The sequence below is a fragment of the Ambystoma mexicanum genome, chromosome 2q (assembly GCF_040938575.1).
Source record: "Ambystoma mexicanum isolate Mex_15411 chromosome 2q, UKY_AmexF1_1, whole genome shotgun sequence".
NCBI lineage: Eukaryota > Metazoa > Chordata > Amphibia > Caudata > Ambystomatidae > Ambystoma > Ambystoma mexicanum.
Genome location: NC_090924.1, coordinates 1,253,486,580 through 1,253,558,668, shown reverse-complemented (window position 1 = coordinate 1,253,558,668; position 72,089 = coordinate 1,253,486,580).

Sequence of the window (72,089 nt, the reverse complement as noted above, 5' to 3'; positions counted from 1 at the left end):
ATTCACTTTGCCTCTTCTCACTTATTTCTTATAGTGAACATGATTTCTTCATGTTCAATTACATGTTTCTCTTATTACTTCGGCTACATCTGTATTCTTTAAATATGCTCATATTGATTCAGTGTGTCTTTGGTCTTCTCTTCATGATGTCATTCTACTCTTGTCAGACTTTCCTTATAGCTTTTGGATTTCCAATGGTATATGCAGACATCCTTCCACCATGTCAGTGCGAGGGTACATTTGATATGGTTGTCTGAGTGCATAACATCTCTCATATCTTCACTGTGGTATTGGTATTATTCCTGGTGTCACACATAGTGCTCTCTTACTGCTGTTTCAGTATGACAGCATTGAGGAGTCGGGGACTAAATATGATCTATATAACTGCTCCTTTACAATGGCTAAATGTTTGTGCATGGGCATTCTTGACCCGACATGGTTTTCCTTTAGGCATTTCAACAACAGAGTACAATGCAATTAAGTCTGTCTTTTATGTTCATTGTTCCACATTTGCAGCCTAGGGTAGGAAATATATAATACAGGCCTACAATGGTGAGAATGTGAATGAAAATAAGAAAGAGAGAATATGGCCAACTGGATTTGTAGAGTTTGGAGAACCACAGGCTGCAGAAATAAATGTAGGCGTATGGGTCAAGAGAGGTGTAAGAGTGAGGATACAAACACTCATGTGAGAAAAGGAAGGCATGTGAAAGCCAAAGTGTCCAGCACCTTGTTGCAAGGTACTGCTGGAGATCCTTACATGTTGTTTATGATCATGTAGTGATGTTTCAAACTTTCTGTATCAATCGCACAATATTGCTGGTGGTGATCCAAGGAAGATGCTGTAAGGTCCATTTACTGAACACCTTCGTAAAGAAGCAAGAGAGAGCCCCCAGGTCTGACAAGATATTGGAAACTATTCTGATGCCATAGGAGCCTATGTGTCTTAGGACAGTGTGGAATCAAAGAAGGAATGCATGCCGCAGTAGACTACTGGAACAAGAGAAGTCGAGAAGGTAATCCGTGGGTGCCTAATTTTAGATACAAATGAAACAAGTTACCAAAGAATGAGAATGCTGCTTTTGGTTAATGGAAACCCAAAGTGTTGAGTGAATGAGAAAAAGATTGCAAGTACTAAAACAACACTGCATTCTTGTTCATTGTGAAGTGGTGTACTAAAGAGTTTTGTGAGTGAGAAAAAGATTGCAAACATGGGAACAATATTGCATTCTGCAAAGGGGACTCTGCAAAGTGTTCTGTCAGTGAGAAAGATTTCAAGTACAACTACAATGCTACATACTTAGGTGTAGAGTTCTAAAGAGTTATTGATGAGATGAAGTATACATAATAATAAGGATATTGCAAGTCACCAATGAGTTTTGTGACCTTAAAGAAGAATGAGGTCAGAGCCGGAGTTCCTTTATAGAGTCACAAGACCCTGAGTACTTTACAGATTAGAAGGCAGAGCAGGTCAATATTGGCCTTTTTCTACATTACTCTGCAAAGGGGGTAGACATATGGGCATCAAAGTCACATAATATATTTCACTCTCCTTGGGTGTCCTGCTGCAGGCTACTTTTTGTGAATAAATGCATTTGTGTAGTTGAAGGTACAGCGTTGAGTTGTTTCAATGCAGTATTGCACCACATAGCTGGAAAACACCAGGGTACGCTGTTTCACTAGGAGAACAGGGACAACAATCTATTCACACAAATGTTCCCCTGGACAAGACCAGTATATTGAATTACTCAAAGAAGCTTCTGCATACCTATTGCTGTATGTGTATCAGTACAATTTGATCTCTAGTACATGTGGCCAGAGCATAACCTAGGACTCTAACCAGCTAGATGAACCTGTGTCATAAGAAATTACAAAACAGTTTATTAAGAAGTACAAAACATAAAACCACCAAAACAGACATCAATGATTTTTTAAAATTGACCCGACACATGCATGGGTAAAAATCTCACAAAAATGTAAAGTGTGTTTTAAACAAACAACATTTTTTAAAGTGAAAGCATTTGTTTACAAAAAATGCATATTTATTACATACAATTCATACATTCGACAAAATGTATAATGATCATAAAAATCACCTGAGACCCATCATCCAAATCCCTAGTGTAGCAGACTAGAGACTCAAAATGAGATGTGCCTTTGGATATTAATTCAGTGGTGGCATCTAAGCACTAATAATGAGGCCAACTAGATGACTAACAAGTGAAACACTCTATATCTATGTTTACCAGGCGTATTGTAATAATAGATCCACCAGGCCACATTGGCCTACAATTATCATAGTTTCAGCTCTATAGAGCAGTCTTCCCCAGGGCCAAAGAACCAGGAAGCCGAAGTCTTCAATCTGCGACCAGGTTACCCTCCAACCTTGTATTCTACTCTTTGCAGGTATACAATCTGTAAAAAACAAACAAACACTAATCAGGCCACTGCCCCTTGAACCATCACAGCGGTGTGTATTGCACCACATAGTCAGGTGGTTTTTACTGCATGCAGTATTCACCAGGAATGAGATGAACACCTGAAACTCATAATTTATTGGATGGTAAAAATAGAAGGCATTTGATGTACCGTCTTCATTTATGTTTACTGTCATACTCAATATGGAGGACGGAAAGAAACAACAATGCAACAAACAGAACAACACAGCAGAACCTTAGGGAAAAGTACTTACAATATTTAAGTTTATTGTGAAAGTGCATTGAATTCATTATTGGCTGGTGTATGGAGAAACATCTAGGTAATTACAGAGGTCCATAGAAGGAGAGGTTTTTGAGATTGATCGCACATTGGAAGATGGACAAAACACAGTGCAAAATTTTGTTTCACACTTAGTCCTATTCTCTGTGTTAGCTTGTTCTAAGTGAGAGTTGGTTTCAGAGGGCTTCATTACTGGTTATAACAGTTGTTCTGCTTTTGTTCTTAAATTAGCAGAACATGTCCAATGGGGAGATAGTTCTACTGTATTCTGAGGAATAGAATGTTCCTCTTGGATTTCTTTGTGATTAATCTTAATTGGATCTTTTTCTGGGACAAAATGTCTTTGCAAGGTTGCAAGTTCACGGGTGCAATGTCAAAAACAGGAAGTCGCTATCCTATCTCTCTAATGCATTCTCAATCTGTGTTAACAATCTCAATTGTGTTCTTCTAGTTTGTGGCCACGCTTGGTGCAGTGCTTCTTGTAATTGTCAATGCTGTGTATGGCTACATTATTTCACAAACTCCTTTGTTTAGCTTCCACAAGAGAGTGAAACAAGACCATTGCCTCTACCAGCCTCTGACTAAAGAATCAATGCTCACTTGGCCACCCGAAGGAATACACTGTTGCCTTGCAAAATCATCCAAAAACCAATTGGTTCTAATTGGTAGCTCACTCTGTTTATATCTAAATGCGTTATGCTGCATGACATAGAGGGATTCTAAAAATGATCTACTGCTTGGCCAGTGTCAAATTGTGCACCCTCTATGTCAAAGAGACCAGGGTCTATATGGGAAAACAGAGCGTTCGTACTAGAGGCTGTGGACTATTGGGAACAGAATAGACCTAGGACTCAAAAGACATTGCAGCCTAATTGGGCTGACATGTTCCTGAGATTTTCTAAGTAATTTTAAGCATGCTTTGTCACTTTTGTTTCCAAAGATCCTATGCGGGTTCAATTCATGGTATCACAGCTGGCAGATCGAATGCACAGTTGTGAACTCTTGATTGGTGAAGACTCAGTGTCAAACATGCTTTTTTTTTCTTATATAAATCTAAAATAATTAATCCGAACATGCCTATTTAATCCAATGCCCCCATAGACTCCCTATAATAATTGTTGTTGCTCTTCCATAGATCTAGCAAAACGTGATCATCTTTGTTTAACTTCCTCTTCCAGTTGGAAACAAAAGAATATATCGTGTGTGCTATTGGTCAGATCGGCGACCTTGCATCCAACTACACACAACAGAGTTTTTACATCAACTTCCCAGAATATAATTCTATTAATCCTCCCCATGGGGGTAGGGAGGCGGGGCTCCAATGTCTCTGTTACATGGGAAAGGAAAACATCCGGCCCGCTACTATTTAAGTGGTAGAAGATGTTGCCCTCTCCTGTTTCCCATATGACCCAGAGAGTGAAATGTCTTATACCTGGAAACGATTCAAGTTCATAAACATATCAACTCGTGCTTTTAAATGTATCTTTGTGCAAACTAATACAATGCTTATATAAAACTCGGTTTAAGAAACCCCTACAGCTTCTCGGCTAGTATAGGGCAAAACAGCCTGCATGGCTCTTTAGTGGTGAAAAATATGTCACATGCCCCTCTCCCAAAATAAATTGTGCCAACGTGTATTAGAAATGCTCAGGTCAAAGATCCTTTTCAGCTGCAGCAAGTCCATTAGAGACAATTATTTGGAATGTAATCATCACACGAACATGTTTTTTTTTCTGCTAATAGTGTTTTAATCTGATTATCATGTTGCACACCACTCAGTGAGACCTTTGATGCTTGATTATTGATTTTGATTTTGCCAAAGCTCAGAACATAGAACACGCATACAATTATCACCCAACTGAAGTGACATTTACCGATCTCGGAAGGATGAAAGGTTGAGTTGGCTCTGCTGGGGTTGCAACGTGAGACCGCAGATTACACCCAGATTGCGGCAGCCACTGCACAGCCTGCTGAGATATTGTACCGGCGATTGCATTGCAATTTACTAAGAATACCATTGTGTGGAGAACATCTGATTATTTACATATTCCACATTAAGTAAGATACGTGAAAATCCCCTTTTCAAGGACCCAAAATGTGTTAATTCACAAATAATAGACATACACCTTCAGTAACCCGCTAGAAAACCAAAGCGGAAGGGCCACGCAAGTATAAGGATATACAGCACTTCCGCAAATACTGAAGAACGGAAACACTCAAACAACAAACAGTCATGTTAAGAAATCTTCTGCTTGGCCATGGCCACAGCACAACAAACAAAAACTGCTCTTGAATGCACCCACAGCTTCTGGAACCAGTGCAAAATGCTTACCATACTGTCCGGCTCTTGGCCTTTGCTAACTCAGCATGGCCCTCTATGAGCAGCTCGGGATTAGGGAGTATCAGGGTGTGCACACATAGTCAGGGTGCCAGAGAGAGAGGTGTGAGTCGTGTGTAACTAATGCACCCGTGTCTTTCATCTCCACCTTTAAATATGCACTGCTGGTCTGCACAGTGCCTTGCAGCCAACTGCCATGTGGCTAGCATGCATGGGGCTTGATTGCCTGGGCATATACAGTGATTATACAGTGCATGCGGATGAGCAACATGAGTCACTCATGGGCATGCACATTCATATTCATACGACAGGTTCACATATGTCTTCCAATTGCACCCCCAGGAACGAGGCGAGCATCTCTGTCCAGTGCACGTGAAAATTAAGTGATTCAGTGTCACTGGGGATCATCTCAAATTGCTCTTCCACACCTGTTCTGTATTCTGGAAAACTCATGTGTGCCACCTGGCACTATTTGAATAGTTATTGGGAGCTGCCCCCGATTTTACAACTACTTTCTGTACACCTGTGGGCTGGAAAACTGCATTGCGCAGTGCAAAGACACACACTCTGCGTTGTTCTGTCTCCCATCCTACTGTTTCTGCAAAAAACAATCACAGGAATATCTTGCTCTCTTTCAGAACAAAATATATTGTGACTCTATATATGAATAATGCAAAGAACAATCATTCAGTATGCAACACACCATCACTGTGTTTTTTCCTTACCGTCTAAAAACATTGACCACAAGATGGGAATTGCTCCTGTCTGTCGGTATTCATGTAGGGTAAGCCCAAAGACCAATCGATAAAAAATCACTCCACTAGAGTGAAATATAAGTGCACAGTTTGCAAGAAACAGAAAGTTTTATTACATGCAAATACGTCTGGGAGAGTCAGTCAGTCAGTCCCGTAGAACTGAAAACTGAAACCATGCTCAGCACGCCTATTATAATTTACATCTTTTATAGCGGAAAATGCAAATTAGCATAAGCAAAGCATGTCAGATATGACATAATCCCACGTTCCCCATTGGCTAACACCTATACAAAAATCTAAACATCCCCTATAGTTCATTACCCCATTGGTCAGGCATATCTAATTACAATCCCTAACGAAATGAACCTAATTGTGCAGTCAGCAGAAAACATTCTGACGTGATTGGTTCATTACACTCAGGTAAATTGTTGCAATAATGTATTCTTATTATTGGTCAAGACAACTTTGGACAACTCGTGATGTGCATACCCCAATAGGGGGTAGTGTGAATAATGAGGTCAAACCCGCCTGGCAATACAAAATATTCCTCACGAGACCAGACATTTTGGCACTCCCAAATGGCTTCTTTGACCAAGCAGCTGTCCTATTTTGGCATCTCCTCTTGTGACTCCCATCTGAGAACAGGTTGCACCCCTAGCAGGCTTCCTACTCTATCTCTCTTGTGAACCAGATGCTTTACAAAAAGCACAGTCGACGCACTGTTCTTGGGGATGAAGGTCTCATATTTATTGGCTCTATTTCTTCAAGCACCTGTTGTTCAAACAGACCAGCCACTTCTCAATGGGGGTAGTAGTACTCCAAAACCTAGCTTGACATCTTGGCAGTGCCTGACACCAGGCCCTGTTGTCAAAAGTTTCATCCTTCACAGCTGCAGCACTAACCTGAATGTTAAAAACCAATATTCCATACCCAGCTCCTGTGAGCTGCTCAACCTAACCCAATTAAATATAATCTGTGCGTCCTCCATCTTCCCTAAACTTGACTGTCTAATCATTTACTAGGAGAAAGATTCATGAGTTCTAATTAAATTGACTGAGCAAAAGCTCCAACAGGTGGCCTAATTATCTAACTACCAGAAGCTGAAACTTCTAACAAGGCCTAATTCAATATGGTGAAACTCTTGCTTACTGCGGCACACAGCCCTTCTGTTACTAAACCACCAACTCTACCCAATCGGGCTGCTGGACACTTCAACTACCTTTTTACCAGCTACCAAAAACTGCACTGAATATTAAATAAAACAGCATGTTTTTGATGCAACCGAAATACAACATAAGTCATTACTGCTAGTTACAAAACTATTAAACAATGTCCTTACTCTCACGTCTAAATTTAATAAGCAAAGTTACTACATTCGTGATCCTTCTTTCATTGTGTAAGGCTTTGTGATGCTCTTCTATATCGTGTCAAAGCATAAATACAAATAACACGTGTGCAGAGCTGCCAAACTGGACAACAAAATACTGACACTAAATGACCAGCTATCTTTGCTAATGCAATTCACGCAGTGTAATTTTTCATGGTTGGGGAATTGTGATTGCATCCCAAAACTTCCCCATCTTGCTTCCCTGTCTCTGTAGGAATAATCTTTGGGCACCCACACCTTACACACACAATGTAAGCTTTCTCTGCATTGGACATATTCTTCTGGGGTAGATCATAAAACAATATCCCCCATTCCCTGCAAGATCAACCCAGTTCTCTAACATAGTTTTCAGGGTCAGGTACGTTGTAAGAAAGAGTCCCAGTGGGACCAACTGGCTGTGAAACCCTTACCATCCTGTGCTCAATTTCGGCATTCAATTTTTCTGTCTGGGTGTGCACGTGTTTTAAGGGCAGAGTCATTTTACTTGTTGTGATGGTCAGGCACATCATCATAGCTCCTTTTGACCATGAGCGCCCAATCTTTTTGCCGACACCCCGTTCATGGTCGTGAGGAGGTCCAGGATGTACCGATTCTGCATGACATGAACCGTCTGGCCCACAACATCTATTTTATCGAGTTGAGGCCATACTACATTTCGTTCGCTATCACCCACCAAGTAATCTGCAGCCATTTTCAATTGGCTTCAGTTTGGATGCCTGGAATGAGTAGGGACTTATACAATGAATAGATGTTACTAAATAAATTAAACTGGACTGGTATGGCCTTAAGTTTCGCCGCAGAGTCATGAGAAAAGCAGTTTTAATGTTTATAGCGAGAGCAGCTTATTGATCGACGGGCACTCTGGTGGGGAGGGGGATCAGCTGTAACTGGGGAAGGTTGTGGCATATTTATGATGGTGAGTTGAGCATTGGGCACAATATGGACAGCAGAATGTAATATCGACAGGGAGCACACACCTTTCCAAAATGGTGGCAGGTGAAGATATGCTAAGCTCCTGCAGATCCAAAAGACATCCATGAGTGCCTCAGTACCACCAGTCAAGTCTGGTATGTACAATGTCCTATTGAAGCACTCATTGGTGCCGACAGGCACAGTGCCATTTCCTCTGAATCACAAGGAGAAATGTGTAAGTATCTGTACTTTAGAAGATCACTCATTCATCTGTACCTAAGTCAGCTTGATTCATATTTATTCCGTACATCATAACAACACTCATTTATGTGTGCCACTACTTCCTCTGAGAATCCCAGTAGTCCCACTGCACTGCAGCTCACCAGTCCTTCCTCCCATCGGTTGTTAGAGAACTGTTCCTTCTAATTTTAATTGTGGTCTGAGTTGACACTGCACTAGTGAACTCGGTGTCCTTGGAACATGTATTACACCCTACAGAGGGCTGGGTGCACTAAGCATTGTGCTATCAGAGGTGGAATTTCATTGAGAAGAAACAATCTGGTATTGCAAGTTGTGTCTGGGATCAAGGAACATACATAGCAGGAATCTTTTGACCTCGCTCTTCCCACCTCCTGCGTAAAATTGGACCAAAGGTTATCTGTTTTAGCGTGATGCCCATCTGCAACATTGTCCAAGAGAACGCCTCGATATTCAGTTTCTCTATGTTCAGTGTCCCTTTTGCTCTTGGGCATGAATACACATCTATTTGCTACCATGTGTACTATTTCAGTATCCTTATACCCCCAACCCACTTATTTGCCCCCTTCATATAACCCTTGCTAAAAGAAAGGAAAGAAGAAAAAATGAGGAAGCCACAACACACATCGTATCTTAATTCAAAGCCCTGCTCCTGGAGAAGAATCCATACATGTACGTTTAAAGGTACGCAGTCCTCACAGAAATGACAAAAATATGTGCCCAACACTCATCATTTAGGCCTGCCCCTCCTGTGTGTCATGGGGAAGAGGGCTAGCACTGGTGGGCTTTCTGATGGTTGGGAGATGAATCCAGTATTTCAGTCCTTCAACTTTCACTGCAGATGGTGTGCAGAAGACATCCTTGTAGGGTCCACGGAAGTACATGTTATTCCATTTCTTAATGTATGAGCAAGTAAACACAGAGTCTCCTGGGAAGATCTGAGGTTGCTGCAGAGATGCTGGGTTGATGGAATATGTTGCAGTCAGCTGTTGTGGAAGTGATGCAATCTGTTGAGGTACAATTCAAACACATTTGGTTAAGTCTCTAAGGTATCCCTGAAACTCATCCCCTAAAATATCAGCTGGACAGTGGGCATTGGAGGCGTGTCCTTTCCCTGGCTGATTCCTCAGGCTAAACAGAGCGAGGCCGAGGCAGTGGAGCCAGCTCTTACCCAAAAAGGGCACATCTTTTAAAAGCACTGCATCAAAAAGTCATTAAGGAGCTCCACAAATCTGTTGGATTACAGGTGGTAATCTGACCATAGTCTGTGGTTTATTCCCAGCAGGGAAGTTATTTCTGTGAACAGCTCATTAAAAACATGTGTCCCATTGTCTGCATTCAGGACATCACATATTCCCCAGTGAGGAAATACCTTGCGTACCAAGAATTTGCTGCCAATTTGGTATCAGGGTGGGCACATGGTTCTACTTCAAGCCAACAAGAGAATAGGCATACTACAACAAGTAACAAGTAACAATAGTTACTCCACCTCGTAACCATGTCGACATAATCGATGTGAAGCTCTTGAAAGGGCCCTGAGGGGCCCTTAGGGGCAGAGCAATGTTCCTTTTAACGTTCTAAGGAGGTGGCCTGTACAGTAAATGTGACAGGCAGTACAGTTAGCTACAAAGTGGTGCACATGCTCTTGAAGATTGGGGACAAACCAGTCCTCCTGATGAATGCTGTGATATATGGCTTAGACATATGTGTAGGATACAGTAATTGCTCAAAGGCAACTGTAAGCAGCTCTTGAGGCATTACTACTTTACCTGTAATATTGTGTCTCCTCTTTTGACCCACAACTCGTTCTGCTGAGGAGCTCATCCCTGCAGTTCAATGATTTGGGTTAAGGGGGATACAGTGTATGGTGCTGGCAGCTGTGCCTGCGGAAATGCTACCTCTGGGTATGTGTTGGTATCTGGTATTTGTCAGTTTTCCTGTGTTTAGAGTTTTTCTTGGGACATTTTGTACATGTGTACATCATATGTTGTTAGAGTAACAGTAGGTGTCACTATGTATTAGCTTTTCTGGTGTGTCTGATTATTCATTTTGTACTTAGGGATATATGTGGGTTACTACACTGAATGTTTCAAGCATAAATGTATATGCTTTGTGTCTTAACATTTGAAATAGAAAAAATAAGTATTCTTTTTTAATAATTCGTCTGAGTAATTGGCCAGGACGTCTCTATCTGACATAGATGCCTTGATAATTCTTTGGAGTATAGAACATTGTAACCCTGGGCAATCAAGGCTTTACCAAATATCGTTTTGACCTTTGCATGCTACACAATTGTGCACTTCCTCACCTTGTTGTCTGGGTTTTCCGATAAATGTTGCTGGGCTCACTGCATGATACTTGACAATGTGAATGGCCTCAGATACTCTCTGTGTGGTGAGGATTGATTTGGATCTCTCCAGCATAGCAAAAACGGTATGTTCCACATTATATGTCACTGGACATCCCATGGTACTTGTCAAACATGTTTCTACTGCAAATGCTGCTGCTGCTAGAGCTTGCTCACAAAGGAAATTACCCTGCATTACTGGATCTAAAAGTCCACTCTAGTAGGCTGGGGGCTTGTTGTGTGACGACAGTCGTCATCACTAGACCATTAGAATGTGAGAACAGTAAACAATTCTTTGTATTATCTGGTGTTGCTAATACTGGTGCATTGCTGATTGCATTTTTGATTTCCTGGAAGCAGACAATCATGTCCCCTGCCTGGTGATCATACCCTTAACCTTCTGTGCTTTTTTCTGCCTTGTAACAAAAGCTTGGTGTAACTGGAGTAATCAAAAATCCGTAATACATAGACCTAGAAACTGTTGCATTTGTATGACAGTGGTTGGCTGTGGTGTATTCTGCATTGCTGCTGCTCTCTCTGGTGTTTCTCTTTCTCCTGCTGAGGATATTATTTGCCCTTGTTAACTACTTCTTTCTGGAAATACTGCTATTTTTCTTGATCTACTTTGTATCCCTTATCTGAAAGTAATGTTGAAAGTGTCACTGAATATTTCATTCATTGTTCTTCTGTAGGGCTGAAGACCAAAAGGTCATCTGTACATTGAATTATTGTACTTGGTACATGTATATTACCTAAATATTTGTAGTACTCTGTTACAAATACTAGGGTACTCACAGTGCCCCTGAGGTAATCCTGTATGCTGGAATCTTAACCCGCAGTAAATAAATGCTGTGAGATATTGAGACTCTGGGTGCAATGCAATGGAGACGAATGTGTTCTTGAGGTCTATCACAGTAAAGTGTGTTGCCTTGGTGGGCATGTTGCAAAGAATCATAGCAGGATTGGGTAACACTGGGAATTCTGCCTCTACAATATTGTTCAACAGGTTGAAGTCCTGCACCATCATCCAGGTGGAACCCTTCACCTTTTTCCCAGGGTATATGTGTGTGTTGCAAGGGGAGTCTGATGGCTTTAGTATGCCCTGCTGCCACAATGCTACAAAGGTGTCATAGATCCCTTCATCTGCTTCCCTTGACATGGGGTATTGCCTTACTCTGGGTAACACTGTGCCTTGCTTAAGTTGGATGCAAACTGCCCCTATGCTCCTTAATTATCCTACATCATGTGGGTTGCTAGTCCAATGCCATGGTCATGTTTAATTTACTCAGGAGGTCCCTGTCAAACATATTTACTAGGGTGTGCTTGGAATACAATAAGGGAGCTGACACCTCCTGTGCACCTACACTGATGGGTAAATCTTCAGTGAATGATTTCGCCAGGGAATCCCTGTGTGTACATTATTTAACTGACAAGGGTCACTTTCCTTCCCTAACACAGGACTTTATAGCTCCTGTGTCAATCACAAATGTGAATGTTTTATTTCCTCCATCTTCACTCCTACCTGGGGTTCGTCTTCTGGGTCGGTAGTGACTGACAGAACTGGGCACGTCAGACTTCTCTGTGGGGTGTCCTATTGGGGATAGGTGTTTGTTCTAGGAAGTGCAAAAGTTTTGCCTACTAAAACACCTGCACCTGTATAATGCACAACTGTATCCCATGGCAGGGGATTTATATCCCATGGCTCTCTAAAGGTCTGTGTGGGCATTTGCGTGGGGGTCTGCATGGGGGTCTGCGGGGGTGGTGGTTGCACTTATGATTATGTGACATTTGGTGGTGGGCACTGAATTGGCTGCAAAGCCTTCACATACAGGTAATGCTGTGGTTGTAATGGGCCGGGTGCTTGCATGCTTGCATGGGACCTGGGGAATATGGGACAACTGTGGGATGCATCTTCGATGGTGGGTGATAAATGAGTGCAAATGCTTGTCTGCCAGAGTAGGCACAGGGATCATAAGAATTGGGTGGTCTGCTTCTGCATTCTCATGCAAAATGTCCCATCTTCCCACAGGACCAACACTGTCCTCCAAGTAGGCATCGTTCCTCGAAATCCACCCCCTGCCTACCCTGCCCTTCCCCTATGGAAACTTCCCATTTCTCTTCTGTCATCCATATAACGCTCGAACCATTCCTGCATCTGCCCCAGATTGTGCTGGCCTTCTGTGGGACCTGTAATCACAGCTCCTTCAACACTCAGTTTAGATAATTTCTTCTACACCAATTTGGCTTCTGCTTTGTGCCTAGTCCACAATATGCATTTCCTTCTCTTGTCTCCTTCTGTAATGATATACTATATGTGCCTGTATTTCCACCCATCCCTTTGCTTCGGTACCAACCACCTTATCCAAATCATGTTGCACTTCCTTCGACAGACCCTTACATAACATGGGATAAAAAATAGCTATATTCTTGTCCCACTCTTCCCCTGTCTCCACTCGCCACATCTCGGAAATCATATTAATATGCAGTGCGGGGTACTTATTTGCCTTAATGGTGCGGGTCTAATTGAGTTTATGTCAGGCATGCCTGGGTATGCTGCCATCAAAGCTTTCCGAACATGTGCTCGACAGTTGTTAAATGGTGCTCCATCATGATCGCCACTGTTCATCTGTACCCATTGATACCCTGCCTTCTTCCATATTTCATCCGCCTGTTCCCCAAACAGTGCAGTGAAAAACTCTTCATGTCCCCTACAGCTAACGTGATCCCTGAGGTATGCTGTTCAAGTGCATATATTCACTTGCTTACTCACGCTGTGAGTGAGGTAAATGTCTTCATTACGTTGTTCTGGTACATATGAGGCCAGGGCACATAGTGTGCTCTCTCTAGTCACTTGTGCAACAACAGAACTGTGCTCCCATCTTCTTAGACTGTAAAGCTCTTCCTCCCTTCTTCCCTTTTTCCATGGCCAATCAGCCCTGAAGCCTTCTAAGCTTTGGTCCCCATTGTGGTCCTGCCCTCTTACCCCACCATCTTATTCCTCTTCCTCATCCATCGCCCACCCATCTACTGCGACCTCCACTTCCCTGTCGGTGCCTACTGAGTCGTAATCTACATTACTGGTGCAGGCGATTACCTGCGCTGATCTCTCTGGGTCTACTTCTAAATTGGGGAGTTCCTCACCTGTCACCAACTGAATATCCTTGATGGTCCTGCTATCAAGTATAGAAGGAATTTCTCCCGCCTCCATTGGTCTGCACCTGTTGCCATGCTCTGCCCGCCCTTCATCCCTGCGTCGCTCATGCCAGCTCCTCCTCTGTTTTCTTCAGTGTGGTTTCTAATTCTCTCTGCCCAAATCTCAACTTCCATAATCAATGGGTCTTGTGTTGTATTGTTGCGCCCGGCTGGGGTACCCTGCCTGGGCTTGGTTGGGAATGCATACTAGGTGTTGCTATATCTTACAGCAGGCTGTAAAGTAAAGCACCCATAAGGAGGCGGGGCTGTATAGGAAAGCACACATAAAGAAGCAAGGCTGTGGAGGTGACGATGTGTATTTGTGCTGGATTTTTACTATCACTGCTGTCGTCAGGGGTATTCTCTGAATCCTCAAAAATCTTCCATAGCTTGACTATGTCCTGCCTACTTTTCTATTTGATTTTCTTTATATTTTGATGCCAAATAAGTGTACATTTATTCAAGAACTGCTTTGTCAGTCATGCCCTCCTCGGCCCAAGATTTAAGAAAAATTCCTCCAGTCCCCTGAACACACTCTTGATGATACTTCAAAATGTTCTCCTTATACCGTGACAGCTCTGCACACAAATGCTCCAAAAGAGTACTCCTTCTGAAGTCCAACCTTATTAAATGCCCTAAATATACCGAATACCGGTCCAGCAGCGTCTTGTTTCAAACCCCCAATGCCCTAGCAAAATCCTGTACCTCTCCCCACAACACAAAATCCAAACCCAGTCCCCATAAGAAAACAATTATATTCACACGCTCACCACCACCTCTATCAACACCACTAAATAACCATCATTTTCTATTTACACTTCTATATACATAACTATTAAACAAAATCATCAAATACAAACACAATTATTTACACAATGGCGCAAACTCTTCTTCTGTCTCCTACTCTCTAGACAATGGAATTCAACCCTCCTCATGCCTCCTTTATATACAACAGAGGAATAACCCGTCCTTTTTCTACAGGACCGTCAACCCAGCTCTGTGTTCCCTCTTCCACGAGGAGATATCAGACATCAATTCTTCTCTTTTACCACTACTGCACTACTACAATGCCAACTTTTCCTGCGGCAGGGGAGATGCAGTTTCCTGCTACTCAAAAATGATATAATGCCACCATGTGTCCTCTCCTTACAATCACACGCACCCAAACTACAACTGTCACCCCCCTTTGTTTTTCCTGCAAAAATGCACTCACGTTCGAAGCATTCTTCCCAGCTCTTCTGCTGCAGTGTCTCCCTCCAACTGCTGCACAGCGGAGCGCAGTGCACCGCACGAAAGACCAGGCAGGCCTTCTGGCAACACAACAGGCACCTGCAGACCTCTTCAGAGTGTGCACATGGACTGGTCACTGCAGATGGATGCACATTGCAACCCTCGCATGTCCCCTACTTTTTCTCTCTTGGGAAGCAAGTGTTTTATAAAAAACATAGTTGAGGTACCATTTTTGGGGGCAAATTTCTCATATTTATTTGCTCTATTTGTTCAAGCACTTGTAGATCAAATGGACCGGCCTTCCCAACGGGAGAAGTAGTATTCCAAAACCTAGATAAACATATTGCCAGTGCCCAACACCATGCCCTGTTCTCAAAAGATTCATTCTTTACAGCTGCAGCACGAATCTAATTGTCAAAAACCCTCATTCTATACGCAACTCCTGTGACCTGCTCGGCCTAACACAATTAATTACTATCTGTGCTGTGCATCTTCCTTCCTCCCTAGTCTTGGCTGTCTAATCATTTGCTGGGAGAAAGATACATACATTTTAAGTAAATGGACAGAGCAAAAGCCCCAACGGGGGGCTTAATTCTCTAACTACGAGAAGGCCTAATCCAACATCGCGAGACTCTTACTACTGCGGCACACAGCACTTAAGTTAATAAAGCATGACCTTTACCCTATCTCGCTGCTGGACACTTCAACTACCTTTTTACCAGCTACCAAAAGTTGTTTTGGATATGAAATAAAACAAAATTTATTTATTTATTTATGTATTCATATTTGAAGAGCGCACAACAGCCCGGGGGCATCGTGGCACTTGATACAGAGAATGAACATCACTTAGTTACATATCAGAGACATACAGGCATAGTTGAAACATACAGGAATAGTTGAGGTATACTTTGCATGGAACAGTTTATGAGAGCAGGTCGAAAGGGTAGAGGGGTGAGGAGTAGAAGTGTAGCGGTTGGTTAATTAAAAAGAGCAGTTTTAAGGTTTTTTCAGAAGGCAGGGAGAGAGCTTTCTGCTCCGAGGGTGGTGGGGAGTGCATTCCAAAGCTTGGGGGCTAGGTATGGGAAGCCTATTCCTCCTGCTTTTGCCCTGTTAATGAGCGGCACAGTGAGACGGTTGGTGTAACTTGATCTGGTAGGCCTGCTTGAGATGGATCTGTATAGCGTGTAAGAGAGATAGGGTAGTGCTGTGAAGTTAATGCATTTATGAGTGGTCGGGAGGGATGTATACAAATTGTTCGAACTACAATTGTTCGAATTACAATTGACCTTTGCACAATTGACCGAATTGTGAAGATCAATTGTTACCAAACCAATATATATATATATATATATATATATATATATATATATATATATATATATATATATATATATGTGCGGTCAATTGTGCAAAGGTCAATTCGGACCCTCGACTTTCGGTCAATTCGGTAATTCGAACAATTGTGTTCAAACAATTTGGGTAATACCGTCGGGAGGACTTTGAATGTGATGCAGTCTTTGACTGGGAGCCAATGAACAGACTTTCTTACTTGTGAGATGTGGTCCCTCTCTGGAATGCTTAAGGCAGCTCTTAGTGAGTTATTTTGGGTGATTTGGAGCCAGTTTAAGTTTTTTATGGAGGTGCCGGCTAGGAGCGCATGGCAATAGTCGAGCTTGGCCCCTATGTGGCTCTAGCCATGGAGAGTCTGTTTTCCTTAGTTAAGAAGGTTTTAATGGCGTTAATGAGTTTAGTACTTAAGGTGGAGGCAGAGACGATTGCCTTGACTTGCTTATTCATAGACTGGGTAGCATCAATGTGGACCCCTAAAGTTTTAACTGAGTATAAGACTGGGATGATGCAGTTGTTGATGCTGAAATTGGAGTAAAGACAGTCTAACTTGGCTAGAGTGGCCTTTTGACCAAGAATGAGAATCTCTCTCTTGTCCCTGTTAAGGCATAGGCCGTTTGTCACCATCCACGCCTGGATAGTGGAGTAGATTTGCCTTAAGGCTGTGGCATCTTGGTGATATTCGTCGGTTTTTTGGGAGGAGTACTTGGGTATCATCAGCATAATTTGTGTATGCGATCCCAAGTGCATCAAGTTTTTCAAAAAGGGGGTTTATGAAGAGATTGTATAGCATGGGAGCCGTACAGGATCCCTGTGGGACACCATAGTGAATGATGGTGGGAGCTGCATTAGCTGTGTAAGAGAAGACTTTCATTGCTCTTCCTTCTAGGAAGGAGATGATCCATGAAGTTGCTTGGTCGGAAAAATGTGCTGCATGCGTGAGGTGTGTGGTGAGAGTTTTATGATCCACAAGATCGAACGCCGCTGAGAGGTCTAAGAGGAGGAGAAGAGCGGCTTGCCATTATCAAGGATTTTAGTGATTTGTTTTTTTAGATCCAGGAGGGCGGTTTCAGTTCCGTGCCCTTTGCGGAATCCCGACTGTCTCTTACCTAGGATGGAATTGGTTTCTAGGTAGAGTTGGATCTGGCAGTGAGCAGCCTTGGCAGTAATTTGAGAAGAAACTGGACGGTTGTTATTGGCCGGTAGTTGTTGGGCTGGGAGGGGTCTAAGGTAGGCTTTTTAAGAGGGGACACACCCAGGCCTCTTTAAGACTGTCTGGGACAATGCCTGTTTTAAAGGAGGAATTGATGAAGGCGGTTAGAAGTGGGGCAAGTTGCTCGGCACAGTCCTTGATGATCTTAAGGGGGCATATATCGCCCTTGCATTGCAAAGGTTTCAGATGTCTGAGGATGTCTATGACATCTGATTCTGAGATGTCTTTAAAAGTGAATTTAGGGCGTTTGATTTTTTTGCTGATGAGCCGGGTCTGTACTGGTTGGTTCTGGATCAGTAAGGTGTTGTAATGGTCCTGGATTTTGTTTTGTAGGAGGTCTATTTTATTGAGCATGGCAGCTTGAATGCTAGAGCGCCATGATTTATCTTTAACGATCTCGTCAGTGGAGATGGGAGGATCTGTAAATTCATTAAATATGGTAAAGAGTTCTTTGGATTGAGAGTTGGCTTCCGGTATTCTGCGATTATACGCTTCAGATTTGGCATTGAATATGGCGTCTTTGTATTTTTTGGCCGTAGCTTTAAAATTGTCTTTAGTGGTGTCACAGGGGTTTGCCTGACAGTTTTTGAGCACCAGGCGCTTGTTATTGCGCAGGCTTAAGAGGTCTTCTGTGAACCATGAGTTAGAGTGGAAGGACATCTTTTCCTTCTTATCTTCAAGCGGGTCAATGGTATTAATTGCATGGGTAAGGGTGTCCTTAAATATATCCGCTAGGATGTTAGGGTCTTGCGTGAATGGAGGTGCTAGGCACGGTATGTAAAGATAGGGTCAGAGGTTATCCGCAGTTAACTTTTCTGAACTTCTGGCTTGGGTAGCTGGTGCATGTGTAATGCTTTTGGTACTTGGGGCTGTCGGGATGGTGAATTGTATACAGCTATGGTCTGTCCATGGGTAGACTGTGTTGGAAGTGATGGTGGGGTCACAATTGTGATCGACCAGCCAGTCAAAGGTTCAACCTTTGGAGTGGGTGGGGGTCATGATTTTCTGGGTGAAGCCCAAGTCAGTGAGGTCCTTGGCAAAAGAGATTGCGGCTTTATCATTGGGGTAATTGAAACCTAAAATGAGGTCGCCCAGGAGTAGGGTTTTAATAATCTTTTAAATATTTTCATTGAGCAAGTGGGTAATGTGTCCTTGGAAGTCTGCAGGGAGTCCCGGGGTCCGGTAATAAGATGAATATAAATGGTACTTTTAGGTGAGATTGACAATTTAGCTGATAGGATGTCTGCAATTCCCTCCCACAGGTGGGGTATATGCCTAAAATGTAGGGCATTTTTGAAGATTATAGCTAAGCCCCGCCCTCCTATTTTAGAGGGTCTATCCTGCCTGAGGATATAGTAATCTGCGGGAAGGGCTAGGGTTATGGCTGGGCCTGAAGCCTCGTGTAGCCATGTTTCAGTAATGGCTAATATATCTAGGTCCTGGCTTGAGATGAGGTTGTTGATTTCAAGGGCATGGGCGGTAAGAGAATGAACATTGAGCAGGGCACATCTGTAATGCGGTACAGAGTTAACACTGTTTGGCTGTGCCTGTTTTCCTGCTTTAGGTGTATGATATAGCATGTTCTTGTTGCAATCAAAATACTACATAAGCCACTCCTAATACACAACTATTAAACAACACCCTTGCTCTAACCTCTAAATATAAAAAGCAAAATTAATGGATTGTTGCTCCTTCTTTCATTGTGTAAGGCTCTTTAATGCTCTTCTAAAGTGTGTCAAAGTTTATCTGCAAATAACACATGTGCAGAACTGCCAAACCAAACAACAAAAAACGCTAAATGACCAGCTCTCTTTGCTAATACAATTTAGGCAGCCTAAACCTCTTTCCACGGTGAGGGCGTTGTACTTGCATCCCAACAGTCATTGTGGCATAAAAGCCATAAAATGCTCTTAGACAATAATGGCTGTAATGTGGAAGAGTTCAGACAAAGGTTGCAGATGTGTTCCAGTATATGTTTTGGTATATAAAACAGACATTACCTTGCCTCGTAAATGGTCAGGGAGATTGTTATGAGTGCAGTAAGCATCACTGTTATCGTCATGATGACATGGCAGTCAATCAACTGTTAGTTTATGATTCCTTGAGAGAAGAGATGTGTGGCCTAGTACCTCCCGATACTATGGACCTCATTCCAAGATTGGAGGAAGCCATGATGCTATTTGCGCCATGGTTGCCTCCAATACCGGGTCCGGCACCGGTCTTGTTCAATGGGGACTTACCAGTGCATTAGGGACCTGGAGGGACCGGTAAGTCCCCATTGAACAAACCATTCCCCATTCCCATTTGAGCCCCCATAGGGCTCAATGGGAATGGGGAAGTAGCTAATAACGGTACTGCAATTTGCGGTACCGTTGTTAGCGCCCTGGTCCCTTAGCGGGACCCATAAAGGATGTGTGGTCAGACCACAAGTTCTTTGAGGGTCCCACTAAGGGACCACTGAATTTGGCAGTAAGGGATTGCCGGCACCGGTCTCCTTACCGGTGCCCGGTATCCCTTACCACCCAACTTGTAATGACCCCCTATGTCTATAGGTCCCATGAAGGGGTGCAGGTCTTCATTGGTTGGACCTTGACAGAAAGATTATTTGAGGGAGTTTTATAGGAAATGTTGTTGCATTTAACCTGCTCTGTCTTGACTGGATTTTGGTTTAGTTAGTGGTTATATTAATTTTGTTTTAGTGAAATGTGAATTGGTTAAGCAAAGTTAACCTTACACCTAACCATTGCATAAATTCACCCACTGAGTCATTACATAAAAATACTAGCCATCAAATAATCACCATATTCACAAAAACAGTGCTAAAATCAGTTCCATCATTCTTTCTAAGGCGTATTAAAATTTCCTATAAAAAAGAAAGGATATTAAACTTGATTCATAAATATATACATAACTATAAACACTGACATTTTAGTTAAAACAATCCTGCTTGGTTTAAAAATTTTACCAAAGCAAAAGAGGGGGACATTTCATGGCCACTTGAAATCCGATCTAGAACTCATTAGTCCCCAACCAATTTTCAGAATCCACAAATCTGGTCAAGAGCAACTGCCTGACACTATTTAATGTTGTGAATTCAATCACAAGATGGTTTCTAGTTTGCATCAAGCAAGCCATCTGACATAAATCGTACTGATCATAGATTGGGTCCTTTTTCGACTGGACTGACAATATCTCCCCCGTAGGAAAGAGATTCAGCCTTAACCGGAGACGTTGAGTGCGCCAATTGGTATTAGGGAATGTTTTCAGTTATGGTGCAAGGCTACCCAGTAGTTTATGGACCTTAGACAAACTATCATGTAAGGTATAGCTGCACATTTTGTTAACAGTAATTATTCAGTCCTCCTGGAATGGCTGCTTTTTCACCAAGGCTGGATTATCTATCATATTTATAGCTACTTGCCTTATACTACTGAAGATGGAATAAACAAGCAACGTAAATGGAGATACAGATCTTGGATTCTTAACAACCATACTAGAGTTCAAGTCTGCATACAGCGAGCCCTGCAGAGGGACTGATAGAGACCTATAGAAAAACAGAATCTTCCACCTAAACCTCCCTGTAAGTGATACAAGGCATTGTTCAAATGCCAGGGATGCTATAGGAAGACAGTCTGGTAAGGTCAAGGCTCTTTTCCAGATAGCAGATTCAATAGAATCCCAATCAGTACCGCTGGACAGATAGCTCACCTCCTGCCCATATAGTAATGTAGGAGCAATGTTTAGCTTATAATAATCAATCAGTGGAAGCACTGAGAACCTATCATATTCAGAATGTATTCTCCTCAATTGGGCCATAAATTGCATCGCCTTTTTTTAAAATTCTTTCTTTTATAAGGCCCTTATTTGGGCATGCATCAATATTGACTCCGAAATACATCATGTGGGCCACTGGGTAAATCAGAGTCTTCTTGATTGTCCATGTAAAAGCAAACAAACAGCTTTTTGTGAGGCAGATAATGTTAGCCTTGCTTGCATTAATGACCAGCTCATTCTCATGTGCATATTGTGTTATAGCTTCCATCAGGCTCTGCAAGCCTATTTGTGTATGACCTGCAAGAATAACGTTGTCTACATATGACATTCAGGAGAATTAACTCTAGGGGGAAAGGGGGCAAAGGCAATTGATGACAGATAAGTTTCCTAAATCAGACAGGAATAGGTAGAACAGACATGGGGCAAGAGCACAACCCTGTCTCAGGCCTCTGAACCTGGGACATTCCTTCATCAGGGACCCCTGCCTGTCCAACCTAAGCTTGTTCTCAGTGAACTTATTCTCAGAGCTTATTTCTTCACATATGTGCTTATTTAGCAAGAACTTTTCTTAGCCTTTTACAAAGGTTGAAATTCATTTGTCGCCAATGAGACCGGCTTCCATTGAATTTCCCAGGACAGACCTTTTAGTCTTTTGCATGGGTTGCAACACATGTGTCACTTGTAAGGATGGCTCCATATTTACCCCATCAATTAGGTTTACCAAAACCAGGGTAGGTTCAGGCAGCACTCGTTTGAAGTAACCAGTAGAACCCCCTGTAGAACAAGGTTGGGATTAATTCAAAATGGCTTCCACCGTATCCAGCTTCATCTTTATTTCATTCACCTGGAGGGCATTGGCTGCCAGTTCGAATTTGGTGTTACCTTACACGGTGACAAACGAGCTAAACACCAGGTTCAGAGCAGAGATTGTGGGGGATGACAACTTCAGATTACCTTCTGAATCCCAAAGAGAGTGATGAAGCCCCTGTCCAGATGAAGACATGCCCAACAAATCCAGAGATGTTGTTGTGGTGGTATGACAATCAGTCATAAATGCAGGCATGTCGTCCAGATCCAGGGGACTATTTTGATCGGCTGTCAAGCTTTCCTTTGTTAGTAGGGCTTTTGGTGATGCACAGGTCGATCCAGGGTTTCCGATTCTACGATGCTCCCATCACGTATATAACTATTTACTACCTTGTCCTCTAAGTTCTGACCCCCGAGTCTACTCTGGGACAGCAGACGGACCGATGTGCTGGTTCTAGCTAGGGATAAAAATTGTTTATTTTTCTTTGAGAAGCATCAAGCTGCCACCCAGTTTAGCAGATAAACTACGAGGGGCACTTACCATTGGGCCCGGAATTCTCCCTCCTGACGTGCCTGCACCAATTTCCAGCTCCTTCCTAGCACATATTTTGGCAGAAGTATCACATGCGGGCAAAACCGTCAGTTGTGCATGGTAAAATTAAATTATCGGCTGTATTTGCCCCAGGTGTCTCTGACAAGAAAACTTTCTACACCAATTCTGGGTCATTCGCCTGCAATGCATTAAATGCCATCAACACCGAAGAGACTGGCGTGGCCAACACCCGGTCGTCGGGCACAGATTTACTTCCTAAATCATACATATGAACCAGTAGATATGCAGGGTTTCTCACACAGTATATATACCCCAATAATTAGGTGACTTTCTGAGGCGTGATGGATTACATTTCACCTGGCACAACTACAGAACTGAGAGGCTACCACTTGCCCAGAAAGCCTCCAGCAAGTTGTTATTATATATGATTAAAACGTTGCTTACTGCTCAGCTGCAATGATTGAGTGTTCACACCAACCCCCGTACCGCAGACTCCCAACTGCAACTTCACCTGGCAGCTCACTTTGCAGGTGCTTCATGCGTTCCTGGTTGTCTTAAGGAATTCCCAGCAGGTAGGCGGGATGCGGCACAGTCACAGAGCAGAACTTTTCCAACATTTCCAAGCACCAAATGAGAGTAAATCAAGTGGACTGCAGACTCCAACTTCCCTTGGCAGCTCACTTCGCCATTACTGGTCATATGAGGGCAGACCCCTGAGCAATAGCTCGGCCAATTTTCTGACCTTTAAAAGATTTGAGATGGGGAGGAAACTGGGAGGGATGTTGGTGGCCTGGACATTTTAAGGAACCGGGCTGATGCCATTAACCATCAATGCTACTTTGTTGTTAACTGCTTTTTGTCTTGGGACAGCAACCTGATTTACAGCATCTCAGAAACTTGATTGAATGGGCCTTCTGATGGGCTTCATTTTGCCCACATGAAGTGATGTTTGGTGTGGATGTATTTGGGTTATTTGCTGCCGTGAATCACCTTGACTGGCTTCTTTGTATTTTAGGAGTTAGCAAAGAGTCCCACTTTCCTTACCTCTTGGCACCTAGACTAGGTAGTGGATGGTCTGCCTATGGTGTATTAGTTTGTTGGAGCTTTTGGGCATGCCCCATCCCCTAAAGAGTCATTGATTGTATCAATGGAGTACGTTGAAAATTCCAGAGTGGTCTGAAATGGATTCTCGCGGAAACTTCCTGCTAATTATGCAAGCATACGTAATCTTGTTTGATTCATTTGTGTCGCCAGGTCTTGTGAGAGGATGGAGTGGCATCACACCTGCAGTATAATGGTTTGGAAATGCAGAGTTCTGAATGGGTTGGCGTAGGGATGTGAGCCTTCCAGTGAGCCCCGCAGTTCAATGTCTTGGCGATGCATGGTTCCGAAGGAGTTACAGTAAGGATATCATTATTCCAGGGAGGCGTGGCCTGTCTGCTACATAGATAGGAGGGAAGTGGATGTGGCCTTTCATTGGTACAGCTTGCTCTCAGTGATGCAAATATTCCATGTCATGTCCCGAGCCACGGCATGAACACAAGCTCCTCAAGCCCCACATTCAGAGAAGGCATTGAATGGCAGCATGGGGAACTGACATTCATGCATGCATCTGTTGTGTCTCTGAGCAGGAGGCCCCACTCCTTTTCAGTCAATTCCTTCAGACTGGCCACCACAGCCCACCTGATTGAGGTTCCATTCCTATTACTAGACTGCACTCTTGATGCCATGCGGGCCTGAAGTTGCTTAGTAGAATGACTGGCTCCTGAATTGCTTCTGTTTGAATGATTTCCCACTTGGACTCAAAGGCCTTTCTTTTAGTTCACACCTATTCTTCTATGTTCTGTTGTTTCTAGTCTTCCTTTTTTCTGTGGTTAATGTATTTTTGCCTGGTTTCTAATTCTTACTTCTGATTTAATGTCATTGTAATCATGACTTGTTTTGTGTGTTTTTTCCACTCTCAAGATGTCTTTGTGTAGCTCATGGGCCGACTGTGCATGGCTTGTAGGGGCTACATTCTCCAAGTCTCTGCAGATTAGACGCTTTTCCAAGCAGAGAGTGGGGGCGGAACTCTCTCTTCTGCAGGAGCCTCCCTCTGGAATGGCCTCCTTGCCCCTCTCAGGCTTGAGCCGGATCTCCTTAAGTTCGGGAAGCCTCTCAAGACCTTCCTTTTCTCTTCTCCCTTCCCACTCCCCCTCCCCTGCTAATGTCCCCCTCTGCTGCATTTTAACTGGCTGCCTGGCTCCTTCTGATTCATACAGGGCACCAGACCCTCCTCTCCCAGTTTACCCTTGCACCTCGGTCTACTCGGACCCCCTCCCCTAATCTGCAATTGCCCTACCGGCCCCCTCCCTCTTTAACCCTTTGGTGGGGCCTGCACCCCTACTGAGCTCATCCGCTCCGTCCTCACACTTAGCACATGCACCGTGCATTCCCCAGCCACATGTCCACCTGGCCTCCCCTAGCACTCGCCTAGCCCATGGGCCATCTTACCCCTCTCCCCCAGCAGTCACACGCTCTCCACTCTGACCTGCACTTCCTTTCCCTCCTTAGCATTAGCGCATTCCGTTCTTACCGGCATTTCCCCCCCTCCTCTGCACTTATTGTTACTGCACTTGCATGATCGGAATGACAGAAGGCCTAGTAGGACCGATGTATGTAATTCTTCTTCCCTGCCCCCCGCCCCCTTTTGTCTTGTTGCTCCTTTAAACACCATTTGCTCTGCAGAAGCATTATAAATACCAAATAAAATGAAAAAATAAATGCATTGTTACCTAAGGGAACACCTACAAACAAAGACGCAGATACCAGAATAATGAAAGTATTATATTTAATTTGTAGTGCGCTTTATTTAAGTGTGTGCAATATGTTTGTGTTGGATTAAACCAACACGCCCTCCATGGGGCTGCCATGGAATGTTAAGAGTAAAAAAAAGAAAAGAAAATAAAGTAATAGAACTCCCCTGCCCAAAAATGGGCTGGAGAAGGGAACAAAAAAGACCCCAATGAGGATTTGAAAAACAAACAGTTGAAACAAAGAGCAGAAAAGAGAGATGCAGAGGAGGGAAGGAGAGAGACTTACCTGGGGGACAGGGGGCACTACCTTCATCAATAGCAAATATCAACTAAAGATGTCTACTTACATAGATATATTTTAGGGGTTCACCTTAGAGTCATGAATGAATAAATGAATCAAGTGAGCGATTGAATTTGTTTTCCAATCCTAAAATGGAAGGTGAATCTCCTAGGGGCAAGCAATAACCAATTTAGTTGAAATTAGTTTACAACCTTTATTTTTTGGTTTGATTCACATTGCAATATTTTCTCCACTTTCCCTTTCCCTATACCCATATTATACTGCTAAGACACTAACTCTTTCTTTTCATCATTTGCAAAGTACTTTAGGGGAAGGTGATAGCAAAATGTTTTCAAATGACTTCAGTACTCTTTTGAAATACTATACCATGCCTGCGATCCCATTCCGTGTACCATATTATCGATATGACCATGTTATAATCTTACATAGCTTGACAAAGCCTACATGGCTGTGCCTACAATGGTGGTTATAGTGTCTAAATGCTATGCACTTTTGGGCTCTCTCAGGCACTCTTTAAAGATGGGTGCATGAGTGACAAACCTACAGCACAGCCTTCTCATTGCCTTATGCTCCAGCAACATGACTTGACTTTGAGAATGGCCAAAGAATTAGCCCTCCCCTAGAGTGTGCATCAATTTTATTGTACTCTATCGACCTCCTTCGCTTGTATCAGACTTCAGCTGTGAGATTACCCAACAGCTCAATGCACTAGAATCTACTAACTCCTCCGTAATCTTAGTCGGCGACCTCAACATTTGGTACCAAAATCCCTTGGACAAAGAGGCTATTAGCCTCGAAAAGTCTTTAAAAAAACATTGATTTCTCAGTCCAGAATAATGACCCTACCACCATGAAGGGCAATCAGTTAGATTGGGTTGTAACACACAACCATACTACTCAGAATATATCAACCCAGCCGTGTATTTGGTCGGATCACTTTAAAGTTTTATTTGAGATCTGTCTGCCAGAGGCACCAAGCCATAAACAAAGTCCTCGTATTAGAACTACGAGTAGAAACTTTAAAGGTATAGGCCCAGAACAGCTATAACCGTGCCTATGCCAAATAGGTGAATGTTTTTTCAAATTGGTGACACATGCGAGCAACTGCTACAAACTTATACAAATCATATATCAGAGATGGTAAATCAATATGCCCCCCCCTTAAATCTAAAATGGTTAGAAAAACTAGTAACCATCAAAGCTGGTTCAACAGCACACTTCGGGACTTTAAGATAGAGAAACGACGTCTAGAAAGAATCTGGAAAAAAGATCTTTCATCCGTTTCCAAGGAGCAGTGGTATCAGCTGAACGCTAGGTACAGAAACTGCATTAGAACAGCTAAAGCAGATCACTACAATAAACAGATTGAGGCCGCACATAATGCGGCCAGTAAGCTATTTGATATTCTCAAATCATACGAGAAACCTAAATCCATGTCGCCCCATACACTCCAACGGAGGAGGACTGTGAAATTGTAAAAAAGGCCTTTGAAAATAAAACTCAAAATGCCAGAGAAGCCATCATCCTGGCCAGAGAAACCGCTAAGGAATTCCATCTTCCCAATGCAGCCAATTTACAGCCCTACGAATTGGACAATTTTAATTTTTGACCAATCTCAGAAGCTTAGATGGTGAAGGTGTTGGCTAAATGAAACTATCTTCCTGCGCGGAAAATTTTATCCCCCCCCAAAATTATTGTGGAAAATAAAGAACTGTTTGCCCCAGTGCTATCTAAGACAATTAATGCATCTTTCCATGACGGTAAGATTCCTAAAGCCATAAAAAGGTGACCATTACACCGCTCCAAAAAAAACCAGGCGTGGATCCCAAGGATCCCAATAATATGCGCCCTATCACTAATACCAATTTTGTATTAAAAATCATGGACAAAATTGCTACAGGACAACTGCAGGCACATGTGGAAGCCAACAACATTCTGCATGAGCAGCAGTCGGGCTTCCGCATTGCCCATTGAACGGACACCGCAATGTTGGATCTTCAAACAAGCATGCTTTCTATAATAGATAAGGGCAAAAGAGGGATCCTAATGCTTTTGGACTTAAGCGCTGCCTTTGACCTCGTCGACCATACACTACTACAAGTTTTGGAGAAAACAGCGGGCTGCTCCAAGGCAGCCTTGGCATGGTTAGCATCCTTTCTCACAGATCGTGTAGCCAGGATACACTGGGAAGAGAAGTTTTCAACATCTACTCCTATAAGCGCAGGTGTACCGCAGGGAGCCATTATCTCCACTCTTCTTTTTAACTTATTCACATGAAATACCTATGTGTACTTCTAGAATCCATCGGCGTTCATTTCACTAATTACGCTAATGATACACAGTTGGTGGTTGAATTGGAGGGAGACTATCAAGTGGACAAGGAAAAGATCACAACCATCTATAACCTGATAGACAAACGGATGGAAGATAACTGGATGTGCTTGAATAGCAAAAAAAAAACGAATTTATGATATTTGGTTCCGGTCAAGCAAGGGGTAAGCTCGGTAAAGAATTCGAAGAATTTACTATCAAAGACTAAAGACTCACGCATAAAGGTGGTCCCCCATATGAAAACACATGGGATGATGCTAGAGGCGTCTCTGGGATCAGAATCCCAAACTAAATATCTTCACAAAAATAATGCATACTTTATCAGGCTATTAAGAGCCTTACGCCCTTTTCTAACAGAAAATAATGCAGCCACAATAGCCAGGGCCATCATACTGGCACGCCTTGACTATGGCAACTCACTGCTGCTGGGAGCATCTAAAAAATGCATCAGTAAATGCCAGATAATGGAGAATAATTCAGTCCGGATCATAAAAGGGACTGACAGAAGAAGCCATGTGACAGAAGCCAGAAGATCCCTCCACTGGCTCCGAGTAGAGAAAATAATGCTGTTTAAAGCTGTGCTCTGGTTTACAGATGTTTATATGGAGTGGCTCCATCTTATCTTAGAGCCAACTTTATATGTTACATCCCTAATACGACACTAAGATCTCAAACACAAGTCAAGTTACAGATACCTCAGGCATCCCAAACTATGGGTGCTGGGAAATCTTTTCCGGTTCGAGCATCTCAGCAGTGGAACAATCTGCCAGTCACTCTGAGAGCAGAGCCAAATCTGCTAACTTTTAGGAAAAATCTGAAGACCTACCTCTTCAAATAACGGGCCGCTTTCCTAGCCGTCCATTCCCTTCTCGCTTAACATAAATCTGTCTCTCTGAGCCCTAATGCCTGCGGGCTACCGACGCATTACAAACAAACAAACAAACAAATAAATAAATAAATAAATAAAATAAAGGAGTACAGTTTCTGGCTAATATTTCCCTTTTTCATAATGTGACTATGCACCAGTCCTTACATCGCGGAACTCCTCGGCAGAAAGACTCTAAGCAAATCAGTTCTCTCCCCATGTTAAATACACTGCACCTGACCTGTACCTACAGCTTGAGTCATGTGGCCACTTCTGTAATACAAACGAGTACTGCACTCACTACAAAACCTAGTGAGTCCAATTTGCACAGTGACCTCTCCTTTATGATTTATCATTCTTTAAAGGTAAAGAGCTACCACCAAATACCAAAGTCAAAGTTAATATCATCCACACAAGCACCAGACAAGCCAGCCAACACCTTCTCAAATTCCACTTTGCAATCTCCCACAAAAACAAGCATTCACCCACTGGGCACCCAAGGCATGTAACACCCTACATCTTTGCATCCTCCATCACCACCTTCTGAAAGAGACTCAATAGATACCCGTTTCCCCGCACATAACCCTGCCCTCGTCCACTGCTATCACGTGTCCATCCTAATCTTCCTATGCTTTCCTGAAAACATTTTGTAAGTTCTTTTTGCAACTCCCACCTTTTTAATATTTGAACCATGTAAGGTGATCCGAGACCCTTTGGGTAGGCCGAGCGCTAAACACAAATTCAAATAAATAAATAATATGCTATAGGTTTGAAAATGCTACAGTCGAATGTTGCTGGCTCATTTATGATACAAACTGTAAATCTTTATGAAATGTTCATGCACCAAACCAGATGGTCTGACCAATGACCACTTTTGAATTTTTTAATCAGAGGGGTGTACATGTTTTCCACAATTCTGTGGCAGCGACCAAGCATAGAGAGAAGCCTAAACCCACCAAGAGGAAGTGGGGAGTTAGAGGGAGGGTGGCTCAAGACGGTTCTCCTTCTGAAAAAAGAAAAAAAATAGATCCAAGTCACCAACAGACATAGGAGCATTTTCCAATGCATTTTCAGGCCTTTTCACACATTACATACCAGTATAACAACATGTCCATGCTGGTTGCACCAATATCAATGCCAATTCTGTGGCAGCGACCAAGCATAGAGAGAAGCCTAAACCAACCAAGAGGCAGTGGGGAGTTAGAGGGAGGGAGGCTCAAGACGGTTCTCCTTCGGAAAAAAAAAACGAATAGATGCAAGTCACCAACAGATATAGGAGCATTTTCCAATGCATGTTCAGGCCTTTTCACACATTACATGCCAGTATAACAACATGTCCATGCTGGTTCCACCAATATCATATCTGCCAGCATTCACATATTAAAATATACTCATGTTTGATTTGTGCATAATGACAGAAATTGTATCATAAGAAAACATGTCCATGCTAGCTCTGCCAACATGTGCAACTATCCCCATGTAAGAACATAAAGTGCTCTATAAATAAATAAATCAATCAATCAATCAATCAACACACTCCTGTTGGCTTTCCAGTAAAAATGCCATGCCATAATGAGACAACATGACAAGACTGACTGCACCAATTTAGGCCAGTCTAGCCATGTACAAGCACTCATCATACTGGCTTTAACCCCCTGATACCAGTAATAAAATGCAATACATTGTCAGGAGATATTTCCAGACTAGTTGAACCATTGTAGGCCAGTCTAGCCCCAGAATAGCCCTTATGCCAGTCTAGCAATGTAATAACACATCATATTTGCTTTACTCTTGATGCCCATTAAAAAATGCTATGTCAGAATAAGAACATATATCCAGAGTAGCTCCACCAACGTGTCCCGTAGTAACATTTATCATTTATAGTTTCAGCTATAGGATGGTGCTTTAGCGCCCCCTATACATCGAAACAAATGCATTGGAGTACAGCTAGGGAGAGATGGCATATGAGAAGCGACACAATGATTGTATGTGTTGTTTGGTTATGTACCCACACATTATTATATGATATGATATTTTATTTAATTTGTATCACGCTCATACACAAGTGTTTCAGAGCGCAACGAGGCAGGGGAGGGGAACAAGGGAAGACAAGAAAGCGATCTAACTAGGCCCAGTGACATTGAGAACACGCAAGTGCAGGGGAGAGGGAAGGGATGAAGTGCAATGGAGAGGGGAGAAAAAAGAAAAGTGCTGATCAAAGGGTGCAACAATAAAAAAATACAAAAAGGAAGTGCAGCCAGCAAGGTGGCAAGTGCAGGTTTTGAGCACAGACAATGGATGTCTGGTAAGTGCAGGTAAGCAGACAGTAGGGTAACAGATACAGACCCAAATGCAAGGGTTGCCAGGGGCAGTGCGGGTGAGTGGCTGGGTGGGCATGGACCTTGGCCCAAAATCAGAGGGTAACCAGGTGCGCTGTGCCAAAGCAGACAGATCAACAGGGGAGAGAGAAAGTGAAGGCAGAAGCAAAGAGCAAGGTCTTGATGTGCTTCCAGAACCAGAGATGGATCTCCTAAAGTTTCAGACTGGCAAGGAGGCTGTTCCAGAGGGAGGCCCCTGCTGAGGAAAGATATCTACCACCAACTCGTTGCTTGGAGAAGCAGCTGACCCTGAGGGAGTTGGAGGTGGAGGAGTGAAGAGCTCAAGTAGGAAGTTATTTATGGAGTGAAAGTTGAAGGTATTTTGGATCCAGGCCCAAGAAAGTCATGTGAACAATGCAAAGGGTGTTGAATGTAATCCTTGCAGCCTCTGGGAGATAATGAAGAGATATCAGTGCTGGAGGGATACGATCCCTGGGCTTGAGGCCAAGGACAATTCTTGCAGTCCTGTTCTGGATGAGTTGCAGATGGCAGAGAGTAGAAGCAGGCAGATTTAGAAAGAGGCTGGTGCAATAGTCCAGCCTGGAGAGAACCAGGGCTCTAGAAACATTAAGCTTCTGCGGGAAGGAGAGGAAAGTAAGAATGCCTTTGAGGATGTGCTGTTAGTAATTTGACTTCTTAGAGACCTCAGAGATGTGAGGAGAAACGGAGAGTGTGAAGTCGAAGATAACCCAGAGGTTCTTAGCTTCACAGGTGGGCGCAGGAAGAGGGCCAAGAGAGGCCAGCCAGAGAGTGACAGGAAAGGAGGGAGCAGGTGTGCCAATGAAGAGAATCTCCGTCTTACTGGAATTTCCACCATTCATCAGCTGAAAGTGTTCCCATATTTTCAACAAGCTTGCCTAAATAATAGGTTCTTAATGTGGTTAGACCAGCACATGACACAATTAAATGTTTAACCATCTCCACCCCCCCACTTGCCTACATAATCTACAGCTCGTCTCATTCCTTTCATTTTTTTTTTCGCGCAGCCAAGACCTCCTTTGTCAAATACAAATTCAGTCTGACCCGCATGAAATATGACCTATACAGCGGACTTGGGAATTTAGACAGATATTTCAGAAGTGTGTTAAGCACCCTACATTCACAACAATAGTTATCCGTTAATTTGTGTTGTTTTCTCTTCTCATGTGTGTCTATCCAGTCTTGGCGCTGCATCTTCGCCTTCACTGTCATTGGATTGTCTACTAGGAGCTCCACTGTTTTGATTACATTATTTAAACATACAATACATTTAGGTTTCCAACTATTCAATGGCCGCTTTATCCCCCTTTTTCCTTATATTAAAAAATGTCCAAGGGTGGTGAATTGTTAGTCATGATCGATTTTCCCTGAAGGGACTGCGATTTCCACAGAGTTACCGAATACAACGATTGAAAGTCCAATTCGAATATAATAAGGGCCAATGATAATCCCCTTGGAATCTGAAGTATTCACTTCCACAAATTCCCCTCTATTACTTCCCAAAACTGCCAAGGAAGGTTTAAAGCCATTTCCGCACCTTACGAAAGAATTGGCACAACTTTTAGATTATAAAGGCCAGGACCGGAATAATGGATAATTTATCATACCTCTGATGCAGAGTCATACCTTGAGCTGCCAAACCCATTGCTTTAGACCTCAAGGTTTGGGCCCATGGACCCTCATTAAGGCTTTGGTTTATCTGGACACCTGAGTAAGTGCTAGAATCTATACACTGTAAGCACTCCAAACCTACATACCATTTGACCGCAACTTTTTTTTTCATTTGAATGAGTTTAACATCATTACCTTTGATTTTTTTACATTGATCTTCAGATCGTTATCTACCATATACTCCTGTAGGCAGTGCAATCTATGGAGCAACCCTATGGGAGTTTTATCAATGAGGATCAAGTCATCTGCGTATAGGATCCCTGGTATAATCCTTCCATTTATCTTAGGTGCAAATTAATTTGCCTTCTCCTGCCCCTCCCCCAGGTCAGCCAGGTATAGATTGAACAATGCAGGGGCTAGTGGACAGCCCTGTTTTAGCCCCTGATAGATGTCAATTCTTTCAAAAATAGGCCTTGTGTGTTCAATGTGACCTGCCTTGTGGTGCATGAAAATAATTATTTTATTGTCTGAATCAAATGAACAGGACATTTGCAGTTTTGCAGTTTTAGCCATAATGTTTCCCTATTTACACTATTCAAACACTTGCTCTAAATTGATGAATGCCAAGTTAGATGATAGTTCCCTTTTTGATGGATTCAAGTTTAAGTAGATGCAACAGAAAAAGATTTAGACTGATTCCTATTCCTTTAATGAACCCCGGTTGACGGAGGTCCAACTGCCCTTTTTCATTTGCCCATGAAGTCAGGTCAAGTGATAGTAGCGAGGCAAAGAGTTTTCCCAAGATGTCCAGGAAGGTGATAGGATGATAGTTTTTTGAGTCTGTTCTATCACCCTTCTTGAATATAGGTATAACCAAAGCTTTTTTCCAAGAGAACGGTAGCGCTCTTTCTTGCAATATTTGCTGAAATAATGTTGAAGCAAACTCTGCCCACAATTCCGGCACCTCTTTTAGTATATCTATAGTAAGGCCGTCCGGGCTGGGCGCTTGCAAGGTATTCAGCTTTGATTTTAACATTGCAATTTCCTCTTCCTCAAATTGCAAGTCCCAATATTCCAGCTTTCTCCCAATCTCTCTCTTCATTTTTGGATTAATAGGGCAAAGAGTCTCATAAAATGCTCAACCCATTTTTCCTTTGACACTACACAAATGAACAGTGCTTCATGTGGCGTCCCATTATTGTTTATATGTTCCCAGTACTTTCACTCACTGCCCTCAACATGTGCTCAGCCTCTGTGCATTCTGAGGCATTTGAATGAGATAAGCCGGTTTTTATACCTCTGCATTCTTTTCTTGATCGTAATTGATCTTATAATACTTGGTTGGTTTAGGGCCCTAATGTCTCTCTGCATAGCCTTTCTTTCATCTACTTCTTTCATATCGTAGACATGCTTTTGCCAGAAGTCTGTTTTTTTCCCTAAAACTCACTTCTTCAAATCTCACAAGTAAGCAAGCGTTATTCAGGTTTCATTTATCGTTATCTATCTGCTCCTTGAGCCTTGCTGTTATTTCCATCACATTATGTGGTTAAATGATGAACCTTTCTGTCCCCTGAGCGATACACAAATCCATAACCTCTCCTTGTTTCTGAGCTCTCACCTCTCCCTTCCACTGCATTTTCAAGAGGCATTGGTCACACGCTACCTTTTAGTGACCACCAGTGAGTTTAAACCTTGCAACACATTGGTAGAAATGAAGCGGTAATCAGGTGCAGTTTCAAGTTTATCAAAGAACCACAAGGTTTTCCCTGGGATATCCCCCCTAGTTTGACCATTTAACATGTGAAGATCCCTAGCCTCCATTTCCTGCATCCACATAATAGCTCTCTCTTCAGATTTAGTAGAGGTGGCTTTTGAAGAACCTGTAGGTAGGCCTTTTTCATCCAGGCATTTATATTGAGGTCCCTGCATAATATGATATAGGATTATCTCATTCAATCTGGGCCGTCTCAATTAATTCTATTACACCACCCAACTTGGACGGGTTCCAGTACAGGTTAAATTATATGACCACTTTATTTTGGTTGCTGGCCTCCTGGTCAAGCTCTAGGATTAACATTTGGATCCACAGATTCAGGTTTTCACTTTTTGTTACCTGAATCTTGCATCCTATATTAATTAATGTTAACAGCCATGAATATGGTCCCCTCTAAGGCCTTTAATAGCGGGATTCCGGTAGCTTAAAAACCCACCACACGTTGGAGGTACTCGCAAACCAGGTTTCCTGGAAACATAAGATGTCAAACAATTTCAATCCCTTTTTCTCCTCATTAAACAAGTGAAGAAAGCCCCTCTTATTTCAACATCCAATCCACAGCTCTCCTAGAGTTTGATCTTGCTAATGCTATTTATTTCGGGACTGTACTAAAGCCCCTGGAAGCCATTCCCAATCCTCAATCGATCTGGCATGATGAGCAGTAGCTGGACTTCCCTCCACCAATCATTGCTAGGCTTTTATAATAGAGAAGGTAACTGTAAGTGGGGCACTGTTGCTTTGTAATTGTCTTGCCCATTTGTCAACCTCTCTTGTTATTTCATCTGTAGTCTTTACACACCTAGTGCTCTTAATGGTGTTCTGAGACTTCACTTGAGTTCATTCCCTTACAAGTTCTAGAGGCTTTCCACCGTTCTCCCTAAAATTCATAATGTGGGGTCCTTGGCCATCGTCCTTCAATTAAAATCCTAGCAGCAGGAGCACTGAAGAAGCTTCCCACAAGGTATTTTTATAAGATTAGATTTAAGATGTAAAAGTCCATCCTCGATTTCATCACAAATTCAACTACCACAATATCTTCAGAATTTATACTGCGCACATTTGGGATATGGTGTAATAGACTCATTACAACTGTCCGATTCAGCATTAAATCATCTTCTACAGAAAGCAGCCATTCCAGTGACAAGGTAATCTCCCCATTTTTATTTTGCCTCTTGAAGTCAATATCAGCTTGTTATCTGCTGAATCAAATAGTCAGACCAGGCCAAGCCTTCACCTCCTTGCTTTCACGGTCATTGTAAATAATTCCAGTAAGATCAGTTTAGTATGTAGCATTGCCAATAATGTGACCTGATCTTAGTAGTTATCATGTATTGTTTCCTAAGAGCTGCCATCACATGATTTTGCATTTGGAAGATTTGATTTACTCTTTGTTGCTTATCAGAAAGCTTTGTATTAGGAGAGAACACAGAGTTATTCGGGGTAGCCAAGGTTGATGATGAGGAAGAAACAGAGGTCTCCCTCTGACGTGGATGCAAGCGTTCCGATGGTGGCGAGCTTACTAGTTTGTGGTCTTTTCACCACCCCAGTTCTGATATTTCAGTATGTTTAGCTCAAGCAGGATTGAGGGGGAATCTACTCCCTGTCTCCCGTCATGGGGCTGTTCCAAACCCACTCTGCTCTGACGTGCTAGATATATATGCTGTGGATATTTTTCATTAGTGCCTTCTGTTCCAAAGTGTCTTTAATGACAGCAATATTTCTAGATAGCCACACTGCCAAAGCAGAGGTAGAGGCCACAATGTTACTAGCCATTATAAGCATAGGGTTATTGGAAGTCAGTCTTGTCTCTTTCGTGTCCTCTGCTTGTTTGCTCTGCATACTCTGCATAATCTGCATAGCCATAGCCTCAATTTGTTCCTAAGATGCTTATCCCTCAACTCCCTCAATTCCGCTCTGTACCGGGAGGGACTCAAAAATTTCAGAATTGGTAGGGGACCTTCCCCGTTCCCCCTTCAAGAATCTCAATGTCAGTCAACTCCAGAACCAAAGCTGTTAGCATTTGTTTATGCATACGAGCAACAGGAAGTTCTTTAACACTGGTTTTAGATGACATAGAGGGCGAAAGCAAACTCGATCTCACCTCCTGTTCTGCCACCGCTGGGGTCGCATGGGTAGCCATCGAGTCCTGGTGCTTCAGCTGTCGACGAGTGCGCTGCCCAGCTTAAATGACACACTCGAGAGTTAATCACCAGTTTTCTCAGACTCAGCAGCAGTCCGTCCCTCGTCTGCAGCCTGACTGCAGCTGACTGAACTTGATCTGGCCAAACTCCAGTCCAGCTTTTTAAAGGTTTCCAAGTTCGCCAAGAAACAGTGTTCTGCACAGGAGTCCACAACTCCTAACAATCCACAGCACAGAGGAATGGTCTTGACTCAGTCAGTAACTGCAGCTGACTGAAACCAATCTAGTCAAACGCCACACGCCGGCGCTGCATGCCTGGCCCAGCTTATTAAAGGTATCCAAGTTCTTAAAGAAACAGCGTTCAGCACAGGAGTCCACAACTCCTAACAATCCACAGCACAGAGGATGGTCTTGACTCAGTCAGTAACTGCAGCTGACTGAACCCGATCTTGCCAAACGCCACTAATTATTTTCTCTCTTTCACACATGAATGCATGTATACAACAATGTATACCTTGCATTCATTTGCACACACATACAAAAGACACTCTCATTCACTCATGCACACTTACAGATACAAACACTTTCATACACTTTCATACATGCATATATACATACAAACACATACATATACAAACTTACATACATACACACATGAAATAAAATATGTGTTTCCTTACCTGCAGCCGGCGTCCAGATGCCACCTGCTACAATGGCCCTCACGGTCCTGTGTAACATGAACAGGAACCAGGAAGCACAGAGAGCTTCCTGGTTGCTCATGGCATGCATGGGGGACCAGGAGCACCTCCTGCATGGCATTTATCGAGGCTAAAATGTGAGGGGAGGTGCTGGAGGGCCGGTAGGCACATTTAGGCCTGCAGATCCCCAGATTGCATCCCTATGCCCTGGCCCTATGCAAGGCCCATTGTGTATATGTGCTGGGGATCTTAAACTGTCAAAGGGGAAACTAAGTTTCCCTTTGACCGTTAAAAGCAGCACAGGAGTGCTTGGGAGTGCTTTTGTTGGGCTGGATTTTGCTTTTCTATGATGGGAAATGGTGTCGAGTCAGCACCCCATCGTCCATTATGGATCAGAATATAAATTGCTCTACTGAACTATGCATGAGTACTGTTAAAAAGGATGCTGTTTGGCAGTGACTCTTTTGTTAACTGTCAGTTGTGGATTTCTGAATTAGAACTCTTGAACGTTTTTAGAGAACAACGTGCTCCATCCTTCGTCGGTGTAGGTTACACTTTCTGTTTTAACATTGAGTCCGGGATAGACATGCATTTTATTAACTCGAGATTGAAGGATGAGTATATCACTTGACGGCAAAGGCAGGCTGTACCCCATCCTCCCCCCAAGCTGGTTAGCATATCCTTTGATCCAATAAGCGAAAACGTCGCCTTGTCAGAGTTAATTTAAGATAATATACCAAATATTCTTCCATTATTTCACACCATTCAGAACTCCAAAATGTATATTGAACAGTAATTTGAAAAAAGTAGAACTGCATCAAAAGGCCTACCAGGGAAAAATGAAAATGAATGCAAAATATAATTACTTTGCAGTGGGCTTTTGATCTGTAGTTCCTTTACTGTATCTTCAGACAGATGCCAGCAAATCCATTCGCTATTCACAGCAGTGATTTTAACAAGCTATCCCTTTTCACATATACAATCAGTCTGCTTTACAAAGCATAAAGAGATCAGGTAGAATTCATGGACAACTGATATGGTGCAAATTTGACCCTTGTTAATGATTCACGCGACATATTAACAGTACATCGACAGTTGGAATTTAATGAAAAACATACTACGGAGTGACGTTCCTGAGTGTGTACTCAGGATTCACTTTAAGAATATATGCCTGCATTTTCTGCCTTTTAGGGTATCCAAGGCAAAACATGTATTCTACCTTGGTAAGGCTCCTGGGGTACAACATTGAGGCCTATATGCCACAGGATTTTGCAGCTGTCATTTTTGTTTCCATCACTGTGCACAAATAAAGAGGTTTTCTGTGGTGGAGAGACATGATGTGAATGTTGAAACAGGCACAGTCAAAAGATATACCTCTATGATCTTTTATTGTAATTTGGGGTGAGGGCTGGCAATAGTTTTAAGAGGGGTGTAAATGTGGAAACAGTAGGAACCAAAACAGCAATAGTGCAAGAGTCGAAATTAAATGAATGCCCAATCAAGGTTCTATAAGAATATAAATACTTTAATTAAATATACCAATATGCAAACATAACTAGCTATAAACACACTAGCAGAAGAAATAGAAAGCACTCTGGGTACTGTAGCAGGAATAAAAGGCAAACAAGGGTACCACTGTCACTTAAACAGATATACCTTGATAGAAAAAGGTGCAATTGAGTGGCTTAGCATTCACTAGGGTGGCATAAATGGAACAAAGGGGTCGTACCTCACGAAAGTACCTTAATCTCTTCTTGGCAGTTTGTCATTTTCAAACCAGGCTGCGAGATGCTGTCTTTGGGGGTCGAACCATGTCCTGAGGTGAAGTGTCCTGCGGGTCCAGGCAGTGAGTCTGCATTGGGTCAGGTGCAAAGTGGAGCTCCTTGTGGTTTTAAAGTGGTGTTCGAGCTATGCAGTTCAGTGACCCACTGGGGTCAGTTTGAAGGTCAATCTGGTTCGAGATGATGGTTACCACTGGGTCGAGTTGATCAGTGACAAGATGCTTTCAGCAGTTCGAGTTCAGGTTCGGAGAAGTTCTATGCAGTGATCCTGGTATTTTGATGCGTTGTTCAAAGAGTTGTCAGTTCCACATGATTCACAATGGTGAGCTGGTGTTTTGGGCCGGAAAGGTGAAATGCTCCGCTGGTACAATGCAGAATCAAGCCAATTCGAGTGTCACAAGCAGCAAAATAGGTCCTGATGGTTTTTGAAGGCATTCAAACTCTGCCAGCTTCTGTGTGAAGATGGTTCAAAACTGCTGAATACTAGAATCTTGCGGCTCTGCTTCTTCCGATGCCATATGTCCCAATCCAGGTGCTCCAGGAGAAGATTGTTCCTATCCCGCTACATTACCAGGAGGGGGTGTCTAGCTGGCATCTGCAAGAGTCCTTCACTTCCAATGATGGCATAGGTACCCGTGCAGTTGCCTGAGAGTGCAGGTCCTGGTCCAACAGCAGTCACCAGAATGTTCCCCGGTGATCTATAGGGAGCAGAACTTGCATCTGCCTTAGAACACCTTAGAACACCCGTCCACACCTCTGACAGAGGGCTTTGGAAAGGCCTGCTCTCCCAACAGGGTCTAAACATATATTTCTGTCCTAAAAAGCTCAAGATAAATCACAAAGACATTCCTTATAAAAACTAAAAGGTCACAGTGGATTGTGAAAACCAAGCCTGCTATAAAAGGTCCACTTTCTGTCAAGGGGCAAAGAGACATTTTTCTTCTTGCATCCTACCCAAAGTGCTTTTTTGTGCAGGAAGTGGGAAACAAAGGAAGGAAAGAGAAACCCAGAGAAAACCAAGATAGAGGAATTGTTCTACCAGTCCGTTCTGATCTGACTGTCGTCCCCTTCTTAAACCTGCAGCTTCAAATGGTCGTTGGCATGCAACACCCTGGTGTGAGGCTGGACCTTTTGTTGTGGCTGTGCCTCTTTGAAGTCCGGTACCCAGGAGTCCTCCTGCTGAGAGTTCCCTGGGCTGGAGAGAAGTTACTCAGCATCGACAGTGGTCAAAGAGAGGCAACTTTACTGCCTATTGTTCTATTACCTTAGAGGAGACAGGCACTGGCTAGAATCGCATAGCCTTTCCATAGTTGGCCTGAGCTCAGAAGGTGAGAATGATATAAATCTGATGTGGCTTGTAACAATTGTGTGAACTATCAGTCGCTATACCCAGGGCCTTAAGTGGGGTAAGAAATCGAGGGGGGGCCCTCATTTGGGGGTGTGGCTTGTGGGAGGGGCATGGCCTAAAAGTATGTAAATCGTAGGGTATACACACAAATATATATAAATGTTATATATTTGTGTGCGTACCTTACTATGGTTTGTGTACTATGCAAGCCATCTTTTCTAAACATAGAAATATGTAACACATGAAGTGGCAGCCAGTCGCTGTGACTGGCTGCCACTTCAGTCAGCTCCCCTGACTTCATTGCAGGCGCATCTCCCGTCGCAGCTGCGGCCGCGACGGGATAATGCATCCCGCGATTCCTGCCAATGTTGCTGTAGGACGGAGGCCCCGGCAGGGCCCCGGCTCAGTCCCACTTTTTGGAGACTGCCGGGGCACGGCCCCGGCAGGCCCTAGCCCACTTTAAGCACTGACTATACCCAAACCCAAATATGGCATATTAATAGAGATCACCCTGCCATCAGACTGATAGTTCCTCATAACTGTTATGGTTTTGGAGACAGGGGTGAAGATTTCAATGCATCCTCTGCCTGCAGTGTCTTTGATGTCAGAGTAGCAGTCACACCTCTGAATCATCTCTGTTCCACTGAAGAGCAGGAGCCGCAAATCAGGGGTTTGATGCACCAGATCATGGAACTCTGAAATGGGGTTCTGTTTAGCAGACCACCCTTTCTGAGATGCATTACCATATTCTTTTAAATATAATAAACATGGAAACATCCAGAGCTTTTACACCTTTACTAGATGACAATCCTCCACAATGAAAACATGCAGTCAAACAGTTGAATCAGAAAACCTAACCACAATCATGCTTACAAAACTATGACCTGGTGCTTCCTGGACCTGGAAATACCAGAAAATGCTGTTATTTCAAATGCCATTTTGGCTTTGTTGACATTACTGAGCAAGATACGTTAAGTTGCAGAAGGACAACTTCAACAGGTGATTTGCGACCCTTCCTTTTTGAAAAACCTTCCTGGAAACAGATTGGCACAACCTACACTCTAAAGTGATTATCTTCTAAAATTAAAAGGACATGCAGGACTGAATTGCATGGCCATCCCTGAACAGACTATCTAGGGCAAACATAATTTCCCTTAATTTGCAGGTACGCATTTCTCCATTGATCTTTTTAAATGACACAAAATATAAGGTTGGCTTCAGTTAGATTTGCCTCATGATTAACAGAGCCTCACCATGCCATAGCCATCATCAGAGCAAGACTTGACTATTGTAATGCCCTCTTTGCAGGCACCTCCACTAGCAACATCCACACATTGCAAGTGATCCAAAATAATGCCATCAGAGCGGCCCTCAACATTTTGAAATAAGAGCATATTTCGGAAGCAAGAAGAAACGTACACTGGCAGCCAATCAAAGAAAGGATCATCTTTAAAACAGTGGCCATCAACCACAAATATCTTTCTAATACAGCGCAGCCCTACTTGTCTGGAAGCATTGTCAAAGCCCAGTCATCCAGACCAGTCAGAAAGGCCAATTCTCACAGGCTAGTCCTGCCGAAATCCAGAGAGTAAAAAGCAGAGGTTCGAGCTTTCCTTCAGTTGCTGCCTCCCACTGGAACACCCTCCAATGACACTTGAAAGCTGAACAATTTTACTGGGTCTTCAGAAAGCTGCTGAAAACGTGGCTTTTCACTTAATGCCTCCCTCACGATCAACTTACCTTGATCCTGTTCTTGTCTATCATGTAAAAGTACCTGGTTGTAACAGCACCTAGATGCCTTAGAGTATTGCGCGCTTAACAAATGTAAAAAGGAAATGTTTTTAAAATACATTTTAATTTTTTATATATTTGAAGAAAAGGGATATCAATTACAATCAGAAATGACTTAAAAAACACATTTACATATGTGGAGGCATTCCAGCGAACAGTGCCTGCACAGTAGTTCAAAGATGAGAAAAGATGGGGAGCCAGTTAAAAAAAAAAAGTGACCTGTAGCAGGAACAATATAAATTATAGCACAAAGGAGTCCTGGTTACCTTGCAGTAAGTTATGGCGTTTTTTTTTACCCTTGTAAATAAGAAGGATCTCAGGCAGGTTGCTGTGTCTTCACATGTGTTTTTTTTGTTTTTTTGTACAAAGTGTGGACATATGGTAACAGGAAGGTGGTCAGCCGACACGTGTTTCAACCCAAACGGGTCTTTAGCAAGGCTGAGATTTATACATTGTTGGTCACAGAAATCACTTTAGTGTTTTCACAAAGTAGTGAGGTGACAGGAGTGGCCAACGTGACATAGTGGTGAGGAAAGTGATAATGCGAGAGTACGTTCAATATACATATGCATTAGGATTTAGGATTTAGATTATGTTAGCAATAAGTTCAGATAAGCAACAAGGCGTAACATTTATTGCAAAAAATAAATGCAGTGGTCAGAGAGGGAGAGAGAAGGTGGAGGGAGGGAAACAAGAAAAGGAAGCACATTAGTTGTATGTCCTTCAAGGCAAAGGGTTTTGTTTAGGCAAAATATAGTCGAAGGAATATATTGCCCCCTGGGGGGAGCTTACCAAAAGTAGTATATCTGGGGGAATTGTAACCCATCTCGTTTGTGGCTTGTGTGATGGATTTGGCTGAATTTCTGAAGACAATTAGGTAAGCCCGGTTCGCCCTACCCCTTCCTCCCCCAGACTGCAAATGTTGGGAATGCAAGTTAGCCGAAAACAAAAAAGCAGTAAAATTTCATTTCCAGATGAAAAATCAGGGAAATGCCTTTAGGGTGGAGGTGGTGGCTAATAGGAAAGCAAGTTAAATTTGAGAGTTGGAAGAGGTGTCAGGACTTTGAAGTATACGTGGGAGCACTGGGCACGATGGATGACCACAGAAGGAAGTGTCCCCTCACGCTAGCATTCGAACCAGCCACGAGAGACATCATTGATGAGCAATCCAAAGACACAGTAAACACATTTAGCAAACTAAAGGCAGCACTCACTGATTATTTCATACCAAACACCAACGTGGACAACAAGAGGTGCATCTGCCATACCACGACGCAGCATAAAGGAGAAACCATGGATGTGATGGTAATGTGCCTGCGGATAAGAATGAATCACTGTGCATTCAACAATTACTCCAAAAACGAGGCACTACTGTTGCAAATAAGTACTGGCTGTGAGTCCCTGAACTTCCAAAAGAAATTACTTGAAAAACCACAGTTGCTATAAGAAATGCATTGCCTACAATGCTTATCCCTGCCATATTGCTCTTCGCGCCATAGTTCTGCCGTACTTCTACGTTCATTGTTCCTAAAGTTCAGCAGTTCATGAAAACTTCGGCAGTTCATAGTTCCTAAACTTTCCACACTTCAGCATTCTAGTGGACATTAGCGACTATCACTTTTAAAGTCATGCGGGTGACACAATGCATTGCTTTTGTAGTAATGCGGGTGACAGGAAACCATGCATGTCTCTTCAATAGTGTCTGCAATGACGTTTTCCATCACATCATGGCAATTCTCTCATGATAATTACAGAAACTTCACTTCCCACAGAAGTTGATGAATGTATGTCATCTGAACAGTACAAAACTTCCATGCTTCAGTTGTACACATACGGGTACGGCACTTCAAGCTTACACGCTTCAGTCGTACACATGCAGCACTTATGTTCAGGTCGCTGTTGCCTCGGCTGTAGTTTGGGACACAGAAAATGTTTCTGCGCAATCTCAACGCTCAAAGTACCTGGAACCGATTTACAGGATGCATGCTTTTCTGATGGTCAGCTTTATGTGGCTTGCTCTAGAGTTGGAAACCAGGACAATTTGTTCACACTAGCTCCTACAGGAAAGCCCTGCAATATTGTCTGCAGAGAAGCACTGGTTTAGTTCAATAAATACAATTCAAACGAGAACTGAAATTTGAATTACTGTGCGAAGCACGGGTACACCTACTAGTAATTTAAACAATCTATGGTCTTTCAACTGCTCTGAAAAACACAGGAGACCCAAACATCCTTGAAACCTAACACTTTATCTCCACGACGTCCTTCTCTGCAAAAACATTAGAGAAATAGATCACAAAAAAGCTGTCATCCTGTAGTGAAGCCCACAACCTCTTTGAAGATAAGTAATCATGACATCCATTTGGAAGTATGGCTCCCCCTCCATACTTATACCGGCAGGGTTTCGCATCTGTTTGCCGACACCCATTTTTCCAACGGGGGTTTAGCTGCAGGAGTTTTGTTGAAATGTTTTGGGCGGTGGGAAATGGTATATAAAGGGTTAGGGGAAGGTAAATAAAAACAAAAAAATAAGGTGGGATTGGAGGGAACCACCTCTAAAATAATGTAAAAAGAATTTGAATGAGGTTTTTTGTCAAAACCCCCATAGCAAAAGACCTGTCGGAAAAAATGGGGTCGGCAAAATGACATGGAACCACTGTCAGATCACTCAGCAGCCTACAATAAGGTGAGTAACACGCTGCTCCTGGAGGACTACATTGTAATCTGGTCATAGATGGTGTGGCCCTTACCAGGGTGAAATCCTTCATCAGAGAACATTCTACCTCAGTGAGAATGGGGGAGTTTAGATCCAAATGAAAATGCTTATCAATAGGTATCCCCTAGGTCTACACTCCTTTTCCTTGGCTATTCAACTACTAAATCCAACTCCTGTCACCTCACTACTTTGTGAAAACACTAATGTGATTTCTGTGGCCAACAATGTATACATCTCAGCCTTGATAAAGACCCGTTTGGATTGAAACACGTGTCAGCTGACCACCTTCCGGTTACCATATTTCTACACTTTGGTCAATAAAAACCACATGTGAAGACACAGCAACCTGTGTGAGATCCTTCTAATTTATAAGGGTCAAAAAAACTTCATAACTTACTGCAAGGTAACCAAGACTCCTTTGTACGATATTTCCACAAGGGGCTTGGGTTTGGCCCTTACTCCCTGTGACCTTGCAAAGAAATATCAGAGAAAGATCTACGACCACATAGAGCTCAGCAGAGGAACATTCAGTTCTAGAACCCACTCTTACAAGATAAATTATAGGGAGTCTTCGCCCTATAGTTAAGGTAAACGGACTTATATAGTACACCCAAAAAGTGAATTGCTAATAATTTGTGGCTCGTGTGATGGATTTGGCCAAATTTCTGAAGACAATTAGGTAAGCCCGGTTCCCCCTACCCCTTCCTCCCCCAGACTGCAAATTTTGGGAACGCAAGTTAGCTGAAAACAACAAAGCAGTAAAATTCCATTTCCAGATGAAAAATCAGGGAAATGCCTTTACGGTGGAGGTGGTGGCTAATAGGAAACCAAGTTAAATTTGAGAGTTGGAGGAGGTGTCGGCACTGAGTTTGCAACACAAGACTTTCCTGAATCCTCAGCTATCAGACAGAATAGCTGTGAATAGCCCACATTTCATAGCAAACTGCATTGCTTAAACAGCCAAACTGCATTGCAGAAACAGCGAGTGCTGAGGGGGCAATAGGTGAGACCAGCAGATGTGAGGAGGCTATCAGAGGAGTGGGTGGAGCAGGCACACATGAGGGGGGCACTTGGTGAGGGTCTGGGAGAGCAGGGAAGCATTTTTGTTTGTCTCTGTTTTACCCGATAGCCGCAGGTATAAGAACTCCAAAATAATAAATGTGGGAGTAACAAGGGTATTTGTAGTTCATAGCCACGGTTATAGAAAACACATATTTATATATTTTTACAACTACAGGGACATTGGGGGTGAAAAATCACTACTCCCATCCAAGCAGTAACCAGCACCAACCTTGGTTAGCTTCAAAGTTAGGAAGGGGCCGACCCCCACAGGCCATGTTGCCGAAGAAATTAGCACAAGCTACAAGACCACTTAGTGCAACATGGCCTGAGGGGGCTGCCCCTTCCTCATTTTAAGATAAGCAGGGTCAGTCCCGGTTACTGCGCGGATGGAAGACAGTCCACAGACCCGGAGGCCGTCTGTTTTCTTAGTTTTTAAATATCTCATAACACACTCAGACCTTGGTGAGGAATTCTCAGGAACATATTTTACTTTTGAGTGTAACGGATACACAATAAAATAAGTGGCAAGATTAAATCACCTGCTTTGATTTCTAATTCGGCACAGCAGACCAGCAGGTTGTCGTTATGCAGGAGGTGAAGACAATTTAAAGAGGTACCAAAAAGTAAACCTTTTTGATGTCAAACAAGCAATCATTTTAAAAAAGGATAGATTAACACGTGACATGAGGATATTGTCAATCACAGGCAGTGTGCATGAATCAAACATGAGTTCCCAAACAGTGCACTCACAATAATACTTTAAAGAGCTGCACGTTAGAAATGCATTTGCTATTTCGTCATACGCCCTTCCGGAAGAATTGGGCCACACTAGCAACATATGTTGCTAATGCACCCGTTCAATTGGAGCCACCAGTTAGCCAATGATTAGACAAGTGAATAATTGTGACAAAAGGTGAAAATAAATGAAGGGGCAGTCGCACCATGGTGGCTAATTAAAAGAAAAGAAAGCGAAAGAACAATCAGGACTGGACGCGCTCTTTGTTCTTCACATTCAGTACATCGAGGGTCCTACTGTAGAAGAGCAAATGTGCATTTTTAAAATGTTTATGTTGTTATAAGTGCCAAAAACACCTTGCACAATGCAATAAAAGAGCGGGCGAGAGGAAGGAGCAAAGTAGATGCCAAGGGAGTCAAATCAAAAATGACAGGATATCCGTGCTTTCAGAGCTCTTGTAGATTAATTGGAGGTGAGAATTGCTTTCTTTTCCAGCCTATAACATATGGTTACATACATCAGGTGAAGCTGTTTGTGCACTAGGAAAAGTAATACAATAAGGTATTTGTGATGTCCATGAAGCACTGCTCTAGTCTTGTTGAGGGGCGGGGCTCAGGAGGAGGGAGTAAAGGAAAGTGACGAGGGCCACAGGGAGTTGGAAGGAAGGAGGATTGGAATAATGACATGGTAATACCCATCTCTATCTCTGAATCCTTTCCTTGTGGGGACACCATGAGGGTAAGGCCAGGACATTCATGGCAGCCCCACGGATTGTCCACCTCACACTGGTGACGAAGCGAACAAGCCTGCGCTGGGCTGTATCGGCTGCAGGACAGCTGCAGAGGTCTCTGGAGAGTTCTCTGTCAGGAGGGGCATGGGGCCATCCTGCAACGCTGCAGGGATCGGCAATGACATTGGAGGAGCTGAAAACGGCCACCGGGCAGCAAGGATCCCACTATGGGAGTGGCAGTGAGAGAGAAAACAGTGGTGCATGGCCACCAGACAAGTATAGAGGAGAAATCACACTGCAGGGAGCGGTGGTGAGAGGGGAAACTGTGGCACACGGCTGCTCAACAAAGAAACTAAGTACGTGGAATGAGAAAAAACACCTCTTAAAGACATCAAGCCAGAGGTAGGAACTAAGCACCAACAGTGGGCCACACCATCACATACCTGCACACAGTCTACTGGAAGGTATGATATGATATATGATATGATATGGCATTTGTAACGCGCCTATACACAAGTGTTTCAAGGCGCGACGAGGCAGGGAGGGGGGAACAAGGGGAAGACAAACAACGATCCTACTAGGCCAGGTGTCATTCAGATCGCGCAAGTGCAGGGGCAGGGGGGAAGGGAAAAAGTGCAAGGGGAAGGGGAGGGGGGAAGTGCTGAACAGGGTAAGTAGAATAACAATAAATAAATAAATAGGGCCAACTGGTGGCAAGTGCAAGGTAAGTGCAGACAAGTGCTGGGAGGGGGGAGCTGTAGGGATGCAGAGACAGTCCCGCAGTGCAGGGGTTGCCAGGGAGGCAGTGCAAGTGGAGAGTGGCTGGGCCAAGGACCGAGGTTGGTGAGAGTGGCCGCTGTCCAGTCAAATGGTCGAATATATTTGATCGAATCACAAATTGGTCGAATCAATTTGGTCGAAAAAAAAAGGTCGAATTTTTTTTTTAAAGTATTTTTTTTTTTTTGCTCTAGTATAGGTAAAAAAAGGTAAAAAAAAGGTGTTTTAACACCAAAAACGGGGGTTGGGTGGGGGACCCCCCCAAAAAAAAAAAAAAAAAACAATTCGACCATTTTTTCGACCAAATTGATTCGACCATATTGTAATTCGATCAAATGCATTCGACCAAATGTCTGGTAACCAGAGAGGCCCAGGTGCAGTGCAGTTTCAGTGAAGAATTTAGCAGGGGAGAGGGAGAGAGAAAGCAGAAGCAAAGAGGAAGGTTTTGAGGTGATTCCGGAACCGAAGATGGTTCTCCTCAAGTACAACTAGTAGAGACACACACTAAAGGGCTCAAGTATGTCAGATCAGGACATCCTAGCCACAGTGGCAGCGACACAAGTCTGCAAGAGACACTATCATCACAGCTCCCTGGAGCATTCGACCTAACAGACACCAGCAACATGGGACCCCGATGGGTGAGATGGACAATGGACTTTGAAGTATATGTGGGAGCACTGGGCACGATGGATGACCACAGAAGGAAGTGTCTCCTCACGCTAGCATTCGAACCAGCCACGAGAGACATCATTGATGAGCAATCCAAAGACACAGTAAACACATTTAGCAAACTAAAGGCAGCACTCACTGATTATTTCATACCAAACACCAACGTGGACAACAAGAGGTGCATACCACGACGCAGCATAAAGGAGAAACCATGGATGTGATGGTAATGTGCCTGCGGATAAGAATGAATCACTGTGCATTCAACAATTACTCCAAAAACGAGGCACTACGGTTGCAAATAAGTGCTGGCTGTGAGTCCCTGAACTTCCAAAAGAAATTACTTGAAAAACCACAGTTGCTATAAGAAATGCATTGCCTACAATGCTTACCCCTGCCATATTGCTCTTCGCGCCATAGTTCTGCCGTACTTCTACGTTCATTGTTCCTAAAGTTCAGCAGTTCATGAAAACTTTGGCAGTTCATAGTTCCTAAACTTTCCACACTATCAGCATTCTAGTAGACATTAGCGACTATCACTTTTAAAGTCATGCGGGTGACACAATGCATTGCTTTTGTAGTAATGCGGGTGACAGGAAACCGTGCATGTCTCTTCAATAGTGTCGGCAATGACGTTGTTCATCGCATCATGGCAATTCTCTCATGATAATTACAGAAACTTCACTTCCCACAGAAGTTGATGAATGTATGTCATCTGAACAGTACAAAGCTTCCATGCTTCAGTTGTGCACATACGGGTACGGCACTTCAAGCTTACACGCTTCAGCCGTACACATGCAGCACTTCTGTTCAGGTCGCTGTTGCCTCGGCTGTAGTTTGGGACACAGAAAATGTTTCTGAGCAATCTCAACGCTCAAAGTACCTGGAACCGATTTACAGGATGCATGCTTTTCTGATGGTCAGCTTTATGTGGCTTGCTCCAGAGTTGGAAACCAGGACAATTTGTTCACACTAGCTCTTACAGGAAAGACCTGCAATATTGTCTGCAGAGAAGCACTGGTTTAGTTCAATAAATACAATTCAAAGGAGGACTGAAATTTGAATTACTGTGCGAAGCACGGGTACACCTACTAGTCATTTATACAATCTATAGTCTTTCAACTGCTCTGAAAAACACAGGATACCCAAACATCCTTGAAACCTAACACATTATCTCCACCACGTCCTTCTCTGCAAAAACATTAGAGAAATAGATCACAAAAAAGCTGTCACCCTGTAATGAAGCCCACAACCTCTTTGAAGATAAGGAATCATGGCATCCATTTAGAAGTATGGCTCCCCCTCCATACTTATACCGGCAGGGTTTCGCATCTGTTTGCCGACACCCATTTTTACAACAGGTGTTTAGCTGCAGGAGTTTTGTTGAAATGTTTTGGGGGGTGGCAAATGGTATATAAAGGGTTAGGGGAAGGTAAATAAAAACAAAAAAATAAGGTGGGATTGGAGGGAACCACCTCTAAAATAATGTAAAAAGAATTTGAATGAGGTTTTTTGTCAAAACCCCCATAGCAAAAGACCTGTCGGAAAAAATGGGGTCGGCAAAATGACATGGAACCACTGTCAGATCACTCAGCAGCCTACAATAAGGTGGGTAACACGCTGCTCCTGGAGGATTACATTGTAATCTGGTCATAGATGGTGTGGCCCTTACCAGGGTGAAATCCTTCTTCAGAGAACATTCTAACTCAGTGAGAATGGGGGAGTTTAGATCCAAACGAAAATGCTTATCAATAGGTATCTCCTAGGTCAACACTCCTTTTCCTTGGCTATTCAACTACTAAATCCAACCTATAGCGGGCCTGTTCTACACATTCTCTGCATCATTTTGGTTCTATACTGATGGCATATAAATTGTGTTCATCCTGACAAAATCAACACAAGCAGAAGCAAATATCTCAAATTGACTCAAAGGAGTGGATGTCAGAAAATAATCTACGCCTATGTACGAGAAAGACAGCCATTCTCATTTTCCACACACACACTCACACACACCCATCATTGCTCAAATTACAGGGATAATGCTTTGGTGGGAGGGAAGAGCAGGTGAGGCAAACAAGTGTGGGGGAGGAGGAGGGCCCCTGGGTCTTGGCAAGTGCCAAGGTGAGGCCAAGTGGGCAAATGCAATGGGATGCAGGAATGTAGGGGGTGAGGACCAGGCTAAATGCGAGAACAGGGTGGTCCAGGCTCAGAAGGGTGGCACACCTCCAGGCTAACCAGGGGAAGGGGGCCCGGATTGACAAGTGCAGGTCTTAGGGGGTGGGGGTCAGGGAGACCAGGGAGCCATGGTAGACTGGATGAGGAAGTCCCGGTGCTCTGCATGACTCAGAAGGGACAACGCAGCCAGTCAAAATGGCACAGGGGGGCACTAACAGGGGAACGGGAGAGGGAAGGAAGTAGAGAAAATGAGGGTATTTAGGAGCTACCAGACATTGAGGAGATCCGGCTCAAGAATGAGATGGGCAAGGAGGCAATTCCAGAGGGACTCTCCTGCGGAAGGAAGAGATCTACTCCCCCACACTCTGCTCAGAAAAGCATCTGATCTGCATAGATTTAGAACTAGAAGACTGAAGGGCTCTATCAGGGTTATATTTAGGGATAGCGAGTTGGATGTAGCAGGGTCCCATTTCCCAGAAAGCCTTGTGGATGATGCAGAGTGTCTTGAACTTGATCCCCACAGCCACCGAGAGTCAGTGGGGAGATTCCAGCCCTGGAGAGATTCAGTCCCCGGGCTTGAGGCCAAGGATAAGTCCTGCTGTCCTATTCTGGATTACTTGAAGGGGATAAAGGAGGATAAAGTTAGATTGAAGAAGAGGCTGTTGCAGTAGTCTAGCCTAGAGAGGACCAGAACTCTAGAGACATTGAGTTTCTTGGGGAAGATAAGAACGGGTGAATGTCTCTAAGGAGGTGCAGCTGAAATTGGGCCTTCTTGGCAAGATCTGTGATGTGAGGAGAGAATTATAGCGAGGAGTCGAAGATGATACCAAGGTTTTTAGCAACATAGGAGTGTGATGGGAGGGGATCCATGGAGGGCGGCCAGAGAAAAGGAGGAAAGGAGGGTGCAGGGGTCCCAATGAGAAGGATCTCAATCTTACTGGCATTTAGGAAGAGAAATTGTTAGCAGTGCACCATACTGAAAAGCAGTCAGGCAGTCAGGAATGAAAGATGAGCTTGAAGGAGAGCTGCGTGTCGCCTGCATAACACTGGAAGTGAGGAGAGAAGGTGGAGATCAAGTGGGGCAGAGGGGCAAGGTAGATGTTGAAGAGCCGCAACGAAAGGATAGAAACCTGAAGGACAACGCAGGTGGAGAGTGAGGTGGAGGAGAGAAAAGTGCTCAGTAGAACCTGGGAAGGTCGGTCATAGAGGAAGGAGGTCAATGATCCAGTGGCAGGTTTGTGATGCCAAGGGTATCACAGTGCCAATTAATAAGAGTGGGATGATTGACTGTGTCGAAGGCAGAGGAAAGATCGAGAAGGGGGAAAACTGAAGGAGAGTTGGAATCAAGATTAGCAAGTAAGTCTTCAGTGGTGTTCAGGAGAGCAGTTTCCATGTCACTGGCTGCTCTGAAGCCAGACTGGTGGTTGTGGAGACAACCAACAGATTCAGTGTGGTGGATCAGATGGAACATGATCAGCTTCTGAAAGGGTTTGCCTACAAAGGGGGTAATGGGCTGGAAAGATTAACAGAAGTCTTTTTAAGGAAAGGGTGCACAAAGGAGTACTTGAGGGTTAGTGGGAAGGAGCCGTTGGCAAAGGAGTGGTTGCCGAAATCGGCCATGGTTGGAGCAAGCGAGGCAATTCTGTCCTTGATATTTCTGGGGGAGCAGGGGAGCATCAGTTTGGAGGAGACTTTCATTGAGAGGACTTGTCCAGTGACCTCATCCGGTGCTGTCGGTGAAATGGAAGGGAATAGGAGGCAGGGGTGCAGGGAGCCAAGTGATGCCTGAGAGCAGATGAGGGAGTAGGGAAGGGAGTAGAAGAGTGTGAGGACAGGATGTCTTGAATTTTGGCTGTGAAATGGGGGGCCAGTGCCGTGCACAGGGCCTGGAAAGGCAGAAGAGAAATAGAGACTGCAGTGGGATTGGCAAGAACCTTAAAGATATAAAAAAGTTTAGCTGAATTGTTGGTTTCCCCATATATGCGGGTTGGATATGGGCCCCCTTCTTTGAGCTGATGGATAGTGTGCATTGCCTTTGGATCAGGTGACAGTCCAGTCTGTCAGTGTATGTGCAAGAACCCAGCCACTTCCGTTCAGCAACTCCGCACTTACGTTTCAGAGAGCCTAGGTCAGAGTGTTATGCTTGGAGGCAGGCTCATGACAGAGGCAAGGATTCCAGGGTGTTGGAGATGGAGAGGTGGCGGTTAGCAAGAGCTGTTTCAGTGTGAGAGTCGGTGTCTGGAGTTGGAAGGGGAATGAAAGTGGTGGCAAAAGCAGCAACAGACACTCCCTTCACCAGTCAAATGATGGAGAAGTAGACTGGCAGTGCAGGCTTAGACGGGGACCAATAGATAAAGGTGAGACGACAGGAGAGCATAGTCAGACCTGGAGAGAGGTGTAGTGAGAGGGTTGGAGATGGGGATATCTTCTGAGATGAGAGCATCCTAGGTGTGTCCAGATGAGTGGGTCAGACCAGAGGGAAAGAGTGTCACAGAGGCTATGGTAGGGACCACTGGCTGCATCAGGGGAGGCAACGAGAATATTGAAGTCTCAGAGGAATAGAAGCTTGGAGGTGGAGGTCAGGAGACAAGAGGTGAGGTCGGACCACTCCAAAAGGAAGGGGGAGACTGAACCAGGGGTCTTGTAGATGGTGACAAGAGTTAGCAAGAGTATCGGAGAGACACCAAGCATGCAGGTGAGGCATTCAAAGGACAAGTAGACTTGGGTGGGTATGATAGTAGCAGGGACACATTCAGGGAAGATCAGGATGCTTCTGCCTCCAGGCCGGTTTGGTCTGGGATTATAGAGGCTCTTGTAGCCCTCCGGGAGGAGTGTGTCAAAAACAGTGACATAGCTGGCAGTGAACCACGTCTCAATGAGAGCGAGGACGTCAAGGTCAAAGTCTTCAAGGATGTGAGCATGTCAGAGAAGTGTTTGACAGCAGAGTGAGAGTTAAGGGTAGCTAAGTGAAGCTGATTGACACTTTTGAAGGTCTTCCGAGGATGGGTACAGGGGCATGATACACCTGATGGTGGTGGCTAAGATGCCAGGGGGGTGCCAGAAAGAGGATTGGCAGGAGAAAGGAGGACATTGGTGAGAGACAGAAGGCACCTATAAAGAAGGAGGTGGTTGGACCTAGAGCCCTGGGCCATGACAGTGATATTCTGGTAGACATTGATGATTCACCTGAAGGTTGGGAAGTGTGCCAAGAGTACTTCCAATGTGGTTCAATCATTAATGTTTGAAGAAGGGAAAGGGGAGCAGATTGAGACCCTATGGGAGAGTGACAAAGAGGATTTATGTGAAAGTCTGCCTGGAAGAAGTGTTGACATAGTTGTCAGCGATGGGCAGGACTGGGTTGGAGACCAAGAGATCTTTCTTAAAGTTTTTCCTTCCAGGCTATGAAAGAGGGGTAGGATAGGTGATAGAGTAGCAGTTAAGAGTAAATAGGGGAGATGGAGAGCACCATGGAGGGAGAGGGCAGAGAGATGGAAGGGGAGAGAGAGAGAACGGAGAACTGCACAATACACAATGAATTCACCAGGCAGCCTAGCAGCAAGCCAGGCCCAGGCTAATCAGGTGCAAGTCCAGCAGCAAAGGAGGAAAAAAGTCCACCCAGGTGGGATGAACCATTTCTCTGGAGTATGAGGAAGTAAGTGCCTTAAGCACAGCCACAAGCACTCCTCAAGGCTGGAGCTGTGACCTCAGGTTCAAGCCCAGATGATGCTCTGCCAGCTCTGGATGCTCATCGCCCTGAGTCGCAGAGACAGGGGTCAGGCTGTCTTGGGATAGTCAGTCCTCGGATGTCTTGGGATGTGTAGAGCCTGGGTGTACTCTCTGGCCGGGAACTCTATTACCCGTGGCAGCCAAAAACTCCTGTGTGGTGAACGGTGGCTTCACAGAGTTTTAACTACTGTAGAATGACACCTCCCAGAAGGTCACAGCTACAGGAATATAGTTGTCTCTAGTCCAAGTAAACCAGGAAGGCCCCTTTGTTTTAAAGGCTCTCAGAATCTGGAACAAACTTCCTGAAACATAGATTTGAATACACCCTAAAACTCACTTGAGCAAATATGCCTTCCCTGAAACTAGTTAACTTTATTTAACAGCCTAGTGAGATAGCACCTTTACAGCAGTTCCTCTCCGAGTATGAGCTATTCATATGTCTACCATTTGGGTTTGTAATGGGTTTTATCCACCCTCTGCCCTTTCTCTTCCACTGAAAATCTTTTCCCGAGTACTAGCACTTATATGTAGACCTCAGACCAAAGTTGCATATGTAAGTTCTTTATATAGCACATTTATTTAAAGCACTTTACAGAAACATGAAAAACAGTACAATATAGTTGAGAAGGGCAATTCAGACTAGAACCGAAATGTACACCAAGACTTCAAAAAAGGATCCAGCAAAGAATTCTTGAACTAGAGATCATAATTTCTTTAAAAATTATTTTATTGAAAAATCTACAGTTTTAACATACGTAAAAACTTTTGTTTCAATTCCACGAACATAACTCAATAGGCTCTTACAAAACCAATAGCTCTTCAGGTCCGGAAAAGAAAGTAAGTGAGCAAAAGCAAAGATAAAGACACATCAGCCAGTTTATACATAACATGCGAAAAGTCAATTCTATCCCAGTTCATTACCTCCAAAACACAGAATAGAAGCTTGAAATCATTACTCAAAGCGGGCATTTCAGTAGTGCATCAAGATAGTTCACAATTGCACCAAAATGTTTAACATTTGCACCAGATGAAATCTTAAGCCACCAAGCGAACATGTCATTATCTAAAGGGGCAAATTGACTCAGGTGTACAGAATGCAAGGCACTAGTTTTCTCACACTAGATAACTAAGTGTTTCAGCGATTCGACTGCCACAGAACAGAAGCGGCATAGATTGTCTTTTGCCAGTTTATCTTTTCTTTGCCAGAGAATTTCCTTAGATTTCAAGATGTTCAGTCGAAACCTGAGGAATTGCTCACGGTAATAGCGAGATGGAGAATGCATTAAATAATGTGAATGGAGATTTAACTTTTTTTGACCAATGCCTGGCCAATTTGTTGAGGATAGTTTTTCCCGTTTGTCGATGTTGATGATCCAAGCCCAAGATTAAAATTTCTTTTTTGCATGTTGTGGTCTTGTGGAAAGATCGAACTCAGAGATTCCCGCGGCATCGATCCAGGCTTGTACTCTGAGACGCCACATGTCTAATAAGGTAACATTATTGTCAGAATAGGTTTTGTTGAATATTTGATATGCGGGCATTGGATTTTCAACAGACATTTCTTGCATTAATGTGATTGATTTCCATGGCTATACAAGGAGTTCAGTGACAATTCATCTCGTAAAGATATAATTGAAACGCATTGAGGTAAGTGGAGAACATAGCGCCAAAAACGCCCATCTAAAGAGTTCCAAATATGCTCGCTGATGTTCCAGCTGACCTCAGCTCCAAAGGTTAATATAGGAACTACTTTTTGCAAGTAGAACGTCAGGACCTGGGATAAAGAAAATTTGCCATAGCTTTTGTTTATTTTTGCCGCTTGGAAGGCAAGACTCATGGTTTTTAGTTTCATATCTTTCACCCATTGGTGTTCACAGATGGAGTTGTTGAACTGCACACCCAAGTATCTTATAGAGTCAACAGTATCAAGGAACTGGCCACCTACAGCCCACCCGAACGCCTTGGCCTTTTTACCTGAAACAGTGCCAATTGCCACAATATTTGTTTTTTCTGTGTTAATTGTGAGCTCATTGATCGATAGGTACTCATGTAAAGATCTGAGCAACCGTTGGAGACCAATTTGAGTTCTATCAATTAACACTAGATCATCCGCATAGGCAATACAACTTACTGGAACTTGGTTGATCTTTGGAGGAAAACAGTGGACATGTCCAAGATGATTTGGTAAATCTGCCAAGAATAATTTTAACAAATTCGCAGGAAAGGGGGCACCCCTGCTTTACACCCCTTGCGTTTGGATAGAATCGGACAGTTCACCACTTCTATTTAGGCGTACCCGGATTTAAGTATTCAAGTGAAGAGCTATTATTGGATCAAGGATATTTGGTGGACAATTCCATTTTCTTAATTTGTTCCAGAGCAGGCCTCTATTTATGCAATCGAAGGCCTGATTCATGTCGGTAGATGTTATGCCTGGCTTTCTTAGCTTAGAATTTCAGGACTGTGAGAATCAAACGGTTGACATCGACGCCCAGACCTTTTGTGAAGCCAGTTTGCCGTACGTCAGGAATACCAGTTAAATGCACCCATTGAACAAGCTTCAAGCGCAGCTGAGAGCCAAAGATCGTCCCGATTGCATCTAGGAGAGCAATCGGTTGGTAGTTATCCGGGCAATCCCAGCTACCTTTCTTATGGGTGGGCACTATAATGGCTGTTAACCATGACACAGGTAGACATTTTTGCAAGGCAATACTGGCAAATATTCGTTCAATAAAGATGGCCCAGACTGATAAATTCTCTTAGAGCATCACATTGCTAATCAGGTCAGGGCCAGCAGCACGAGAGTTCTTTAGACTCTTAATTGCTAGTTCAATTTCATCGAGCGGGGTTTCAACAGCCCAAGAACCATGACTTGCAACGAGTAACACTCAAAGTAGTTAATTGAACTGGCAAAAACACCAGAGAAATGTCTGGACCATCTATCATCCAAGATGGTGTTTTGAGGTGTGGTTGAACGGTAATTTGTGCCCACGTTTAATATCTGCCAAATTTCCCGAGTGTTCTTGGTGATTATAAGCTTCATCATCAGCTCAGCACGATCTTGTTCGATGATGGGTTTGTGTGAGGTTACCCAATTCCTAAAAATGGCTCTTCTAACTCTCACAGCATCTGAAACCATGCTCTTTGGTGAGTTCTTTTTTAGGAGCCGTAATTATTTACGCAAAGCTTTTTTTTTTCTCGTGCATGATTAGATTGAACGCATGGTTATGTTGGATATGCTTTTGACCCAGAGCCTTAGTGACAATCTGATGGTCAATCAATAGTGAGAGGTAATCAACGCCATTGAATAAGCCGGTAAATCTGTCATTCAGGCGGCTGATCTGCGGTGCATTTTTGCGAAGACGATTACCCGCATTATTAGATTCTACTGGAAGATTGTATACTTGACCGGAGCTAAAGGTATCTAAAAGACAGCTAAGTTTCAAGAGCTTGTGGTCACTATTGGTCATGTTTTGGATTTGAAGGCTTAAGAGCTTCAACTCAAAGTTCCTTGAAACCCAAAAATAATCGATGATGCTGTGTTGGTGCACGCGGTGCCAAATTGGCTGGGCAGGGATATCACCACTGACAGCACCATTTAACATGACGCAGTCACGCGCTTTCATTGCGTTGGCCCACATTTGCCCTCTGGCCACCACATCCTTTAATGGACATCGCTTTTAACAATTAGTTGACTGATCAAATTGAAACCAAGAACAGTTGAAGTCCCCACAACAGATAATTGTTAAGTTGTTATATAGCAGCATTGCATCATCTATTAAGATACATACAGTATTAACAAAAACCTTTGCACTAATTTTTGCAGGGTTCCAATAGCTGTTGATGATAAGAAGATGTTCTTTTGTCGCTAGATTGGAGTTCAGAGTATGCATGATGATTCCTTGGACATAAGGGTTAGGATTTGAGCAGATCGGAGATGACCAATTTTGAGTAATGCGAGTCATTATTAGTAGCCCAGCGCTTGGTCTTCCTTGAGCATTTTTGACCGCAGGGTTTACTGACATGGTGAAACCATGTCTCCAAGGGGCGTCCAATAACCACGTCTCCTGCAGGCAAATTGCAAAGACTTGATCTAAGAAGACCTCCAAGTTATTAAACAAATGTTTGAATCCACGGGTGTTCCATGATAAAATAAACTTTTGCCTTTCTGAGGAGCCAGCATTAATATTACTAAACACAAAAGAGAACTGATAAGTAGCCAATGCCAGAAAATGTTCTTCGAACAGCTTTTGTAATTAATTACAAAAAAGAAGATCGAACATCAATGGGTATTGAATTTCAGAGTTTAGGAACTAAACATTGCAAAGAACAACAGTGAAATGGCGCACAGGGTGGACACTGAGAGGAAAGAATAAACCGAGAGGCTGAACAGAGACAGGTAGTAGGTTCCTATAAAGAAATTAATTCTAAAAGATAACCAGGGTAAGAGCATGCATGCCCTTAAAAAGAATATATAAAACATTGTTCTCAAACCTTGCAATAATACAATGCCAACAAATTAGGACTAAATAAGGAGACACAGGATAGAGAAATGTAGAGGCCAACATCAATTTGCACAGCAGAATATGAACTCGAAAAACAAACTGGAAATTTAGCACAGAGAGGCAAACAAACAAAGTGAACAGAAATAATTAAACTTAAACAGGGCTCCAGTTTGTAGAATAGGCAAGAAGAGTGCAGATATTAAAAATGTTATACAGATTATAGGGACAAGCACAAACTATGGTCAACATATAATCTCGGCATGAACATTTAGAGTAAAAAACAACAATATTAGGTGCAGAGTTAGAAAGAGAACTCAATAATGGTGGAATATATCTGTCTAGATGAGGAAGCATGATAAGAAATAAGAGACTGAAAATAAATAGACTCAGCATTTTTGAGAAAATGGATGAAATGTGTTGAAAAGGATGAAATGTGTTGGAATCCATATGCAGCGCTCCAACCGTAAAAGGATGTTCGTACTACATACATTTCGATTGGCAAGTAGAGCTGGTCATTTAGTGTCAGCATATTCACCATTTGGTTTAGCATTTCTGCACAGGTGCTATATGTAGTTAAATTAAACACACTTCGTGAAAGGAGGCACAGCAACAATATTGCATATTATGTTTATAGTTTAGGCCCAGTCTACTTTAAGGGATTCGTAGATAGGATCAGTGAGTTAAGTTGTGCTTGGTCTGTATTTAGAAGAACTCAGCATATGTTGCTTTGGCAGTTGGTAATAGAGTGGCTGAAGTGCCATGCAGTGCAAGCATTACGTAGAATAGATGTAGATTTTTTAGTGATATAAGGGCCGTCAGCCGTGTTTGCAAGAGTTCTGCCATTTTGAATTAGGTCCAGTTAGAGGTTGCCGCTTCTGTTAGTTAAAGAAATAGGCCACATCTTGGAGCTTCTGTTCTTTCCATTTAATTATATTGTATTCTTCCTTCCCACAAGTGAGTGTTCTGAGAGCAAAGGTCCACGGAGCAAGGGAGAAGCATTGTACAGATAGTGGTTAATGGTGCAAGGCCAAGCAGTCCAAAGGAGCTGTGAAGGGAATGTATTAAATCCCCTTTTTTTCCCGCAGACTAGATTAGTGCAGCAGCTGTGATGGACACTACTGATACCAATGCGCAGTGTATGGAAGTTGCTGAGGTTCTGTGAAATGAATCACAAAGAGCAGTGTCTCAGCTTTGTTTTTTATAAAGCCCCATCGTTCCTATAGAGATAGGGATATGTGTACCGGGAATGTTACATGTTTCAAGATGGGAGTCGCAAGAGGTATTGCCAAAAAGTACAGCTGCAAGTTGAAGAGCTGTTTGGGATTGCCAAGTTGTATGGTGCCTTGAGAAAGTAGTATTGTGTCAACTTCATTCCCAAAGGGTATTAACGTCATGGTCACACTCTCTCTTGATTGGGTCTTTTTCACGGTCATGCACATCACAAATTATCTGAAGTTGTTTAGACCAATAAGGAAAGTCCTTTGTTGCAACAAGGTACCTGAATGTAATGGACCGATCTTATAATTCCTACAGAGCTGACTGACCCTCCCGACCATATTTGCATGTAATAAAACATGCTTTTTTCTTGCATAGCTTGCACTCCTTATGATCCTTTGAATTTGTTATTATCGATCCGTTTTTGGGCCTACCTTACACATGTTAGCAAGAGGCCTTTTGCTTTTGCCCCCTGCATTACAATTCTAAGAGCAATTTGAGATTGAGAAAGCCAAGGCTGAGGAGCAGGGGTGTTGCTAGGTCTGGAAAAGACCCGGGGCTAAGTTAATGTTGGAACTGTCGGGACTGGGGACTAGCTAGCCTTTTGGCTGTAGCTCCTGAGATTCTATCCGGGGCTACAACCAAAAGACCAGGGGCTATAGCCCCTTTACCCCCCCCCCCCCAGCAACGCCTCTGCTGAGGAGGCTTAACTGCTGATAATAATGTTACAGATGGACAGAGTAATGAGAAGAAAAATCATCAAATGCAAAATGTATACACAAGAGTCCACATCAGATGTTTAAAGTAATTCAAAGAAAGAAGAGAATCAAGCAATTAAACAACTAAAGATGGAGGAGAAAGATGACATAAATCCTGACAATGAAAAATATTAATAGATTTCGGGATAGAATACTGTAAAAACCTAATAAAGATAGTGCAGGGGAACCTAAAACATGGTTAATTGAAGAAGTAAAAGCTCTTCATAGAAAATCAAGATTTGACATTCAAGATGAAGTTAAAATAAGACCAACCTCCCTTACCTCACTACTCGCCATTTGTGTACTGTTTTTATTCTCTGCTTGGTTATACAGACATTTGTGACTATGCTTAGTTCACATCCATTGAACATCCTGACTCCCCTGTAGCCTTGACCTCATTCACACTCCCCCTTGTCACAAATTGCTCTCTGTGAGGGTATGAAAGCCCTGGCATTTTTTTTTATTTCTGTTTTACCATAAAACGTTCTGTTGTAATCCAGCTCCATTAATGGAGGTCTGCTAAACAGAGATACCTTTCAGAATGCCCAATACCAAAATCTTAGTGCTCGCATCTGCCTTGCTGTAACCAGTCTACTGACACCTACATCACCAGCTATTTAGTGGCACATATCAGGTTCAAAGTGCACCTGTGCATACTGTGAGAAACCTAGGGGTGTTCCCACATCTGCTCACCCTGTATCCTCTATGCAGGTGGTTAGGGAAGGTCATCACTTTTGGATTCTGCCTCCAGGGGTGGACAAGTGAGATATCCTGAAACACAGCACAGTATCACCCTTATTCTCGTAAAAAACAGCCTAACCCTCCCCTAACCTTTATGGGTACTTATAAGACCTTTCCTCTTAATTGCCGTTTTGAGATCCATAACAGTGTTGAGAGGAGGAAGAAAAAACTGAGGGTTAGACACAGTACATACTTTCCACCCTCTTGTACTGAGACGAGGAAGAGGCAACTGAGAGTAAAAGACACAAGTTACTCTTACCACTTTGGTACTCGGACGAAGAAGATGATGAAAGGTAAGACATGTCCTTGTAATGAGAGCCAGGCAGCCTTTAATAAAAAACACCTGCAGCCCATTACCGGACCACTGGTGTATACGAGGTGGAATGCGCCTGCATTAGAGGGAAGCAGGGAAAGGAAAAGACACAGCAGAAGCAGCCAGCAGCGCGCGGGAGCGAGAGAGGCAGAGATGCTGGAACGCCAACCGAGATCCTGGGAGTCCTGCTGGAGTGACGTTGCAGGACAGAGATCCCATGGAGTGAAAGGCGGGCCACAGGCGCTGCTTTAGAGCAAAGGCAACACTGCTCATGAGAGCCGGAGTGGGCTATTTGAAGCGCCCAGTGACCAGGCTTACCCTCGAAGGGGGAAAGCCATTATGAGAAGCTGCAGAATCTGGCTAAGTGTCTGGGATACTTAAAGATACTGGGGTGCTTTGAAAGACTGTGCATGTAGTAGCAGTGCAAGTAAGGAAGCGACTTTGTCTTTATTGAATACCAGAATGAATGAAGAAACAAAGTTACGTCCATTGAATACCGAAGTGAATGGAATCAAGCAAAGTTGCCTTAATTGAATACCGAACTGAACGAAAGAACCAACGTTGTGTTTATTGAATACCGAACTGAATGAAAGAAGGACATTTGTATTTATTGAATACCGAATTGAAAGAAACAAGCAAAGCAGCATTTTCGCAATACTGAATTACATGAACTAAGCAAAGATGCATTTAATGAACAATGAAAGAGACGAAATAAGATAAAAGGCATATGCTGAATATTGAACGGAATAAAATAAGCAAAACCTGCACCTGGTGAACTAAAGTGAAAGGAAAGAACAAACCTGTTTTGCACAATGAACCGAAAGCCAAAAGGAAGTTGATGTGAATGAAAGATCCAGAGTGCACATTTGAAGTCAACTGTGAGAAACCACTGATATGTGAAAGTCACATATGTGAATGTGATATGTGATATGTTTGACTGAATATTGAACTACTCAGGGAGAGCTGGAGGTTCCTGGTTGTGTGACCTGTAATGGGTGGACTGTTCGTTCTAAAACGACTAGCATCCTACTATTCATTGAATCAAGAACTGGTAAAAGTGAATGTCAGGTCGCTGGTTTTCGAAGGCCATAGAACCACTATATATTAGCAAGGAAGTTTGCTATTGTGGAATAAATAAAGTAAACATTGGTGTATACCAGACTTGGGCAAAGGAACCCTACGTTGTAAAGAACTGTGGAAATACAAAACCAAAAGCTCCAAGATACTTATTTTTGTGTCATCCTGTTATAATGATCTTGGGGAAAGGAACCACGAGATATGTTGCACTGAAATTGTATTGAATTTAGGGAAGGGCATCTTAACCCTTACAAAAGTGTTGAACTTTATTGCTTCAAGACCAAAAGAAGGTAAACTGAACATTGTGATAAATTATTGACATTTGAGGAAGAGAAGCTGAAGAATAATCCCAGGCTGGAAATAGCTCAGAACTTTACTTTTGGAACACAACTAGTGTATGGTTGACATCTCAACAGATTGTTTTCTTTAAATTGTGAGTGCAAGTATAGGTTTGGACACAGACAGACATATTGACAAAGACTGTCCTTAGTTTCTTTAGGTAGGGAACTCTTTACTCCATCCTGACATTTTCATTAATACCATATTTTTGTTATATATTGAATCTGTGGTCTGTGTCTCCTTCCATGATGCCAATCTCACAATACCTGACAATTGAGGAACATAATGTTCCTACAGGAAGAGGTAGCATTTTAGCTGTCTGCACCCCAATCTAAGTTTTGATAATTGTATATCTTAGACAGTCTGGTGGCACATAAATGTTTAAATAAAAATCCATGTCTGGTTGTGGCACAGTGATTGCTAAGGAAACAGAGTAATATCACCATATCAATTTGATATCACACTAGTGTCAGCTATTTGAGCTGGGCTTAACTAGAACAATACTGATGTATGTTGATGTCTAGGATGATTGTCTAAATAGCTGTAATGTGGGGCAATAGTCAGGATGCTGCCCCTTTGATTTTCCAACAGGAAGAGCAACAACTTCCCACAGGGCATAGAATCTAGGAAGTTTCCTGGAAACAGTGGTTTAGCGTCATCACTGGCATCACTGGCGGCATCACTGGCACAACAAAGCCAGCCACATACCAGGGTGCTGGTCACTGGAGTTCCATTGAAGCTAGCAGGAAAGGGTAGCGATTGGGGATAGAGTAGCCAGAGTGGCAGGTGGGGCAGAAGAAGAGTCCCACAATCCTGCATTTTGTTAGTGTTCTGTTCCTTTTTCAGCCCCTCCATTTTGTTGAAGCAAGGTACTCTGCTTTGTTGTAATAAGGCAAAGGGAATTTATTACAGCAAGGAGGATTGGACACCTTACAGCAGGCTTGATTTAGACAAACCCCTGTGACAATTTGCCTTTAATGGAGATTGTAACCTCCTCATTCTTTGATCTGTGGACATCCACAAGAACAAGAAGTATTCATAGGGACATCTGCTGGGGATACAGTCTATCCAAGAATCCACTGTCAGGGAGGTGAAGACAGATAGCATGCAAGGCAGAGGAGATTGTTAGGGGTGAGAGCTCACTGTGGATGCACTGGAAACAACACCCTGTCACTGAAGATTAACCTCTTTAGCTGCCAGCCAAACCTCCTCGAGTGTGGATGCAGCAGAAGGACTCACCTGTTCTTGGAGTACCTGGATTTGGGGCTTCCAGCAACACCAACGTTCACGAGGAGCTGGAATCCTGTTTCATCTTTGAACCACTTTGACCCATCGTACTGCTTTTCTTCTCCATAAACTCTGAGTAACTTACCTGCATATTTAAGCTGTTTTGATGTCATCTCACACCCTTTCTGGCTGTTTCAATTCTGTCTCTCGGCAGTGAAGAACACTTCCACCTTGACATGTGCACCAGTTTCCTGCTGTTGAAATATCTGACTGGTTGTGTCGTGAGGACCGCATCGACCCAATAGACTCTCGCTTTGACCCAATTCGAACAGCTGGAATCTATTTGATCACTCACTGACTAGTCCCAGTCGAAGCATTGTTTCAACTAGACTGGACTGCTGACATTAACTTATTGTTTTCCTCCCTCCCCACCAACCTACTGCCACTAGTTTCTCTTTCAGATCCACCAGAACTCCTGGAGACACATCATAATAGCATAAGGTTACATAACATAACAGATGGCAGTGTTCAGTAAGCATTTCAGTCAATTTGTCAATACTTTTACGGCATGCAAGTTTATGAAGCAGAGACAGATATTCCACCTACAAAGACATTTTTGTTGATCCATTGATTTGGTGATATACTATGCAATTTAGACAATTAACAACGTCTTGTTGTGGAACTATGCTGTTATCGTGCTGCTTCTGAACTTGTAAACCTATGCTAACATTGACATCCATCTGCTCTGCTAAGCCATTGTCAGTGTGGTAATGCAGAGTATGAACATGCTTTCTGCAGTTACGCTAGTGCCAGTGAATTCTTTCTAAAAGGCTACTACCCATTAAATGGACCCATCAAACTAAAGTCTTGACCATGCTTCTGAAAATTAAAATAATGCCGATATTTAAGCATCATGACATTTTGATCAATAAACTGTTCACTGTCCATTAAGTTTGCCATTGATTTGACCTCCACCTCATGTAGCTCAGCCACATCTGCTGGTGGTTCAGCAGTGTGTTCACCTGAAATCCTGTATGATGTGTCTCTATCCTCCACTGATGTCGCCTCATTGGAGGCCTCATATGAATGTGCCTTATTAGTGTCGGGCATGCTGTCTATTCTCACTGAAAAAGGAATGAAAGGCACATGCATTAATACATACCAACTAAAAATCCTCCATAACTAATACAGAAGACAATGCAAGGTTTGTTTGGCAAGAACTCAGACTCATTGAAAGAAGGAGCTAGAACAGATCATCGCTGAGTTACACTGCCTTGCGCCTGAATGTTAGCTGCCTTAAGGAAGGTGCAACGGAAATGCTCAAATAACAGATGCTGAAATTCCCAAGGCTAAGAAACAGCACTTTTCCAAAGTGATTAAGACAGCAGAAAAGTCTAGGAAATGAATATTTCCAACAATGAAGTTACTTGAAACCAAAGCTTTGCCCAGATCTACTACACCTTTTACTATTGGATGCTTACAGGATACTCACTCTTTCTTTGTTGAGAAAATTGTAACACTTAGACCTAGTATTAATGACAAACTGGCAACTAAATTTTATTTTAAAAAGACAAATCTGAATCATGGCAAAAAGACTGGTATTCTACTATAACATTTGGTTTTCACCCGATCATGCTCTTTGAAATTAGAACCATTGTATTAAAAATTAATCCTAAATCCTGTCCAGCAAATCCCTGCCCCACCTGCATAGTAAAGGACTCAATTGAAGGCCTAGTGGCATTCCTGGCTACTTTTGCTAATGTTTTCCTTACTTTCTGTGAAATTCCACACTCCTGAAAACAATCCTGGACCACACATCTCTTTTTGAAATCTAAATTGTAACCAGATCAACCATAGAAGTATAGGGTAATCGCCAATCTACCATTCTTAATATATGTCCTGGAAGTTGAAACACTGCTATTGCCATTTTTGGAGACTCATTCTACTACGAAGAATGAATGGGAATGGGAGAAATGTGAAAATCTCTGTGGAGATTGTGATGAATTTATCAGTGTCGACCCTGACCCTGGGGAGGCTTTCTGGTGGAGGACCAGATGTGGGAAGACCCTCTTTTCCCCAGCACTTCCCCTTATCCTGCAGCAAACCCCCACTTCCTCTTGCACTTGCCACCTTCGCCCACCCAGCACTTGCCCGCCCCCACCCTTGGGAGTACCCCACTCCTGCACTTCTCTGTCTACACCCTCAGTAGAATTGTAACAAGGCCAATATAACCGTTTTTGGTGATCTACTTTTTTGATACCCATGTCCACCCCACCCTCCTTCTTGTCTTGTGGCACCTGGAAACACCTGTGTATAGATGCAATACAAATGTCCGATAAATAAAATAAATAAGGGAAAGAAGCATTTTCCTTAAAAGCTGTTGAAGTAACAGTAAAGTGAAATACTGGGAACATATAGGAAACAAGAAGAGTAACAAAAACTGTGAAGCCCAGGCAGGAGAGTAAACCAGTGGTAAAAAGAAAATGGAGCATACCTGAAATTGTGGAATAGTGACACAAGGGGAATCCATGGCCCTTGAAAGAGGAAAGAAATCAAGAAAGAGAGTGAAAGTAAATATCCCAAAGAACTTTGACATAGAGCACAATCTAGAGGAAGTAGAAAGAAACACCCTCTTTCTTTTGGTGACAAGAAAACAATCAAATGGTAAATGAAGACAAAAGGAATTCAAGAGTGGAAAGGTCCTCCTTGAAACTCTGAGAAAAAGCGTTGGATGAAAAGGAGAATTCAGGGAGAGCGTTATCTCGTTGGGAAATATTGGAACATAATTGACTTTTCCGGAAGAAACCGTGAGGAATCAGAAGAAACATAGGAGAAGGGAATACCCCTCTCTCCTGGTGGAACATTATCACTTTTCTTTTCTGCACCTTCAATTTTTATTTTTGGAACTACAAGAGAAAGCTATATGTCTATAGCTCATAGAAATCCACATTTTCAACTTATATTTAATTTAGCTCGTAAGGGTCAGTTTAGGGTTTTGGACACAGGACCGAGGGCACTTCATTTGTTTAACATCCTGTTACAGACATTAATTTGTTTTGTTGAGCTAGGGAAACACCTCATAATTACAAACCCAAAAAACTGTTACTGTGTCTGAGTCTTACTCTTGATCCCTTAAAAGAGATAATTTCTATTGTAGGACATTTTAGAGTGTATTATCAATGGCCCTCATTCCGAGTATGGTGGTAGCCATGGAGCAATTAGCTCGATGGCTGCCTCCCATACCGGTACCGCCTCCGGTGTTATTCAATGGGAACTTACTGGTCCATTCCGACCCTGGAGGGACCGGTAAATCCCCATTGAACAAACCATTCCGCATTCCCATTTGAGCATCCATAGGGCTCAATGGGAATGGGGAGGGTGCAAATAACGGGCTCGCGAATGGCAAAACCGTTATTTGATCCCTGGTCCCCTAACGGGACCCGTAAGGGACGTGTGGTCTGACCACACGTCCCTTACGGTTCCCGTTAGGGGACCTCGGAATTGGGCAGTAGGGGATTACCGGCACTGGTCTCCTTACCGGTGCCCGGTATCCCCTACCGGCCGACTCGGAATGAGGGACAATGTCTGCATAACTTCCCTGCCGTCTCGATCATAGCCGTATTAGAACCTCTTTTCCACAGCCCACTTTCAATAGATGATGGTTTGAAGCACTGGATCATTTTATGCTTTTCCTTATACCGAAGGATGAGATTGGGGTCATGGGAGGGTGTTATGGTGTGAATAATAATAAACTGCTGAGTGTGCTCCACCTGCCCTATAACACGAGCTATTCCCCTTGTTGCGATCCATGCAGACACCTCAAATAATTTTATTGAGTTGGCTCGGAGTACCCTTCACACATGATATGGCTGTAATTTGTAATTGTAATGTATTTGATTTATAAGGTGCTTTCCACAAAGCGCTGTACATTAATTGTTAAAATGGTAAAAATACACGCAATATCAAAAAAAAGAATTCCACCAAAAGGAGTGGAGTTCAGACAAAGTAGAGAAAATATGATGTTAGAGCAAAAAAGAGCGTATGAAGGGATAGCTCAATTGAAAGGCATTCCAGAATTTGGGGGCAAGAGGATTAATTTAATTTAAATTAATTTAGTAATTTGTATAGCGCCTTTTACCATGGATATGGTCCCAACGCACTGTAGGTTGAACACTCTCGGAGGGACTAAAGTCCAAAGTATGGCAAAGTTAGGAGGTGTTAGTATGCGTGTGTGCCTAATGAGCATCAACGGTTACGGAGGCTTTGCAGAGTCCTTTCTATCCACCCATGTCTAATTGGCATGTGTATGGATGGAGAGACGTACAATAGGGGGAAAATGCTGGAAGGTGGGGTGTAGTTTTGTGTGTAGCTACAGTTCGATTTTTTTGTCATGAAAGGTAGCTACATTATTATAGCACAAGTGTTCTGCAAAGTGTTATTTGAGTTTGATAGGAAAGCAGATGCCTGCAGGGGTGTGGCTTCGCGTTTGGCTAATTCCAAAGCGCAGAGAGCAAGAGGATAAATGCATTGTTTATAGTCAAGTGAAAGCCTAGAAATGGTACATTCGGCAAATCCTGAAGTATTTAGGTTGATACACTTTGGTGGGTGCATGCATCCAGCTATCATTAAGTGGCTACATTCACTTTTAAAAAGCGTGCACTGAACACCAGCCGGCATTCCAAAATTTCGAAAGGAAGTCAATATTTACAACAACAAAAAATACATAGTTGTGAATGTTCCCATTATAATAGCTTGCAGTGTAATTTAGGACCTGGTTCAAAATGTTGTTAGTAACTGGAAGCAACAATAGTTTGGCCAAAAGCCAAGTATGTGCACAAAACAGCAAAAACCCTAATGTATACAATGGAGAGGCTTATTATACAGAACAAAAGGTATCTCAAAGAAATATATTTAACACAATTGTTCTTTTTTAATAAAAATAAGTGTAATGTCAGCTCTAAACATACCAAGCCTACGTTTCAGCGTGCATAGTCAACAAGCATTGCCAATAGCAACAGTTTGATCTTGTGTAGCCATGCAAATGGCAATTGCCTGGCACTGCCGTAGTAATATTAACTGGCCATTGATAGAAGCAGATGCAAAATGGTGTGAGTACATGGTCAGCTAATAGTAGTACTTGGTAAATGTCCAATACATATGCACATGCCGAAACAGTTGGCTATGTCAATGCGTGTTTTTAACAGGACTTCAGTGAAGGAGTAGTGCTTTTATAACTCCAATTAAGTCATGAAGTCTTAGAAAATTGTTTTCCAAAAAACACTAGCAGGAAGTTTGATTACAAAGTTTATTGGTAGGCTTAATTAAAACAAGATACAATAGTTCCCATGAGGAGGTGTTTTGTGCGGGAAGGGACAGGAACTGTGTGGGAATGGCTATAGGGACAAGCATGGCCATGGGCAGTGAATGGGTGGGCAAATAACCAAACAACACCTACAAGCTTTGTTTACAAACATTGTCAATGGCAACAGTTTAATAGCCTTCAGTTTCTGATTGTATTGTCAAATGTCCAATTTGGCTTAACTGTAATTCCATGTTACTGGATCTTGTTGTATCATACTGAACTTTCGTTCCCATGTTAAATGTTTTAGTTCCTCATCAGTATAATTTGTATTTAACCCCTTGAATGCTAAGGATGACATTGCTCTACCTCGTCCTTTTTAGCAAGTACCTTTCAAAAGAGCCGAAAAAAACAGCACTCAGCACAAAGGGGTTTAGGGAGAGATAGAAGAAACTGGGATTGAGAGCATAGAGGGCGGGGAGGGATATAAATAGAGACCAAGGAACATAAATACCCCAGTGTTAGCCCATGGACACATTTAAAAGTAATACAAAGGAAATTAAATTGAAGACAAGCTTCAAAGGATAACCATTGAAGAGAAAGAACAGTAAAAAAGATAGGGGAAGAAGGAGGGGGATAGAACAAAGAGTACAAACAGCAGAATTAAATATAGAGCCCAGAGGGACCAGATGGGAAGCAGGGAGACCAAGAAGAAGACAGGAGCAATATGTTATATCTGCAGTGGACATGATGGCCCCCCGCTGTTCCACTTTGGAATGCCATCGCGTGCACCCTGTTTGTCACTCTTGACAGTTAGCTCCAACTGCCATAACAGAGCTTACTTTGCTGGTGTACATACCTGCATGGTGCCTTGTTATGGAATAAACCTCTTTGTACCTTACCTTGTGGTTTGATGGATTAATTACCACAATAATAGTGGCAACGAGGATCCGAATCAAGGAAGACCCTGTGTGGCATCCAACAGCTGTGATCTGTGGTGTCCTTAAAGGGCAATAATGACCGGAGGATCGATGGTTGGTCATGTTGTTCCAGTGTCAGCTGAGGTACAATCACCAATAAGTAACCAGATGCCAAAGGGGCTGAGAGGGTGAGTCAGACCCCCCTCCTCCATCCCTGTCATCTGGAGTTAATAGGTGCCCGTTTTCCTGAGAGCATTTTCTGGGCACGGTTGTGAGGTGATGTCCCTGATTTTATCCTGAGCTCTGGAACCCGTGGGGGAAGATTCTGTGGTGATTGGAGGTGGAATCGTGGAGCATATAGCTGTTTGGTCATCCTACGCACAGTGGTGTCTTTTCTTCTGTTGGTGTCAATGCTCCGGATCTTCCATACCGGAGCATTTTGTTTTGGAAATGTATACTTTCTTTTCGATGAAGCAAGTCATTT